The 72,089-nt window shown below is 37.1% G+C and overlaps 4 protein-coding genes across 4 annotated transcripts; 1 reads left to right on the forward strand and 3 right to left on the reverse strand.

The window, feature by feature from the left end:
- The first annotated feature begins 1,636 nt into the window (after positions 1 to 1,636).
- On the forward strand, positions 1,637 to 3,961 carry LOC125420505 (probable LRR receptor-like serine/threonine-protein kinase At1g53440). Its single transcript, XM_048467153.2, has 6 exons — positions 1,637 to 1,787; positions 1,868 to 1,989; positions 3,106 to 3,156; positions 3,341 to 3,617; positions 3,761 to 3,870; positions 3,935 to 3,961. The coding sequence occupies exons 1-6, from the start codon at positions 1,637 to 1,639 to the stop codon at positions 3,959 to 3,961; spliced, it is 738 nt and encodes a 245-aa protein (XP_048323110.2).
- Positions 3,962 to 4,073: 112 nt separating this feature from the next.
- Positions 4,074 to 6,000, reverse strand: LOC107412051 (uncharacterized). The gene is made up of 2 exons (XM_048464240.2): positions 5,021 to 6,000; positions 4,074 to 4,925 (listed from the first exon to the last, which is right to left on the reverse strand). The coding sequence occupies exons 1-2, from the start codon at positions 5,510 to 5,512 to the stop codon at positions 4,923 to 4,925; spliced, it is 495 nt and encodes a 164-aa protein (XP_048320197.2). The 5' UTR covers positions 5,513 to 6,000; the 3' UTR covers positions 4,074 to 4,922.
- A 9,514-nt stretch (positions 6,001 to 15,514) lies between these two features.
- On the reverse strand, positions 15,515 to 17,491 carry LOC125421137 (putative F-box protein At3g22650). Its single transcript, XM_048469014.2, has 2 exons — positions 16,464 to 17,491; positions 15,515 to 16,317 (listed from the first exon to the last, which is right to left on the reverse strand). Exons 1-2 carry the CDS (start codon positions 17,283 to 17,285, stop codon positions 16,312 to 16,314), a joined length of 828 nt encoding a protein of 275 aa, XP_048324971.2. The 5' UTR covers positions 17,286 to 17,491; the 3' UTR covers positions 15,515 to 16,311.
- A 1,801-nt stretch (positions 17,492 to 19,292) lies between these two features.
- Positions 19,293 to 24,221, reverse strand: LOC125419789 (ribonuclease S-F11). Its single transcript, XM_060813733.1, is given in 3 exon segments — positions 19,293 to 19,696; positions 23,372 to 23,714; positions 23,789 to 24,221. Coding segments are annotated over 3 exon segments (723 nt in total). The 5' UTR covers positions 24,029 to 24,221; the 3' UTR covers positions 19,293 to 19,556.
- Positions 24,222 to 72,089: the final 47,868 nt, after the last annotated feature.

The raw sequence follows: 72,089 nt of genomic DNA on the forward strand, positions 1-72,089 counted from the left end.
TGTTTTAAAACTGTATTGGAATTAAGATTTATTATTACTGTTCGGATATTATTTGATGTCTTGGTTTTCGGGGAATAAGAATAAAGGGTTTTGTGAAATGTTTTAAAAGGGGAACCTTTCCAACTGAGAGAATTGTAAGGGTTTTGAGAGAAATAATTATTTCCAAATAATTATTATTTATATACCTATTACCGTAGTATTATATTGTATAGTAGTAGGGTCGCTCACTGAGATGATTAGCATCTCACACTCTTAAATTCCATTCCTCTAGGTACCAGGTTGTCGGTGTTCACTCGAAGCGGACTTGATCTTCCTTACTGTTTTACTTCATGAAGTACCCTGTTCTTCTTTTATTGCAGTTGTACTATTTCTTTCACTCTTGTTGTATTTATCTTGCACTGGATTACTGTATTTATTTTTGAAGTGCTGAAATTTGTGGAACAAATTTGTAGTTTGTGGGAGGAATAAGGGGATGTTTTTTTTAGAAGTGTGTTTTCAGTGCAGGTAATTTGTGGTAAGTAAATCCCTTAGGGGAGGCTCTGCCGGATTTTCCGTTGGAGAGTTCGGTAGAGTTTCCCTGGGATCAGGCTGTCTAGGGTTCCAGGGAGGAATTCTGGACGGGTCCTGACAATTGGTGTGCCAGCGAGGACACTATGCCCCAAGGGGGGAGGATTGTGAAATCGTACATCGGTTGAAAAGGGGAACGAAACACTCCATATAAGTAGGTGTGGATACCTTTCCCTTGCGAGGCCTTTTAAAACCTTGAAGGCTTGGTTGTAAGAGGATTCTCCAGGCCCAAAAAGGACAATATCGCATGCGGATGGTCTGGACTGTCACAGTCGTGCTGCTAGTCTATGAGCTAATGATGTGTACTTTACAATGATCCCTCGTCAAAGTGAAACTCTACATGTAAAAAGTCAACTATCGAATTCACTCGGCCAACTCCTCTCAATTCTGATCAAACTTGATAAAAGCATGAGAATAATTGCTTATTCTCAGAATAGTTGCACAGAAGAGAACTTAGAATAATTGTTTGGATGATTGGCTTACTTCATGTTTAACTTTTTTTGGACCTAATTAGGTTATTTTCTTGAAATTTAAACTTTTCCAGTGGCAATCAAATCAACAAGTATTGAAGTTCCACCTTGAAGAACCAGTAAGACCATTCTCATATTCCATTTAAAGTGCCCAATAATTCTTATTTTTACAACGTTTCGTATTATATATCTTTGTCATTTTAAGTAGAAGCAGACTTCTTGCATGCACAGATACACAAACACTTAGCTGTCCATGTATGTATATATCTTCTTAATTCTCTGAGCTATTTCAAGTGATGTGAAATTAGAAGTATGGTTGTTTCAAAAAGGCTGAATTTCGTTTAGAGATTTTGATAAGCTCATCTCTGCAGCTTATAAGCAATCCATTCATGTAAGTCGTGGGGGGAGATGATGAGAAAATTGCAATTAATGCTAAAAGGAGCTTTTCAGTAAAGGTGATATATTGGAAGTCAATGGGTATTTAGCAGGATAGAAGACTTCATGGATGATGATGAATCTGATACAGAATCCAAATATCTGGTTAAAATATACTTCAGAGGGAAATTTTGGGGACTTGGTCGCTTTCTGCACTACAGCACATGGATCTTAATCCCTTGTCTCTCAGATACTATGCTTTTTGTCTTGACAATGGGAATTACTATGTCAAACTCCATTTCACCGATATCATATTTGCTGACAATTTATCATATAGTAGACTTGGAAGACGCATATTTGATATTTACGTTCAGGGTAATTGCTTACTCTACAATCCTACTCGATAATAATAGGGGCTATATATGGATTTTCTAAAGTTTTTGTATAATTTGCAGGGAAAGATAGAAAGGAGGATTTCAATATAAAAGAGGAAGCCAATGGAACTGGTGAACCCCATGAAGAATTCTTTAATGATGTTAGTGTTACCGACCATAACTTGGAGATCAGCTTGTATTGGGTTGGAAAAGGGCCTACTTTCATCCCCTGAAGAGGGTCTTATGGTTATGGTCCTCTCATCTCTGCTCTTTCTGTATGCCATAGTAAGTAGTTGGTTTATATACTTTCACAGTATTTTCAGTCACCATAATGGCATAAAATAGTTTAGAAACTTGAACTTTAAATAAAAGAAACCAAATGAAGGTAGAAACAGTAAAGATTTTTCATGTTTGTTTCCTGTTAAATATAACATGTTAGCTATTCGGATACGTCAAAGTTCAGTCATAGGAATTAGGATACATAAAATGCATGCACATAAGCTTTCTTTTTGTTCTAAATATCCTAGTTTTTTACTTTCTCTTTGAGGCACATATCATTATATATTTTGGAAAGGCCATACTTATTAGTGTAAAACTACCGAGGAAGCAGAGGAATGAGTTTCTGTTATTTCTACAGACTTGGTGTTCTGCTTTTCCAATTTCTTTAGGAGGGGAATGGGGAATTTGTTGGTGCAAATGAACCTCTCATTCATACCAAGTATTTTAATTTTTCCATCCAATACTGAAGCATGCATGTGGTTCCTTCTTTCCATGTTCCAAACCCCATTGTGAAGGTGAGAAATCTTAGATATCATTTATTGTTTTCTACGTAAGTAAATACTGTCTTTATGTTCTCATGTTCTATACAAAACAATCAGAACCCCATAAAAAAGAAAAAAAAATGAAGTAGAACACCTGATGTGGTTGATGTGGTCACTTCGATTTCATGCCAAATTTTTCTTGTATTCATTCATCATTTGGAGGCCGTTATGGAGATAAATATACTAGAGCAAGAGGTGAGGGATTAATAAGAACTCCGTTTGAAAAGTATGTTACCGATTTACTTATATAAATAAAAATATAGTTTCCTTACATGAACATCATTATACATATATATATATATATATATATGTATATCCCGTAATCACTGTAATACTACTGCTTGGCAAATATAGTTTACTTACATGAACATCAATATATATCCTGCAATCACCTTAATACTACTGCTTGGCAGATCTTAAGGGGTTGGATCTTCAAACGTGTTCCTTTACTTTGAGACAATTAAGAGCTGCCATCACCGATTCTTATGCTGCAAACAGGGTTGGATGAATGAGATAGGCATGATATCTGGTTTGCAGCATCCACATCTGGTAAAGATTTATGGGTTTTGCATTGGTGGAAATCAACTGCTGTTGGCCTACAAGTACATGGAAAATAATTGCCTTGCTTACGCAATTTTTGGTAGAAAAAAATTATGCATTTTCTTTCCTGTGCTAGATTATGTTCTGATGCATTGGTATATTATCTAAGTGCATTTCATGGGATCAACTACAGGTTCAGAAACAAATAAGTGCATTTGATGGGATCAACTACAGGTTCAGAAACAAACAGCCTGAAATTGGATTGGCGAACAAGGCACAAGATATGAATGGAATGGCAGAAGGTCTACCCTTACTTCATGACGAGTCAGTTCTTAAGATTGTTCACAGAGACATCAAGGATACCAACATCCTGCTTGATAGATATTTCAATGCTAAGATATCAGATTCTGAATTACTAAACTTCATGAAGAGGAAAACACCCATATTAGCACCTGAATTGCTGGAACAATGTAAATTTGTCCTGACATTATCAAAATTTTTAATTTTTAAGACATCATGGATTTCATATTAAAGTAAAGCATATTGTATTATTGTTTTACAGGATATATCGCTCAAGAATATGCATTATGGGGTTATCTGACTTAAAAAACAGATGCTTACAGCTTTGGGATAGTTATTTTGGAAATAGTCGGTGGGAAGAGCAATCAAAACTGCAGGCTGAAAAATGAATGCATTTGCCTTCTTGACTATTGTGAGAACAAGGTAATCAATCAAGCTTGTTCATATAAGAGTAGAAATAATATTGTTGATATGGTTTTTCTTGTAGGCTTCTGTTTTACGAAGGAGAAAATAACTGTTGCAGTCAATTTTAGCATAAAGTGCATGTATTTCACAAATGGAGTGAATGCAAAAGTGTGGTTACCAAACTAAGGAGACTGAAAGTAGTTGATGCAGAAAATCAACTGTTAATATTGTACAACCTCCATACTCGTTTTTTTTTTTTTTTTAAATCCACATTATAGATGAAAATTCATAAAGGGCTATGAAAAGTAACCATCGAAGATTACAACACTACATACAACCAGACATTCATGATGGTCTTATGTGCTATCGACAATAAGAATGACCGTGTAAACAATACTGAGGGTTAAAGATGATATAAATAAACAACTATATTCCAAAAGACAATGTTATTTTAATTTAACAGGAGCTCGCTGAAATATACATGAGTATGGAATAAATGGCAAAGATTGGGTAACGGTGGGGAAGGGAGGAGTGGAAGGGAGCAAGAGTGGCACATATTCTTTTGTGTTAGTAGCTGCATGAGTTAATAATCTGTCAAAAGAACCTTCTTATAATTCACCACAATAAAATAATTGCAAATGCCGTCACTTGTCTTAGGCTTCATCTATTTCTTTCGGTTCCTAATCTCAATGGCCAAAACTTGAACTCGCTTTTTTATTGTTGTTTTCTTTGATCCATCGGCAGCAATGGGTAATAAGCTCAGTCTGCAGGTACACATCTTTGTGCTTGTCGTAATGTTTTGAAGACAATCCAATGCTTGTTGGGTAACTGTGTCATAGAGAAACAGCTTAGCATCTCGACCATGTAACGAGTCATGTTCAGCCAAAAATATCTTGGTTTCGTTCCAAAATCCAATGATATGTTGAATGCCGTGCAAGGGCCCAATAGTGAATAGCTTAGTCCATGAATCCTTATTACCGTATTGACCTAATACCCATATATCAAAACAACTTGTTGTTCCATCATAAGTAAACGGATTTCCATGTTTATTACCGACCAGAGCAAGGGAGTCACTGAGAAGTAAAGGATAAGGACAACGGTGGCTATCATAATGGGGAAAATTATAAGTAAGAACAATATCATCAGGAAAAGGGGTGGTTAGAATCACCTCATCAGTGACGTCAAACGAAACAATCACATCCCTGCCATTATGGCCAACAAGGCGGTTAAACCCTGGCCAGTGACAAAATCCATTGGCGTATACCATGTCACTGCAAGTAAAAGAAGCCCAATGTGAAATAATCGCAGAAGATTTTATGATTTTCCAAATTTTCTTTTTGTAGCTGTAGATCTCAATCTCCATTTTATACAAATACTTGTCGCTGAGAACAAAGAAGGGCCTGTACTCATTATTTTTGGAGTCAAACCCACATCCATAACCATCCAGGGATAAAGAATTTTCCTCCCCATCATCACTATCATCACTATAAACAAGATGTTCATAAATTGGGACATCCTTGACATCTCCAGTTGCAGGGTTCCACAAGGCCAAATTATAGGGCAAACCATAGGCCGGACTATTACTCCAATAGTTAATAAAGAGGACACCGTCACAACAACAGTAGCAGTAAAGGCGGTCAGCTTGAGGTTGAGGGTGCATGGGTGTGGGTCGGATGTGGATAACTCCTTTTTTCTGAGTCCTGTTGTGCTTGTATCGTCATCATCATCGTAAGTAACTACCCTAGTTCCTTCATATGGGATAGACATGCACATATAAGGACCCCTATCACCGTCGAAGAGGGAGTGTCTGGCGATGAAGTCGGAGCTGCTGATCAAGGAATACAATGACTTGCACACCCTCTTCATTCGTATCAGATCTGTCACCGGCAACCTCAACAGAATTTCCATCACCAAGTCTTGTGTCAGACCATATACATTAACAGAAGATTCAGATGATGATGATGATTCCCCAAACTCATGATTCATCATCATGATAGATAGATGATTCATGCGATAATACGATATATGCAAATAAAAACTCCTTTCAAGATCTTATACTTCAAATCAAACAAAGGGAGAGTTGACAGTCCGGGAGTACCAGAAAACTTTTTCCTAATCCAATCTCTATTAAGAGAAGATGAAGAAGAAGAAGAATGGAATATGATGGATGGATGGATCGAGTTTCAGGAAATAGTATCAGGGAATTACCTATGGCTGGCGTTATAAAAACAGTAACAACGCCAATGGCCTTTTTAGCTTTACTAAGGCCACCTCCAATGGTTTCCCGCTTATTGGACAGTACATTCCCCACCAAAAAAAAAAAAAAAGGGATTAACAGACAATTTTTTTTAAAAAGTTTTCCACATCAAATTAACAAATAGGTTTTTAAAAATTTTATCACTGATGGTGTTAAAAAAAAAATTAAAAAAAAAACTCTCTACTAAATTTTCTATTTATGAAAAATTATTTAGACGGTATGATTTATAAATTTAATTTTTTTTTATTCCTCGATTTACAATTTTTTTTTAATCTCTTTTTTTCTATTGATATTTTAATCTATTTCATTTAAAATTTTAAATAAATTAATTAAAATTTTTTAAAGTAAATATTATTTATTAATAAATACTATATAATTTAAATATTAATATCTTTTAAATTTTTTACTGCATAAATTTCAATCAAAAAATCATTAGAAATGTAGTAAAAACAATAGCAACCAGGTATGCAATAAATGGCTTCTTGCACTTTTTACAAAACGAAACAAAAAATAAAAAAATTGCCATGGTGGCATTTTTTTTTTTCTTTTTTTTCTTTTTTTTTTTTGTGAATAAAGGCTTGGTGGCAATTGCTTGTAAAGGGATAAGGTTTGCCTACATGGCTTTTTTCCTACTATTTTTTCTGATGTCGCACTTACCCTTCTTTCTCTTAGTATGGAAGAAAAGTAGGATAGCATAAACCTACTCCAACCTCCTCGCTATAATTGAAGTGGCTCGGGAAAATGATCTACATGGGTTCTTCCTAGGGTAATTTGATCCGATACCTACCAAAATAGGTGGATAATGAAATATACTCTTTCCTTTTCAAGTTTTTTTTTTTTATCTATTTATTTATTTTTATTATTTTAATTATACCTTTAATCCATAATCCATACACCATATTCGATTTCCCTTCTACTAATAATCCATCTATCACATTTCATGTTCAATTTCTTTCTCTCTCTTTTTCTAATAGCCACTCTATCATATTCCACTATCAATTTTTCTCTCTTACTAATAACCCATCCACCACATTTCACATTCAATTTCTCTCTCTCTCTCTCTCTCTCTCTCTCTCTCTCTCTCTCTCTCTCTCTCTCTCTCTCTCTCTCTCTCTCTTACTAATAACCTTTCCACCATATATAATTTCTCTCTCTCTTTACTACCTTATCTTAACTCTCAACCTTCCTTTCATCAAACCAAAACCTCTGCTATTCAATACAGTAAAAAAAAAGAACCATTTCTGTTATTCTCTTACATTAGATGAGAGAAAAAAGAAGAAAAAAAATCATGTAAAGCTCATCAACTTCAGTTTCACAAATTAGAATGTCAATTTGTAGTAAAGATAAAGAAGGTTACAGAAAAGTTCATCAATGATGATCTAGAACTTGAATTTGAGGTATTGAAATTCTCTTACAGAATCTTCAATACAGAGAATCACAGCTCATTCCTTGGGCATACATACATAATATAAGAATAATAATACCATATGGAGTTTTTTTTTTAAAAAAAGAAAAAAAAGAAAAAAGAGCACCATAAAAAGATTATCGAAATATTTATCAAGACTCATGCAATTGCTAATTTTTTCGGCAAATATGTTACTCTATGAAAAAATTAACAAAAACTATTGTAACTACTAAGAGAGCATTGGTAATTTTGGTTGTACAAAAATTTCTTTTGTTAATGAGTTAATTTTAATTTTTATTTTTTATCATTCCTTAAGTTGTATTGAATAAAGGTAATAGTACAAATTCTTTGGTGTTATGCACGATATAAAAATAATTGTAATCACACATGGAGTAGTATTAAAAAGAAAATAGTAACATAAAAAAATTACCAAAATGCTTATCGGGAATATCAATATAACTCATCGCTAATTTTTCCAATAAATATATTAATCTCTAGAAAAATTACCAATAGAGTTATCGTGATTATCGATAGAGAGTTGGTAATTTTGGTTATACAAATTTTTTTTTTGTTAGTGGGTTAATTTGGTTTTTTTTTTTCTTTTGTTTTTAATCATTCTCAAGTTGCATTAAATAAATGTATTAGTACAAATTCTATGTGTTTGGGGATTTATTAAACATAGGGTAATGTCTTATGCCTGACAACGAATCAAATGGATACAATGAATTTTTAAATATCTAATAAAACATGTTTTCAATAATAAATACCAACAATGTTGGTTTACATAATATTACCCAAAATAAAATGTTCATTACAGTACGTCGTTGTGTGAATATATTGCGATAATCAAATCGTTTTCTCCATATGTAAAATAAAATAATATCCATATGCTACAAATAATAAAAAAGAATATCATGTACAAATACCATCAGAAAGTGAAACTGGAAAAATAAGAATTCATGTAAGTAAGTTAAACCAAATAAAACTTAATACCAAATAAAATAGGAAAGGAAATGGGTAGAAGACGAGTGCAAAAAACAAGTTATAGTAAAGAACACATGCAATATGGTGGTCATCATGCTGCCATCCCTCGAATGTAAACTGAGTCTATAATATGAATTATTTCCATGCTAAGTAGCACGTACATAAGTTCTTTAACATGTATTGAATGCTGAAGTTCTTTGTCTTTCATTTTTCATAAGTCTTCTAATGGAGACTTTACATCAAATGCAGCCAAATGACAGGTTTAATAACCAAAGGAAATATATTCTCTGTTAATATCAATGTTTAAAAAATCAATATCAATAGAAATATCGAATCTTTAAAATACGAAAACTTCCATGAAAATATCAAAAAATATCGAATATCAATAAAAAATTATAAAAAATAATAAAAATTTGTTTTAAAAATACAAATTTTTATTGAAAATTGAAAATTAGCTTATTTAATCTATCAATTATCAAATTGATTATAAAACTTGTTAAAATATTGAATGGATGTTATATTCTTTTTAGTGAATTGATTTATAGTGAATTTAATGACCATAAATTATTATTATTAATAAAAATATGTAAAAAAATACATATATGATAAAATTATTTATTAACTAAAATATATAAAACGATTATTACAATTACATTATAGTCTATAAATGTCATCTTAATACCACATAGAACTTTTGGGTGGTTAAAAATCATTGGTTTTTTTCCTCATTTTAATTTTGAGATGTGAAATGTGAGAAGTAGTTATGAAAAGATGTATCTCCTTGATAATTTTATATATAATTATTAATATGCCAACCATATGAATATTGCATTATTGGTTGACTATATGCATAACTACTACTCTATGATGGTTGAATTTGAGATGATACCTATAAATTACTACTTGATGACATTCCATAAATATCCACTGAATAAGGGTTATGAAAATGACTTCCAATCCTCATTGATCCAAAATTCAAAATCGAACCTTCTTGTTGTTGTAACATCTCTATGTATATGTTTCATCATCTATTTACCCATATTTGTAAAACAAATATTCCCGGCAATAAGATTTTCCAAGTTCAAAAATATAATCCAGAATCTTTGTATTTTTACTTTATTAATATTCAATAAGTAGAACTTATTAATGTTATTCAATTCAATTCATTATATTTTGCTTATATCACTAAATGTTTAAAATGCAATTAAAGGTTAAAAAAATTATCAATAAAATTAATTTGATAAAAAATTTTACTAGATATCAATAATATTTATAATTTTTTAAAAAAATTTAAAAATTCCATGTATATTTTTGAAATTTCAATGGAAATTTCATGAAAATTTCATAAATTTCCATGGAATGTATAAATTTTTTAACGAAATTGTTAAAGATTCGATGTGGATATTTTTAATAAAATTTCCATGAAAATTTTGCCGAAATTTTGAAAATTTCAATGGATATTATGGAAATTCTATCTATTTCCATTTGGAACCTAAATTTTATTTCGATCTCTTAAAAAAATAAAAATTTCAAAAAAATTTTAGATATTTTAAACCATGATTAATATAGATCATCGGATAATTGATTCCACTATATAAAATTCTACACGTAAATAACATACTTGCTTAAAGAAACAATAAAAGCAATGAAAATGTAAGAACATAAAGAATTGCTTGTATGACAAAAGCCATAAAATGAGATGAATAATAGACCCAAAAAAAAAGTTAAAAACATTTAAAAAAATATAGATTCCAAAAGACGTTTTACATGTATCTGAATAATATTATAAACAAACATATTAAAGAGAATATATTATTTTTATTATTTTAAAAATAATTTTATAAAGATATATATCATATTTAACATATATTATATACAAATATGGGTAATATTTATCATTTTCAATAACAAGGATTTTCTCCATACAAATATATATTATAATTAACATTTACCAGACATGATTTTACAATTTTAATTTGAGTAATTCTTTTTATAATGTAAAAAATACTTTATACAGTTTCATAAATATTAAAATGACTAAAATATCCATAATTAATTAAATGAAAAAAGAAACCCTCTTGCTTCTGCCCTTCTTCTATCACGTGCTTTTTCTCTGCAGTTGCTCATTCTTATATTTTGCCCTCAAAGTCGGGATGTTTCAAAAGCAAAAGCAGAAAGTAAATTACTTCAAGGCGAACAAAAGTAGAAGGAAGAAGATCGAGTGATATAGAATACCCAACAAAAATGGATCTTTTTCCTCCATAATATTATAGAAACATATGTAAAATTAGAAAGTGGGTAAACCCAATTTTTGATTGCAAAATATGAATGGAATTTTTATAAAAAATTATGATTTAGGTGTTCTTGTAACGTGGATTCTAACACCTGATTTGACAAATATTTTCCATGATATCAGATTAAGAGGAGTATTTTTAGAGAATTGGCAAAGAAGAATATTTTTGTCGCAAGGATAGGTGATCATGGCAAAGAAGAACTTTATGCATTGCAACTAGCATTTCTCTTTTCATTTTCATAAAATATTTTTAAATGTATTACTATAAATGACTTTAAATTCATAAAATACGAAACAAAATTTACCTCTTTCATTTTTCAATTTGTAAAATGAAAAACTGTTTTGCAAAACCATATCGAACAGGCCCTAGCTCTCAATCTGGCAATGGAAGAAAAACGACGGAGTGGAATTTTTGTTTTTTTTCCCTTGGCGATTAAATGATTTTTCCTTAGCTACTGGATTAGCTAAACTTCATGAAGAGTAAAACACCCATGCTAGCACCCGAATTGCTGGGACTTGTATGTCAAGACCCGTCCAGAATTCCTCTCTGGAACCCTAGACAAGCCCTGATCCCAGGGAAATACCACCGAACCTTCCAATGGAAAATCCGGCAGCACCTCCCCTAAGGGTAGGACTTACCAAAAATTTCCTTGACTGAAAACACACTTCTATAATCATCCCCTTATTCCTCCCACTTTACTACAATTTGTTTCCACAAATTTACAGCACTCCCAAGAATAACAGCAAATCAGTGCATAAATAACAACTAAATGTCCAATACAGTATACAGAGCATTAAGCCAGTAAATATGAAATTAATACGACGACAGATAAAGAAGTAATACAGGATGGAGAGGAAAAAGGAAAGGAGATGCCCCTTGGACTTCCAGCAATGAACTGAGAAGTCAGGCTCGCCCCGGATGATCGATGTCTCCCAACCTGGACCTAGGGGAACGGAATTTAAAAACGTGAGATGCTAATCATCTTAGTGAGTGACCCTATCTATTGAACACCTTTAATATTAATAATATAACAAATAACGGAATTTAATTAATACCAACAATTAGATAGATAATAAATAATAAACAATTGAAATAATACTTTCTCTCAAAACCCTCACTATTCGCTCTGTTGGAAATGTTTCCCTTTTAAAACATTTTCACAAAACCCGATATTCGTATTTCCCGAAAACCAAGGAATCAAATAATTTAATAAACAACAAATAAATAAATACCCCAAATATAAATAAAATGTAATAAATTATAATAAATAATTTTTGTACTCTTTGGGGTTTGAAATTTCTTTATCCGAAAATTTACACGCACCACACCATATACCGGTGATGCCCTCCGATAGCCAGCGTCCTGAGCACCGACTGGAGGGGAGATTAAAGAGAGAAACTTGCAAACGGCACTTCGGCGTCCCTACAGTACCGCTGCTGAAACCGTCATCCCGGCCAAGGAGGGGGGTGGCTGTGGCCAATATCAAACTTGCCTGCCCACGATCTAATGGCAACTCACGGGAGACATAATACTTGCGCGCTAAACCACATATACATACACCAGAACACCAATACTGTATGAGTGCGTCTAAAAATAATTATTAAATCAACCGTACCGTTTTCCAAAATTACCGTGGGAAATATACCGATTTTCACATTTACCATCCCACATATTTCCATTTAACAAACCCGGTACGAAAGCATCGATAACCAATAACCAATAAAAATAATTTTTCTCGCAACACGCGATTCAACAAATAATATACCACAGGCATAATTATGAAAATTAAACCATCAATTTAAACAAATAATTTTCTTAAAATAATCAAACCAATTATGCCCAAAAATAATATAAAATCCAGACACAATTAATTACTGAAATACTTACTCATGTGTAATAAATACCATTTAATCACAATAAAATAATAATCGGAAAATTCTTAGTAACCCAAAATTCCGTTTAGTATCAATGGGTAAATATATATATATATATATATATATAATAATATTTTGTTCCTGATTATATTTAAATTCCACCACATGAGCATAAATTACAGATATCAATTTAACACGACATAAATATAATTAATTACCCCAAAACATTTTTAAAGGTGGGTCACTCACCTGGGGCACGCAATTAATCCAAGATCCACCACGGGATCAATTCCACGACTCACCGGTGCTCCTAGAACACAATTCACACACAGTCAAATAAATTAATATTTTATTCGGGTAAATAATACCCGGTACCCGGGGGGTTAAACACAAACGTTATCCAAAATTATCGAATAATATACCGAATCGAAGCTTGAGTGACGAGGATTACAAATCCGGTCTTACTTCCCGGAGATCGGACCCGAGGTGGCCGGAATCTCGCCGGAAAGCTTTCAGGATTCGACTCCTCAATTCTCCCAAACCGTCGCGAATTGGCGGAAAAGGATGCCGGATTTGGATTCAGGAGGTCGGAATCAGTGGAGGGGGACCGGCGGTGCAACTGGTTACTCGCCGGAACAGTGACTTCCAGTGAGCCGCCGCGGTCACCGGCAACCGTCGGCCATGGCGGCGCGTGCGGTGGCCATTGGTTGAGATTTTTGGTAGTTTTGTAGATCGAGGGGAGAGTATTCCAACGGGACCGACGGTGAGGCAAACGGAGGCCGGACGGCAGAGAGATCGGGGTTTGAAGATTTTCGGTGCCTCGCCGGAAAATGCTCCGATCTTGGCACGTCGGAGGTCCGGTGGCCGTGAAATTTGGTGGGCTGCCCGGAAATGAGTAGGTGGTGAGGGGTGGCTCACGCATGTGGCCTAAAAATGGCCGGAAATAGGGCAAAGGGTGGTGGCCAGCAGTGGAGGGAAAAATCACCGCCGAGCTTCGCCGCCTCGATCTGGACGCGTCCGGCGACCAACGGTCGTGAAATTTCAGGGTTTGGCCGGAAATGGAAGGTGCTCCAGTCTGGCCGGCGTGTGTAGCAAGAGTCGGCTGGAAAATTGGACGATTCCGGCAATCGGTCGGCTTTCTCTCTCTCCTCTCTCTCCTCCCTGGCATTTTTGACAAATAAAAGCCACCTTAGGTGACATTGTTCATCCACGTAGACCAATCAGGTGATGACACGTGGCGTTACTGTGCACTTAAGCCAGATATAATAAAATATTATGGTATTCGGCGAACTTCAAACATCCATAACTTTTTAACCGTACGTCCAAATTAGGCGTGCCGCTAGTCTGTGAACTCGTATCGATGAGCACTTTACAACCATACCAAAGTCAAAACAAAATTCTACAACCATAAAAAGTCAACTTCCGGCACCTTTTGGACAGTTTGAATCTCGACTTGTTTTTCCCATAACTTTCAAACCGTAGCTCCGTTTTCAACGTGCTACTAGTCTATGAACTCGGGGCATCATGCACTTCGCCACGGTACCCTGGTCAACTAGAAATTCCAACTTGAACAAAAAGTCAACTTTTGATCCCCTCGGTCAACGGTCAACCTCGATCAACGTGCACGGATTCTGGTGTGATTTGGGACGGGATGTTACATGTAAGTTTGTTGAAATATTATTAGAATTTTGAATCCTTCCTGCGATATCATTTGGCAAAATAATTTTTCATTTTAAAAATTGAAAAATTACCAAAAATGCATTTGGTAGATTATTTTGAAATATGAAATCTGGAAAAAGTTAAAACATTTTCCAAAATATAGATAAATTTAGAAAACGTCTCAAAAATGTTTTACATGTAATTGTACAACGTTGGAAACAGAGATATTAAAAGGAGTATATAATATTTATCATTTTAAATTAAAAATATTTATTTATTATAGATATATATCATATTTAATATGCACCATATACAAAAATGGATAATGTTTACCATCTATGATAACAATTTTGTTTTTTTGCATATAAATATATATCATTTGTTAATCTTTATTGAACATAATTTTATTATTTTCATTTTTATAAAATATTTTTAAATATATTAGAAATGTTTTTAAATTCTAAAAATACAAAATCCAATTTACCATTTTCATTTTACAAAATTGATCTATAAAAATTTGTCTTGGAAAATATTACGGAACGGGCCCTAAGACATCATGAATTTCATATTAAAGTAGAGCAAATTGTCTTATTGTTTCTGATGATATATGGCTCCAAATATGCACTATGGGATTATGATATCTGACTGAAAAAACAGATGCTTACAGCTTTGGGATAGTTGTTTTGGAAATAGTCAGTGGGAAGAGCAATATAAACACCATATGCCAAAAATTGAATGTGTTTCCTTCTAGATGTAAGAACAGTGCAATCAATCAAGCTTGTCCATATGAGACTAGACATAGAATTGTTGATGTGGTTTAGAATTGTTGATATGGTTTCTCTTGCAAAGGAGAAAAGAAGTATAGCAGAAGCGTGTTTGTGATTAATTTGCTGGTAAATTTCTTGTTCAAAAAATATAATAATAATAGGAGCAGTTACCAAATTTGCTACTCAGGCTCAAAGTTGTTGATGCAAAAGATTGACTGTTAATATGGTACACCTTCCATAATCTTTTTTATTTATTTATTTACTTTTATTTTTTAATGAAATTTGTGGTATTGGAAATTATTGATGAAAGATCACAAAATGCTATGAAAACTAACCATTGAAGATTACAACATGACATATAACCAGGCATATTCATGAAGGTCTAATGTAACTGTAAATAATAGTGGGGGTGAGAGATAATATAAATAAACAACTACATTAGAAAAAAATATATATATAATTTTAATTTAACAGGAGCGTGCGGAAAATACATTATACACTAGTATGGAATAAATGGCAGGGACTGGGTAACGTTGGGCGAGGGAGGGAGTCGAGGAGGGCAAGGGTGGCATGTTGGTTTTAGGCAGGACTGTGGAATATGCTTATTATATGGGTCAGTAGCTGCAGGAATTAACAATCTGCCAAAAGAACCCTCTTGTCATTCACCACAATAAAATAGTTGCCACTGCCCTCACTTGTGTTTTAGGCAGGACTGTGGAATATGCTTATTATATGGGTCAGTAGCTGCAGGAATTAACAATCTGCCAAAAGAACCCTCTTATCATTCACCACAATAAAATAGTTGCCACTGCCCTCACTTGTCCTAGTCTTTATCTTTTTCTTCATCTTTTTATTATGATTCCTAATCTCAATTGCCAAAACTCGAACTCGAACTCGAACTCGTCTTTTGATTTTTGTTTTTTTCTATCCATCTGCGGCAATTGGTAACAAGCTCAGTCGGCAGGTATACATCTTTGAGTCCATTGTAATGGTTTGAAGACAATTAAATGGTTGTTGGGTAACCGTGTCATAGAGAAACAGCTGAGCATGATTGTCATCTAACGAGTCAGTTTGAGCCAAAAATATTTTGGTTTCGTTCCAAAATCCCAGGACATGTTGAATGCCATGAAGGGGTCCAATAGTGAATAGCTTAGTCCATGAATCTTTATCACCGTATTTACCTAATACCCATATATCAAAACAACTTGTTGTTCTATCATCATCCCTATTCCAATGTCCATGTTGATTAACAACCAGAGCAAGGGAGTCATTGAGAAGCAGAGGATAAGGACAATGGCGGTAATAATAATAGGGAAATTGATAAGAATAAGTAGGAATAATATCATCAGGAAAAGGGGTTGTCAGAATCACCTCATTTGTGACGTCAAACGAGACAATTACATCCCTGCCATTAGGGACAACAAGGCGGCTGAATCCTGGCCAGTGACAAAATCCATCGGCGTATACCATGTCAACTCCATGTGAAATAATCCCAGAATATAGAATGATTTTCCAAATTTTCTTCCTGTAGCTGTAGATCTCAATCTCGGTTTTAAACGAATAGTACTTGTCGCTGAGAACGATGAAGGGACTGTACTCATTATTTTTGGAATCAAACCCACATCCATAATTAGTCACATATAAATCATCTTCCTCCCCACCATCATCACTATCACTTAAATTCTTATCATGATCATAAGTTGGAACATCCTTGATATCTCCAGTTGCAGGGTTCCACAAAGCGAACTGCCCACGATTATTTTTAAAGCCGACAAACGAAACAAGAAGGACACCGTCACAGCAACAGTAGCAGAAAAGGCGGTGGGCTTGAGGTTGAGGCCGTGTGGGTGTGGGTCTGATGTGGAAAACTCTGTTGACTGTTGCATCATCATCATCTTCATCTTCGTAAGACACGGAAACTACGCGAGTTCCTTTAAATGGGATGGATATGAACATATGAGGATCCCTGTCACCGTCGAGGAGGGAGTATTTGGCGATGAAGTCGGAGCTGTTGATTAAGGAATACAATGACTTGCACACCCTCTTCATTTTTATCACATCCACCACCGGCAACCTCATCAGAATTTCTACCGCCAAGTCTTCTGTCAGATCATATACATTAACAAAAGATTCACTTCTTGATGATGAAGATTCAGATGATAATGATTCCCCAAACTCATGATTCATCGTCATCACGATAGATGATTCATACAATATTACGATAATCTAATCTAATCTCTACAAGAGAAGATGAAGAAGAAGAAAGAAGAGAATATGATGGATGGATGGATGGATGGAGTTTCAGGCATAAGGTTTAGGGATTTATTTGTGGCTGGCCTTGTTGCCCCTATAGGATATAACCGCTAACGCCACACCACCCATTATTTATTCTTGCAGATACAGACTCACAGTATTGTAGAATTAATTGTCCGCTGAGCTGTAAACTTTAGCTTACTCTGTAAGCTTAGCCTAGTCAATCAATACATAAAACAACTGTTTCTCTCTGTATTCCATTCTACTTTCTACATTAGTAAATTCCGTTCCAATCATTGGAAATTTTGCGAAAGAATTGATGAAAACTTTTACATTTAAGTTTTACTTGAATAATTAAATTCAATATTTTAAGTTTAAAGTTGTTTATATTTAATTAATAATTATATAAAAAATTTATGATAATCAGTAGTTTATATGATAAATTTTAATTGATAATATTTAAATTTTTTTATTTTTTATATGATAAATTTTAATTGATAATATTTAAATTTTTTTATTTTTTATATTAAAATTTTAAAAATAAATTATTTAAATTTTTATGCAACATATAAATTATAAGAATATAGGACTCGTTTTAAGCATAAATTTCACAAAAAATTTTGAGTCCACATTTAAAACAAATATATCAATGAGTAAAATTATTTTAATTAAACAAAAGCACCTAAACCTTTTTGAAAATTTATAAATTACCCAATCAATAATAATTTGTTAAATAATATATTAAATCAAATTTAAAAATAAATATATATTTTACCCTAAAATATGATTTAAAAAATATATCACTCACAGTATTAATATTTGCCCATCCTTGTTCTAGTGCAGAATCAGTCGCAAATTCTATTGGATACCTAACATACACCATGAATATTATTTGAATATCAAACAAATTTTCAAGGATATTGGAATACTGTAAATACTTTAATAGAATGTTTGGATAATGGTAAAGTTAGTATGAATCTAAAATTTTCTGGGAAAGTGAAATTTTTTTTTGTTTGGATAATTTTTTAAAAGAATAATTTGTGCACCCCAGCAGAAAATAAATCTTACAATATAGGAAACTGATATGGAAAGTGAATCCTCCCAAAGATATATCATTTTAAAATTTTTTGAGAGATTAGTTTTATGTATTTTTTCAAATACAATTTTATCCTTTAATTGTAATACACAAACTTATTTAATTACTTGTAAATCCTATTTTGTTCTATAATGAATTAAACAGTATAAAAAAAAAACTTAAGTAAACTCATTATCGGGAAACTGAATCCTAGAAAACTAATTCTTGGGAATCAATTTACTTCAATATTTTTCCTTTTATCAAACATACCATAAAATTACTTTTACTACTTCTAGTTCCCAAAATTGGACTCTAGAGGAGTCCAACTATATCGGACCTCGATTGGCCTATTGTATGAAATTCATATGAAAATCGATCCCCCATAAGTCAAAAGAGGGTTTGGTTATAGAAAAGAAGTTAAATTTCTGGTTAAAATATTTAATATTAACAGAGACACTTGTTTACACATATTTGTCATTCCAATAAATACCCACATATTTCGAGTGGTCAATTTCTCACTTCCTCATTAATTTCTGAAAAATAAATTATTGCAATGAGAAAAAAAAAAAGTGCTCACTTTAATATATTATGGATAATGTCAAACTTTTTATAGCTTCTATAAATATTATATAAGTTCAGATAATGTAACTGTTATCATAAATAATAATTAAAATTTTATTTTATATATTATGGATAATATAATTATTTAATATAATTACATGAATAATAATAAAAAAATTAATTTAATCCATTTTAGATAATAACAAATAATCAACTTTGTCTATATTTTTCTTGTTAAATTTTTGTTACACAGTATTATATGATTTTGTACCAAATATTATACAATATCAATAAAATACAATACATTATAATACAATACTAACCAATACAATACAGATTAATATAGTCTTATGTGCCTAAGAGCACAAAAAAGGGCCCAGTAAGGGGCTTACAAAGAGAAGGAAGCAACGGCTTCCTCTGTTATTCATTATAATACGGTTATGCATAAAATATTGTACTATATCAATACAATATATTAAAATAGTACAAACTAATACAATATAAATTATTACAATACATATTTATTGATAGAGTTTTGCTTGACTAAGAGCACAAAAGAAGGCCAAACTAGGGGCTTACCAAATGAAGAAGAAGGAAGCAACGGCTTTCTCTGTTATTACATAACGAGTAGAAGGAGAAGGAGAGGGTGTAGAAGTGTCTACATAAAACTCTGTTCAACAACTCTGTTTTTCCGGGCAATCCTTGTGAGTGGTTATGTGAAGTCCCACATCGGTTGGAAAGGGAAATGAAGCATGGCTTATAAGCATGTGGATACCTTTCCCTTGTAGACGCATTTTAAACCCTTGAGGGCTGGGTTGTAAGAGGATTCCCCAGGCCCAAAGAGGACAATATCTGCATGCGGGTGGTCTGGGGTGGACTGTTACAGATGGTATATACCTGGTATCCGGGGGGTTTAACACAAACGTTAACCAAAATTTACGAGTAATATACTGAAACAAAGCTTATGGAACGAGGATCGCATTACCGGCCTCCATTGACCCCAATTCCGCCGGTGGTGGTTGGAATTTGCCTGGGAAGTACCGGCCGAACTTCACCTCCTCATAACTCGCGAACCACTTCGAATTTAAATAATTGGAGACCATATTTGAACTCAAAGGACCTAAAATAGGGAGAAAGGAAAACGAAGCATAGCTTAAAAGAGGGTGTGGATACCTTTCCCTTGCGACGTGTTTTGACAAAACCGTGCAGGCTGGGCCCAAACCGGACAATATCGCATGCGGGTGGTCTGGGCTGTTACAGATGGTATCAGAGCTAGTACCCAAATCGGTGTGTCAGGACCCGTCCAGAATTCCTCCCCGGAACCCTAGACAAGCCCTGATCCCAGGGAAACCCTACCCGACCCTCCAACGGGAAATCTGGCAGAACCTCCCCTAAGGGATGGACTTACCACAAATTACCTGCACTGAAAACACACTTCTATACTCATCCCCTTATTCCTCCCGCAAACTACAAATTGTTCCACAAATTTCAGCACTTCTCAACAATAACAACAGTCCAGTGCATAAATAAAACATAAGTGTCCCAATAGTATACAGATCTTTAAGAAGTGCTAAACAACAGAAATACAACAAGGATGAAAGAAATAATACACTGAAATGAAAGAGTACAGAAGTACTTCTCGAAACACAACAGCATCGGAAAGATTTGGTTCGCTCCGGAAGAATGTCTACCACCATTTGCACCTAAAGGAACGGAACTTAAAAACGTGAGATGCTAATCATCTCAATGAGTGACCCTAACTACTGAACACCTTTAATGATAATAAAATAATAATAACAATTTAGGGAATTGAATAAATACCAACAATTAATAAATAAATAATAACTGTTGGAAATAATAATTTCCCTCAAAACTCTCACCAATCACTCCGTTTGAAACGTTCCCTTTTTAAAACAATTTCACAAAATCCGATGTACATACCTCCCGAAAACTAAAGGATTAAACCATTTGATAAATAATAAATAAATAAAAACATACCCCAATACATAATTAAAATGTAATAAATTATAGTAAATAATTTTTTGAACACCTTTGGGGTTTAAAACATTATTTGCAAATTACACCTGACGCACCACACCATATACCAGTGATGCCCTCCGATACCCAGCGTCCCGAGCACCGACTGGTCGGGGGGGTTAAAGAGAGAAACTTGCAAACGGCACTTCGGCGTCCCGACAGTACCGCTGCTAAAACCATCTCCCGGCCAAGGAGGGGGGCGGCTGTGGCCAAAAACAAACTTGCCTGCCCACGGTCCAATGGCAACAACGGGAGAAATAATACCTGCGCGCTAAACCACATAATACTTGCGCGCTACCACGTGTCCATACACCAGAACACCAATACTGTATGAGTGCGTCTAAAAATAAACATTGTTAACCAACCGTACCGTTTTCCAAAAGTTACCGTGGAAAATACATTAAATTCTCACACTTACCATCCCACATATTTTTATTTAACACATCAGTACGAACCAGCGATAACCACAAACCACAATTTTCTCGAAATACGAGATGCAACCATAAAAATACCGCAGGCATAATTTATAAAATTTAAACAAATATTTTCGTAAGATATTTAACCCAATTATGCCCGAAAAATATTACTTAAAACCACGTACAATTAATACCGAAACATACTTTGCTCATGCATAATAAATAAATTAAACCACAATAAAACCATAATTAAATCATACCACATGAGCATAATTTAAATACCAATTAAACATAATTAATTGCCCCAAAATAATTTTTAAAGGTGGGTCACTCACCTTGAGCGCGTAAATCAACTAAGATCCTCCGCAGAATCAACTCCACCACTCGTACGGGCATCTAAACAACCACAGTGTACCAACCAAAAATATTAATATTTTATTCGGATAATTCCCAATGGGTACTCGGGGAGCGAACACCAAACGATATCTAAAAGCTACGAATTATATACCGAATCGAAGCTCGAGTGACGAGAATCACGGATTCGGTCTCACTTTCCGGTGATCGGACCCGACGAGGTCGGAATCTCGCCGAAAAGCTTTTTGGATTTCGGCTCCTCAATTCTCCCAAACCGTCGCGAATTGGCGGAAACGGATGCCGGATTCGGGTTCAAGAGATCGAACACAGTGGACTGGGGCCGACCGGGAGACTGGGTACTCACCGAAACAGTAACTTCCGGCGAGCCGCCGCGGTCACCAGCAACCGTCGCCGGCGGTGGCCGTTGGCTGAGATTTTTTGCAGATTTGTAGATCGTGGGGAGAGCAATCCAACGGGATCGGCGGTGAGGAAAACGGAGGCCGCACGGTTTGAAGAATTTCGGCCCCTAGCCGGAAAAAGCTCCGATCCCGGCGCGTTGGTGGTTCGGTGGCCGTAAAACTTGGTGGGTCGGCCGGACTTGAGGAGGGGATCAAGGGTATCTGGCGCGTGTGGCCGGAAAATGGCAGGAAATGGGTCAATCGGCGATGGCCGGCGGTGGAGGGAAAAACTCGCCGCTGATCTTCGCCGCCTCGATCCGGGCGCGTCCGGCGGCCGATCGCCGTGAAAATTTGAGGTTTTACCGAAAATGGGGAGGGAAATCTTGCTGGCCGGCGCGTGTACAATTGATCAGCCGGAAAATTTGAAAATCTCCCGTGGCCGGTCGGACTCTCTCTCTCTTTCTCTCTCTTCCCCGAGAATTTTGTCAAATAAAAGCCACTGTGTGACACTATTCATGCCACGTGGATCAATCAGAAGCTGACACGTGGCATCACTGTGCACTTAAGCCAGATATAATAAAATAATACGGTATCCGGCGAATTTCAAACGTCCATAACTTTTTAACCAAGCGTCCGATTCAAGCGTACCGCTAGTCTATGAACTCGTATCAACGAGTACTTTACAATCATACAAAAGTCAAAACAAAATTACACCACAAGAAAAAGTCAACTCTCGGCACCCTTTGGACTGTTTGCACCTCAACTTGTTTTGCCCATAACTTTCAAACCGTAGCTCCGTTTTCGACGTGCTACTAGTCTACGAACTCGGGGCATCATGCACTTCGCCACGGTACCCTGGTCAACTGGAAATTCCAACCAGAGCAAAAAGTCAACTTTTGACCTGCTCGGTCAACGATCAACCTCGGTCAACGTGCACGGATTCCGGTGCGATTTAGGATGGGGTGTTACAGGTGTACCAGCGAGGATGCTGGGTCCCAAAGGGGGAGGATTGTGAAGTCCTACATTGGTTGGAAAGGGGAACAAAGCATGGCTTATAAGCGTGTGGATACCTTTCCCTTGCAGACGCGTTTTAGACCCTTGAAGGCTGGATTGTAAGAAGATTCCCCTGGCCTAAAGAAGACAATATCTGCATGCGGATGGTCTGGACTGGGCTGTTACAAGTTAAATCGGGATCGAGACAAAATGTTACCTCGACCAGTAACTTTGTAGTTCCTTCCTTTAAATCCTTGCAAGAGAATGCAGGGTTAGATTTCGTTATCTCTTTGAGCCGTTTAAGAATATCGACAGTCACGTACTTTTTTCCATTAATCAAGAGTTCACTCAGAGCTTTCTGTATCTCTTCAGTACGTAATAGATTGATTCCTTTCTGAAAATACTCAACTTGAGTACCAGAGAAATAACGTCCATGTTTTTCTCACTCGTACTTCCAGAATTCCTCATTTGCGTCATTGCTGTTCTTTAAACCTGGCCAATGTGTTCGGAGGTCTTCCAAGGGTTGGTCTTTTAACTGAAAAACAAAAACTAAACTATTTAAGCATTTAAAAATGAAGTAATAAAAAAAAAATTACAAAACTAACTTACAAGAGTTAAATCGAAAGTTCTTGGTATTGGTGGGGACAATTCATTCGGCCAGATGCCGTGGATTGTAAAATAGTCAGGCAGGTTAGAACGACAGGTCTGTGTACCTGTGGAGCAGTAATTTGGTGTGAACAGTACCACAAACTTATCAATTTTCTGTTTTGCTCCTACTTGATCAGTGAACATCGCTTGGCATGAAGAGGAGGAGGCTACCAAAATGATGAGAATCACAATGATTCCCATCTTAAAATGATTTCTTTAATGCCTAAGGTGATCGGCCTTTGCTTTTTAATCCTCGTCACCACTCATATATATATATATATATATTTGATATTTTATACACACGTTCAGTAATACGACGTAGTTTGGAGTGTAAAGCCGGTCTTGTTCATTTGCAGACAACTTACATTTAAAATAAGCTTGTTTTAAGTTGACATGATGGAATAGAGCTTGTCTTATATGCATGAATAACACGCCTGACGAACCCAGAGGGCATTGGCCGCCTCCCTTCCCTTCCTCAATTTTTTTCCCTTTTGATTATTTTATTTTATTTTTTTATTTACTATTCCAACCCTTGAATACTAGGGGCGCACTCTTAAGTTTCTCTATTTTGGTCCTTAAACCCCACATAATTTCTTTCCCTTTTAATTTTTTTTTAAATATTTTGTTTTATTTGTTTACTATTCTGCCCCTTAAATACTAAAGTTTAGGTGCCCCCTATGTATTTTATTCTTTAAATCGATAAATATTTTCTTAATAAAATTTCATTATCTTGATTAATTTTTCTTATTTTAGTTAGTTTTAAAAGAAAATTTGGTATTTTTGCAAACACCATGTCTCTGAATGACATGAACATGACACCTAAAAAGTTAAGAGTATTTTTGAAAAAATTGAAATAAATAAATAAATAAAATTAATTATGCAAAAATCTAACTATTATTATCAAACGATCGTATTAAAAGTGCAGAGAACAAAACAATTTCAAAATTTCTTTCATTGCCTTAAAAAAAATGACTTAATACAATGAAATTTGTATAAAGAAAATGGAAGAAATTCAAATTACTAATAAAATAGCGGGCTAGCTAAAATAATGATAAAAATACTGAAGTCAATAGTAGCTAGAAAATTATTGAGAGATTATAAGGAAAAGTTGCCATAGTCGAGATTTGGTTGTGTTGAGAGAGGCATCCTTTCTCCATGTTGTGGTAGCTTCATTTTATAGATTTTTTATTGCTATGCTGAATATGGAAATTCCATAATAAAATCCTGTGATTTATGCTGCATGTAATATAATGAGAATTGCCCAAATCCCATAATGATATGCCACTCAAATAAGTCAATAAAATTCATTTGAAATTTGAATTCAAATGTTCATAATAAATAATTATTCATCGCCTTTAAATATTCAAGTAATTGTTTTATCCCAAATATAGCATTTTAATCTTATTTAGGCTATCAATATATCTATTAAAATGTTAATATTTAATAATAATAATAATAAATATTTTGAAAAATAGATAGTCCAAATAGAATGTAAATTTTATACTGAACCATCTCTGATTTTTTTTTTTTTTTGGATAAATCTAAACCATATTTGAATTTGTGATTAAAAATTATGAGTAAAACAAAAAAGGATAACATAACGATTATATAAACTTAATTATGTAAGCTGAAAATTCTTGTAAAATCAAATATTAAAAATATATATATGGCGAATTGTCTTTCACATTTTTTATTTCTGGCAAAATTCATGCATCAAAGTAAATAAAAGTTGCTTTTTCAATTTTATTTTTAATCATTTAACGATCACTGAAAAAAAAAAAAAACTTTCAAATTACAAAGATAAGCATTTAATTCTATCCTTGTCCATTTATGGAAAACTTGCATGTAAAACAAACTTGTTTTATTACGTTCATGTGACGAAGGAAAACTATTGACCCCCCCACACAACTATTGACCTCCCCACGGACGCCCAAACCCCACCCCCCAAAAAAAAAAAAAAAAAAAAAAAACATGTGCGGATGTCTTAATATATAGAGTTGGAAGAAAAAGACAGCTACTTGCTATTTCTCATTTGTCAACATCTAAATCAATGCTAGAGATTGCTTCTATTTTGTCATATATCCGTCGAAGGAAAAATTTCTAGTACTCCGGGGATACTCAGTGCTCATTACTCCTTCCATTCATTTTATGCCAATTGGAATCTTTTTCCCACGTAAGACAACACATCACTCACAAAGAAAACTCTCTTTCTCTCTCTCTCTCTCTCTCTCTCTCATACGAAAAGTTCTTTCCATCTCACAAACACCTCCTTCAACCTTTGGATTGAAATTTCAAGAAAAACTCAAACCCAAGTCCAGACACTTTAAATTTGAGGACAAATATTTGCACTATTAAATTTGGAAAATAAGTTCCTCTTCGATTTGCCTTGTTCTTTCTCTTTTCTCTCACACAAACTAGGCCACCCTCTCTCTCAGAAGCACTCTTTCTCTTCTTGACAAAAATCAGAAATCTCACCATCTCCCTTTGTCAACAATATATATATATATATATGTATGGGTGGACTGTAACTCACTACTTCTTCATAATTTTTCTTTTTGTTTTGAATTGATTTAATTATTCCTCCATTTGGGTTAGTTTAATTGTTCCAACCTTGAGAATGAGAAGTAGAAGGCAGAAGTTTTGGTTGAAGGAGAATATTGTTTCCAGATTAAGAGAATTTTGTCCCATACTAATGGTTTTTTTTTTTTTAAATAATTTAGGGAAAAACAGAAAAAGTACTGGAGCGAGAGGAGAAGAAAAAGAGGTGTTTGTGAGAGAGAAAGAATTTCCCGTCTGTAAGAGAGGGGATAGAGAGAGAGTTTTCTTTGTGGGTGACTGTGTTATCTAATGTGGAAAACAATTCCATATGGCATAAAATGAATGGAAGTAGAACTGAGAACTGAGTACTCCGGGAGCAGTTGAAATTTTTTCGACGAGGAAATGTAAATGCTGGCCCCCCATCCCCACCCACCCCATCAAAAAAAAAAAAAAAAAAAAAAACCGTGCGGATGTATTAATACTGTATACACAGTTGGAAGAAAAGACAGCTACTTCTATTTCTCATTTGGCAACACCTAAATGAATGCTAGAGATTGCCTCTATTTTGTCATATATCCGACAAGAAGTAAATGCAACAATGGTAGTTAAGGAGGGATATGGATTGGATTGATTTGATTTTTAACTAAAATATAATTTAATTTATATTTTTAGTTTATTTAATAAAAAATTCAATTCAAACTATTAAAATTTTAAATATAAATCAATTCAAATCATTTATGATCGATTTAGTTTGGATTGATTAATCAGTTTGGAATAGTAAGTTGATGTTGAGTATTGAAGCAAAAAATGAATATTGCATGTGAAGCTACAGTGAGTTTTGAAATTGAAAAAGAACAACAAGTTGATGCCGAGTATTGAAGCAAAGAATGAGTGTTGCTTGTGAAGCTGCCATGAGCCTTCAAACTGTCGTGAGTTTTGAAGCAGAAAATGAAGAATGAGCAACTGATAGCTGAGTATTGAAGCAAAGAAATGAAGAATGAGCAGCAACTGATAGCTTGTTGTGCCGTGAGTTTTGATGGCTATGATGGTCAAAACTTAGTTAATGGTTATGGTGGTGGTGGCAGCAGCAAGGCAACATAATGATAAGGCAAACTATTGCTTAGGGTTTCATTTCATTTGGGGATTTTGGATATATGTTAAAAAATATATATTAAAAATTAATACATAAAAATAAAAATGTTTATAAAATATATTATTTTTTAATCATATAATATATTATTTGGATTGAATTGGGTTTGTATTTCCAATCCAATAATCAATCCAACCTATAAATTTTATGGTACAAAGCCAACCCAATAACCAATCCAATCTATAAAATTTATGATATTTTGAACCCAATTCAATTCATTTATGTAAAAAATCAAATCCAAACCTCTAAAAAATAATTGAATTGATCAATTAAACGGATTGGATTGGATTTTGTCCACCCCTAGTGGTAGCTTTTACTTGCACTCCCCAATGTATGTTAGCGCTATCTGGATCGCTACGCTTGCTTTTCCTTTTTTCTTGCTTTTTTTTTTATTATTTAAGTTTTGCTTGTTATTATTTTCTTTTTCTATTTTTTTATCAATTTTATTTTGTATATTTTTACCAATTATATGTGTGTGTGTGTGTGTGTGTGTGTCTATATATATATATATATGTATTTAAGTCCACATGAGAAAGAATATAAGTTATACACTGAAAAAATTTTGGATCTTAAAACTATGAGTAAAACATAAAGGATGTGACTATTAGTGTGGGTGTGTGCATGATGCTTACAAGCTATTAGATGTCCAATTTTACATCATTCGGATGTAGATTAGAAGATTGTTCAAATGTAATAATAGTCACTTTCATAACGCCAATGTTTTATCAGAGTAATTGATTTCAAAGTTTAAAAGAACTCCAAAGTTAAGCATGTCAAGCGAAAATAATTCAAGAATGAGTAATTTTTTGAAAATTTTTAAGAGAAATACCAAGTGCGATAACTAAATTTGGAACAATATCAGTAGAGAGTGACAGATCTGCCAATGGAGATGAGGTGTTACAAATTATAGCAGAGTCATTACCCTGTCAAAATGTTCCAAAGAGGACACTAAACTCCAAAGGGATAGATTGTGTAACACCCCGTCCCGAACCATGTCGGAATTTTTGCACGTTGACCGAGGTTGACTGTTGACTGTTGACCCAAGGGGTCAAAAGTTGACTTTTTGATCCGATTGGAATTCTAGGTTGACTGAGGTACCGTTACGAAGTACACGTTGGCACGAGTTCGTAGACTAGTAGCACGTTGAAAATGGAGCTACGGTTTGAAAGTTATGAGCAAAACAAGTTGAGGTCCAAACTGTCCAAGGGTGCAGGAGTTGACTTTTTATTCATGCAAGGTTGAGCTTTGACTCATGCATGGTTGTGAAGTACTAGTCTATATGAGTCCGTAGACTAGCGGCACCTCCGATTTGGACATGTGGTTTGAAAGTTATGACCCTGTAGAGTTTTTTAAATACTGTATTATTTTAATATTATTTTTGAACGTGTAACGATGTGCCACGTGTGACTTAATGAAGGTGACCATGTGTCACCATGTTAAGAAGCCACATGTCAACCATGTGTAATATCATATTATTTTGTTATTATTTTAAATAATAATAATATTATTAAATTATTAAATTAATTTTACTTTATTTCTTTTTATTTTCCTTTTTCTTTTTCTTTTTCTTTTTCTTTTTTTCTTTTCCCCACGTGGGAAAACACCTTCTTCTCTTTTCTTTTCCTTTTCTTCCCTTCTTCTTCCTCAAGCCCGTAAAAAAAAAAAAAAAACCAGCAAGAATTCTCCCTCTCTCTCTCTCCTTTGACTCTCTCCCCCTCTCTCTTTGACTGACCGTTTGGCTGGATTTCAGTCGCCGAAAAGCCACACGCGCCGGCCACCGGTGAAGCCCAGCTCCTCACGACCTCAACCTCCAATTTTCACGGCCAGTCGCCACCGGACGCGCCCAGATCGGGCCGGTGAAGTCGGCGGCGGCCGGTTAAGTTTTTCCGGCGATTTTCACCGTTTCCGGCCAACCCAGCCAGACCCATACCTCTATCCCACCATTTTCGACCCTTCTGAGTCCATTTCCGGTGTTAGATTGCCCAAAATCCCCACCGTTTGAAAGATCCCTCAAGTTTAAATCCGGCCGAAGCTTTCCGGCCACCTCCAGCGGAATTGGGGTCGATGGAGACCGGATTTGTAATCCTCGTCGCTCAAGCTTCGATTCGACTATTTTGGATAACGTTTGTGTTTGACCCCCCGGGTACCGGGTATTATTTACCCGATTAAAATATTAATTTATTTGACTGTGTGTGGATTTTGTTCTAGGAGCACGGGTGAGTCATGGAATTGATCCCATGGTGGATCTTAGGTTTAATTGCGTGCTCCAGGTGAGTGGCCCACCTTTAAAAATATTTTGGGCAATTAATTATGTTTAATTGGTATTTAAATTATGCTCATATGGTACAATTTAGTTATGGTTTTATTGTGATTTAATTTATTTATTATGCATGAGCAAAGTATATTTAGGTAATAGTCGTACGTGGTTTTAAGTATTATTTTGGGCATAATTGGTTTAAATATTTTATGAAAATATTTGTTAAATTGGTGGTTTAATTTTATAATTATGCCCACGGTATTTTATCTGTTGAACATCGTATTACGAGAAAATTATGATTTATTTGTTATCGATATTTTCATACTGGTTTGTTAAATAAAAATATATGGGATGGTAAGTATGAAAATTTAATATATTTCCCACGGTAATTTGGGAAAACGGTATGGTTGATTTAATAATTATTTTAGACACACTCATACAGTATTGGTGTTCTGGTGTATGTACACGTGGTTTAGCGCGCAAGTATTATGTGGTTCAGCACGCAAGTATTATGTCTCCCGTGGTTGCCATTGGACCGTGGGCAGGCAAGTTTGATATTGGCCACAGCCGCCCCTCCCTTGGCCGGGATGACGGTTTCAGCAGCGGTACTGTCGGGACGCCGAAGTGCCGTTTGCAAGTTTCTCTCTTTAATCTCCCCGCCAGTCGGTGCTCGGGATGCTGGGTATCGGAGGGCATCACTGGTATATGGTGTGGTGCGTCAAGTAAAATTTTCAGATAAAGTTTCAAACCCCAAAAGTATTCAAAAATTATTTATTATGATTTATTACATTTTAATTATAAATTGGGGTATTTATTTATTTATTGTTTATCAAATGGTTTGATCCCTTGGTTTTCGGGAGGTACGAATATCGGGTTTTGTGAAAATGTTTTAAAAGGGGAACTTTTCCAATGGAGTGAATAGTGAGGGTTTTGAGAGAAAATATTACTTCAATTGTTTATTTATTTATTTATTTAATTGTTCGGTATTGATTAATTAAACCCCTTTTATTTGGATATTGTAAATATTAAAGGTGTTCAGTAGATATGGTCATTCACTGAGATGATTAGCATCTTACGTTTTTAAATTCCGTTCCCCTAGGTCCAGGTTGGAGATGTTGATAATCCGGGGCGAGCCCAACGTCTCAGTTCGTTGCCGAAAGTCCAAGAAGTATTTCTTCCCTTTTTCCTCTCCATCCTGTATTATTTCTTTATCTGTCATCGTATTAATTTCATATTTAATTGTATAATGCTTTGTATACTGTATTGGACATGTAGTTATTATTTATACACTGAGTTGCTGTTATTTTTGAAGTGCTGAAATTTGTGGAATCAATTTGTAGTATTGTGGGAGGAACAAGGGGATGTTTATAGAAGTGTGTTTTCAGTGCAGGTAATTTTTGGTTAGTCCTACCCTTAGGGGAGGTGCTGCCGGATTTTCCATTGGAAGGTTCGGTGGTATTTCCCTGGGATCAGGGCTTGTCTAGGGTTCCGGAGAGGAATTCTGGACGGGTCCTGACAGTTGGTATCAGAGCTCTAGGTTCTAGTATTCCTAAGGGACTGTGCATTGTTGTGCATCTCATCTGCGTCTATTCTCTCGTTTTACCCATTTTAAAGCGTTCTTTCCCTTTATCTAGAAGTAAATTCGTTGCCCGAGTTTGAATAACTCTAATCTTCAAGGGTGTCAATGAGAATCACCTATCCTAACGGGGAAATTCCTATGGCCTAGTCGATGGTCGAGGATTGCCTTTTCTTTTTGAAGGTCAAGTAATGGGGGCAGATCTAATTCTGTGAATCTTTTGAGATTCGAAGTGGTCTTAGATATAGAGTGAGTAGTTCTTCTGTTTATGGACCGCTAGCATAAAGGAGTAAAGTTAAAGTGTTTCAGCTTACCTGAAGTGGTGCTCCGTGGAGGAGTTAGGAAGCCTTTACGGAGGTTAATTTCTGCCGTCATTGTAAGGACCTATCGGGGAATGGTTGTCAAGGGTATTTGGCCCAGGTGGTTGATGCCAAAGAAGGTGGTGAGCGTTGGAACCGCTAATAGTGGGAAGGAATTCAAAAGCAATTCCCAGCAAGTTATCTGGATTACGACCGTAAAAGGGATATCGAATCACTATTGATTTGGCTTTGGACATCGATCTATTTCAGAACCGCCATGCCATGCGACTCTATTAAAGTTAAAGGACTTAAAGGCTTAACTGTAAGATTTGGTGAATAAAGGTTTCACTAGGTCAAGCTTATCATTGTGAATGGCATTTGTTTCACTCATGGAGAAGAAGGATGATTGCCTAAGAGTGTGTATCGGCTATCAACGATTTAGCAAGGTCACCACCCATAATCGATACTTGTTGTCGAGTGTGAATGTGTGTCGATCAACCTCAAGGTGTCAAGATATTTTTCCCGATCGATTATTAAAAGTTAAATACTTTTCAAAGTGATATTTTAAATTAAGGGTATTTTATTCAAGTATTTTTTATTTATGTTCGTACATGTATTTGTATGTATATTGTTTGATATTATACTGCATGTACTGCACCATACGGAGGCGGCGAACCAATGTGGTCCATGTAGAGCTAGCCCCATAATCATGTTGCCTACGAGTCCAGGGGATCGGACGGCCAATATAGGCAACCACCCTGGTTTGTATTGATAGCAGAGTGTCGGCGATAGTTGAAATCATGGATCACGTAGTATGTCAGAAGATATCGTACGTACCTCCATTACAAGCATGCATATTTTATTTTATACTATGGATTTTAAGATATGATTTTATACATTTATTCATGTTTTTATTATTGTTCCAATGTGGAGTTTTAACAATTGCCTATGCAAGTTAGGTATATTTGAAAAATATATTTTATTATTTGTTTTATGTTATGGTTTTTTCCAAGAGCGACTTAAGGGTTAAGTATCGCCAGTTGAAAATCCAAAGTAAGGTATCGTTGAGTTCAAAAAGGAGATCCTAAAGGAAGCACGCGATTCAATGTATGCGATACACCCCAAAGGTACAAAGATGTACGGAATGCTCACTAGATGACATTATGGTTTGGCATGATAAAGGAAGTTGCAAGATTCGAATAAAGGTACTTAAGTCGCCAACAAGTAAAAATGGGGAGTAGAAACGTTGAGGTAGTTTTAATCCTTGCCCATTTCAGTGTCGGGTGGGGAGATGTAAACATGAATTTCGTGCTTAAATTATCATTCACAAAGAGAAGGTACGACAACGTTTAGAGAATCAAACAAGATCCGGATAGCGATTAAAGTTCTACTTGGTTGTTGATGAGGTTAATGAGATGAGGATGATTCCTTAGGCATGGTTATATGTTTAAGCATGGTTATTTTCATTTCTAGAAGCTAAGATCTTGATATCTTATTTCCTTGGAGATTTAAGGTTCGTATTGGTGGTGCTTTATCAATTCAAGGTGGTTGATATTGTTGGTGATAATTTACAATGATAAGGAGTATGATTTTTGGGACGTAGTTAGAATTTAAGAAGTGTGGAATACTTTTATGGGTTAAGGATTTAGTGATTTGTTCATAGTATTGGTGGTGATGCTAGAATTAAGATTTAAATTCATTATTGCTTGAGGTGTGGACTCATGGAATTTATTTGAAATTGGGGGAACTTAGGGTTTTCAAGAATGGTATTTGGATGTTGAGAAATTTTATTCATGACCTTGGTGAATCTAGTTAAAAGAAAGATTGATGTTTGTCGAGGTTAAGACTATTGGTTAATCAATGAGGAGCAAGGGTTTTATAATTGTAAGTACTAAGAGGGTAATCAAAGATAAGAGAATTAATCTCAACCTTAACTTGGGGATACCAGTATTTGAGGAAATTAGACTTAAGTTCTAATCTTACCTTTTGAATTGCTGATCAAGTTACGAGAGTTGGCTGTTGATTTAAGGATGCATGCTTCAGAAGCACTTTATGGTTAGCGTTCGACTATGACCAAGACTTGTAGATTGTGTTCTCGTGGCCTAGTTTGAACATCCTTAATTAGGGGGCATGAGGAGGGAAGTTGCACAAGAGGAAAGTTAAAGTGTCAGGACCCGTCCAGAATTCCTTCCCCGGAACCCTAGACAGCCCTGATCCCAGGGAAACCCTACCGAACTCTCCAACGGAAAATCCGGCAGAGCCTCCCCTAAGGGATTTACTTACCACAAATTTACCTGCACTGAAAACACACTTCTAAAATTGTCCCCTTATTCCTCCCACAGTACTACAAGTTGGTTCCACAAATTTCAGCACTTCAAAATAAATACAGTAATCCAGTGCATAATAAATACAACAAGAGTGAAAGAAATAGTACAACTGCAATAAAGAAGAACAGGGTACTTCACGAAGTAAAACAGCGATGAAGATCGAGTCCGCTCCGAATGAACACCGACAACCTGGTACCTAGAGGAACGGAATTTAAGAGTGTGAGATGCTAATCATCTCAGTGAGCGACCCTACTACTATACAATATAATACCACGGTAATAGGTATATAAATAATAATTATTTGGAAATAATATTTTCTCTCAAAACCCTTACAATTCTCTCAGTTGGAAAGGTTCCCCTTTTAAAACATTTTCACAAAACCCTTTATCCATATTCCCCGAAAACCAAGACATCAATTGAATACCAGAAGCGGTAACAATTATATTTTTAATTCCAATTCAGTTTCCAAACATTTTATTTTTAAAACACAGTTCTGAAAAATCATTTGATGCACCCACTATATACCAGTGGCGCCAACAGTACCCAGCGTCCCAAGGTACCGCCAGACAGGAGGTTATAGAAAGAAACCGGCATACGGTCGCGTGGCGTCCCACTGCGCCGCTGCTAACCTGGTGTCCCGGCCAATGGGGGGTGGCCGCCCTCTCCGATGGCATCCACAGGACACCCTCATAATATCAACCGCGCGCTACTCACACCCACCTGCGCGCTAATCACATCACCTGCGCGCTAATCACACCCACCTGCGCGCTAATCACAACCGTGTGCACACTAACCATATCACATATACCATATCACATAATCAGAACACCAGTACGTGCACGGTGCATCTAAAAATCATAAAATCCACAATTTAAATTATAAAACAAATTTCACATTTTTCATAAACATAGCGGGCATAATCCATCCGCTTGAACCGGGAAAGTCTCCACAATTTCCTTATAATTAATACCATAAATCCCATGATTTTCAAATCCACCAACTCCCAAATCCATCAATTCAAATATCCACATTTTTTCCAAGCATAAATAATTTCTCGAAATATCATAATCAAATCCCATAATATTTTATGGGCATATTTCATAAAAATTGAAATCACCAACATAACCAAATATTTTCCTTGAAATATTTGAAAATCGAATCGTGCCCAATTTACCATTAAAACCACACCAATTTCAAAATCCTCAAAACCATAAAATAATTCCACATGGCATAAATTGGTGAAATACACATTTTCTTAAATCCGATAAATTCACAAATAATTCCACAATAATTCAAATAAATATTTGGCACATAGAAATTAACTTCCAAATATTTAAATCACACATTATATATTCACCAATTAAATTCCCAAAATTAATTTGAAGGTGGGTCACTCACCTGGAGCACGCAATTAACCCATGATCCACTACGGGATCAATTCTACGACTCACTGGTGCTCCTAGAACAAAATTCACAGACAGTCAAATAAATTAATATTTTATTCGGGTAAATAATACCCGGTACCCGGGGGGTCAAAACACAAACGATAACTAAAATTTACGAATTATATACCGAATCGAAGCTCGAGTGATGCTAATCACAGATCCGGTCTTAATTTCCGATGATCGTACCCGACGGGGTCGGAATTTTATCGGGAAGCTTTTCGGGTTTCGGCTCTGCAATTCTCCCAAACCGTCGCGAATTGGTGGAAACGGAAGTCGGATTTGGGTTCAGGAGGTCGAACACTGCAGACTGGAGCTGGCCGGAATTTTCGGGTACTCGCCGGAACAGTATTTTCCGGCGGGCCGCCACGTCACCGGCAACCGTCACCGGAACAGTATTTTCCGGCGGTGGCCGTTTGCTGTGAAATTTTGCAGATTTGTAGATCGTGAGGAGAGCAATCCAACGGGACCGACGGTGAGCAAAACGGAGGTCGGACGGCGGAGAAATCACCGTTTGAAGATTTTCGACCCCTCGCCGGAAAACGCTCCGATCCTGGCGCGTCGGTGGTCCGATGGCCGTGATTTTTGGTGGGTAGGCCGGACTTGAGGAGAGGATGATGGGTGTATGGCGCGTGTACTGTATATCGGCTGGAATAGTGCCGATTCGCGGTGGCCGGCGGTGGAGGGGGAAAAATCGCCGCCAAACTTCGGACGTCCGATCCGGGCGCGTCCGGCGGCCGTTCGCCGTGAAACTTGGAGGTTTTGCCGGAAATGAGGTGGGCAAGCTTTCTGTCCGGCGCGTGTACAGTAACTCGGCCGGAACAGTGGCAAAATCCGGTGGCCGGTGGTGGCTCTCTCTCTCTCTCTCTTTCTGAAGGTGACCATGTGTCACCATGTTGAGAAGCCACATGTCAATCATGTGTAATATCATATTATTTTAAATAATAATATTATTATTAATATTATTTAATTAATTTTAATTTATTTCTTTTTATTTTCCTTTTTCTTTTTCTTTTTTTCTTTTCCCCACGTGGGAAAACACCTTCTTCTCTTTTCTTTTCCTTTTCTTCCCTTCTTCTTCCCCGAGCCCGTCAAAACAAAAAAAACCAGCAAGAATTCTCCCTCTCTCTCTCTCTCCTTTGACTCTCTCCCCCTCTCTCTTTGACTGACCGTTTGGCCGGATTTCAGTCGCCGGAAAGCTACACGTGCCGGCCATCGGTGAAGCCCAGTCGCCACCGGACGCGCCCAGACGGGCCGGTGAAGTCGGCGGCGGCCGGTTAAGTTCATGCCACGTGGACCAATCAGAAACTGACACGTGGCATTTCACTGTTCACCGACCCAAAAAAAATATTAAAATAATACGGTATCCGGTAAACTTCAAACGTCCATAACTTTTTAACCGGATGTCCGTTTTGAGCGTGCCGCTAGTCTGTGAACTCGTATCGACGAGCACTTCACAACCATGCATGAGTCAAAGCTCAATTCCCCATAAACAAAAAGTCAACTCCGGCACCCCTTGGACAGTTTGGACCGCAACTTGTTTCGTCCATAACTTTCAAACCGTAGCTCCATTTTCGACGTGCTACCAGTCTACGAACTCGTGGCATCGTGCACTTCACCACGGTACCCTAGTCAACTCAAAATTCTCACCAAGTCAAAAAGTCAACTTTTGACCCCTTCAGTCAACGGTCAACGGTCAACCTCGATCAACGTGCACAGATTCCGGTGCGATTCGGGACGGGGTGTTACAGCCTTCCCCCCTTACAAAAATTTCGTCCTCGAAATTTCCGCGCGTCACTGGAACAAACAAGGGTTCTGATCACGCACCTGCGCTTCGGACTCCCATGTCGCTTCCTCGACTAAGCAGTTCCTTGCCAACCAATCCATGCCCAACACTACTTCAAGTCCGGATAGATCCAACAGGATCAGGTCTGCTTCCATCACTTGATCTGTGAAATCGTCGGGCGTAGTCCTGGCACCCTGCTGCGTCATAGCAAACACCCGGCCTTAACTTGTCTGCTGGGGTCTCCTTCCTCTACCTCGACTCGATCCTGCAGACGGCTGGACTGATCCCGAAGAAACTCCTACTGGCTGACTCCCCTGGGAACTCTGTCCTGGAAATATCCCCGTATGTTGTGTCCGTCGACCTGCTTCTAGCACACTGCCGCTACCATAAGGGCAATCCCTCCTTGTGTGGCCTGGCTGCCCACACCGAAAGCATAAACCATCCATCTGACACTGCCCAGAATGATTCCCCCTACAAAGTGGACAAATCCACGGAGAACCAATGCGTGACTGCTGGTACGAGCTTGTATCCACACTGATCGAATGGCGAGCTGGCTGGGGCATGCGATAACTATCTCTCCTCTGGAATCTGCCTCGTGGGCTTAACCCATCACTGTCTGAGCCTGAGCTATGGCTCTTCTTAGCTGCCCCCTGTCGAGGTACTCCGCTATACGAACCTTCGAATGATCTGCGCCTCGCGGGTCTGTGTATCTTCTCCTGTCTCTCTAGCTCGAGCGCTGCATCCCTGGCGGACTGATAGGTGGGATGTACTGATCCAGAAAGGGTGTAGCCGATGCTCTCTTTCAATCCGTCTATGAACCTCACCTTCTTCGTGTGATCGTCGGGAATTAGGTGCATGTAGAATTCTGATAGTTCTCGGAAGCTCCTCTCGTACTCTGTCACCGTCATGTTCCCCTGTCGTAGTTCCTCGAACTCTTTCCTTCTTGCTTCACGGTAGGCAGGAGGACAAAACTCAGTAGAGAAGGCCATCTTGAACTGATCCCACGTATGCCTTGCACGAACAACTGGGCTAACTTCTCGGGTGAAAAACGTTCTCGTACCGGTAGGAAGTGTGCCGACTTGGTGAGACGATCAATGATTACCCAAATGCCGTCGTACCTTCTAGGTGTGGAAGGAAGCTTGAATACGAAGTCCATGTTGCGTTCTTCCCACTTCCACACGGGAATCGGTAAAGGTTGGAGTAGTCCCGAAGGCTTCTGTCTTTCTGCTTTCACTTGTTGACAAATCAAACACTTTGATACGAAGTCTGCCACTTCTCTCTTCATACCAATCCACCAATAATACTTAACAAGCGTCCGGTACATCTTGGTACTCCCAGGATGCATCGCATACATCGAGCTGTGCGCCTCCTCTAAAATCTCCTTCTTGAGTCCTGGAATATCCGGAACACAAAGTCGTCCTTTATACACGAGGGCTCCATCCCTCCTTATGGAAAATTCCGGATCAAGACCTTCTTGTACCTTGCCCTTAATTGTCCTCAACTTAGGATCTTCCATTTGGGTCTCTACTATACGATCCACCAATACCGGTCGTACCTGGAAGCTAGCCATAAGAACTCCTGAAGGGTGCATATGCATTAACACCCCCATCTTCTTCAACTCCACCATGAGAGGTAGTTGGATGACTTGGACGTGAGCAAGAGATCCAGTAGCCTTCCTACTCAAGGCATCTGCCACTACATTCGCCTTACCCGGGTGATAATCAATCACACAGTCATAATCCTTTAACAACTCCATCCATCGCCTTTGCCTCATATTTAACTCCTTCTGTGTGAAAATATACTTGAGGCTCTTGTGGTCGGTATAGATTTGGCATGTGGCTCCATACAAGTAGTGCCTCGAGTTTCCACATCGCTTCCTCGACTGACAGGTATTCGATGTTCTTTTGTAGCAACAACACATGAATTACGCTGCATGCCGATGTCTGCTTTCCCGCTTCCACTTGTCGGCAGCGTAACTTAGCAAGTATACTAGAGGCCTTATCCACTATCACTACACTACCATCACGCCTAATAGTGACTTTAACTTTCCTCTTGTGCAACTTTCATTCTCATGGCCACTAATTAAGGATATTCAAATTGGTCCACGAGAATCTAAAGCATGCATCCTTAAACCAACAACCAACTCTCGTGACTCGATCAGCACTTTAAAAGGTAAGATTAGAACTTAAGTCTAATTTCCTCAAATATTGGTATCACCAAGTTAAGGTTGAGATTAATTCACTTATCTTCGATTACCCTCCTAGTACTTACAATTATAAAACCCTTGCTCCTCATTGATTAACCAATAGTCTTAACCTCGACAAACATCAATCTTTCTTTTAACTAAATTCATCAAGGTCATGAACAAAATTCTCAACATCCAAATACCATTCTTGAAAACCCTAAGTTTCCCTTATTTCAAATAAATTCCATGAATCCACACCTCAAGCAATAAGAAATTTAAATCTTAATTCTAGCATCACCACCAATACTATGAACAAATCACTAGATCCTTAACCCAATAAAGTATTCTACACTTCTTAAATTCTAACTACGTCCCAAAAATCATACTCCTTATCATTGTAAATTATCACCAACAATATCAACCACCTTGAATCGATAAAGCACCACCAATACGAACCTTAAATCTCCAAGGAAATAAGATATCAAGATCTTAGCTTCTAGAATGAAAATAACCATGCTTAAACATCCAACCATGCCTAAGGAATCATCCTCATCTCATTAACCTCATCAACCACCAAGTAGAACTTTAGTTGCTATCCGGAGCTTGCTTGATTCTCTAAACGCTGTCGTACCTTCTCTTTGTGAACGATAGTTTAAGAACGAAATCCATATTTACATCTCCCTACTTTACTTGTCGGTGACTTAAGTACCTTTATTCGGATCTTGCAACTTCCTTTATCGTGCCAAACCACCATGTCATCCAGTGAGCATTCCATACGTCTTGGTACCCTTGGGGTGTATCGCATACTTTGAATCGCGTGCTTCCTTTAAGATCTGCTTTTTGAACTCAACGATACCCTGCTTTGGATTCTCGACTGGCGATACTTAACCCTTAAGTCGCTCTTGGAAAAAACCATAACATAAAACAAATAATAAAATATATTTTTCAAATATACCTAACTTGCATAGGCAATTGTTAAAACTCCACATTGAAAATCATATCTTAAAATTCATAGCATAAAATAAAATATGCACGCTTGTAATGGAGGTACGTACGACACCTTCTACATGTTACGTAATCCATGATTCCAACTGTCGCCGACACTCTGCTACCAATACAAACCAGGGTGGTTGCCTATATTGGCCGTCCAATCCCCTGAACTCGTAGGCAACATGATCATGGGGCTAGCTCTACATGGACCACATTGGTTCGCCGCCTCCATATGGTGCAGTATAATATCAACAATATAACATACAGATACATGTACGAGCACAAACCAAAAATACTTGAATAAAACACCTTTAATTTCAAATACCACTTTGAAAAGCATTTAAATTTTGATAATCGATCGGGAAAATATTTTGACGCCTTGAAATCGATCGACACACATCCTTAGGCAATCATCCTTCTTCTCCATGAACGAAACGGATACCATTCACGATGATAAGCTTGACCTTCAAAAAGAAAAGGCATCCTCGACCATCGACTAGGCCATAGGAATTTCCCGTTAGGCTAGATGATCCTAATTGACACCCTCGAAGATTAGAGTTATTCAAACTCGAGCAACGAATTTACTTCGAGACAAACAGAAAGAACGCTTCCACGCGGGTAAAACGAGAGACTAGACATGGATGGGACACACAACAATGCACAGTCCCTTCGAAATACTAGAACCTAGAGCTCTGATACCAACTGTCAGGACCCGTCCAGAATTCCTTCCCCGGAACCCTAGACAGCCCTGATCCCAGGGAAACCCTACCGAACTCTCCAACGGAAAATCCGGCAGAGCCTCCCCTAAGGGATTTACTTACCACAAATTTACCTGCACTGAAAACACACTTCTAAAATTGTCCCCTTATTCCTCCCACAGTACTACAAGTTGGTTCCACAAATTTCAGCACTTCAAAATAAATACAGTAATCCAGTGCATAATAAATACAACAAGAGTGAAAGAAATAGTACAACTGCAATAAAGAAGAACAGGGTACTTCACGAAGTAAAACAGCGATGAAGATCGAGTCCGCTCCGAATGAACACCGACAACCTGGTACCTAGAGGAACGGAATTTAAGAGTGTGAGATGCTAATCATCTCAGTGAGCGACCCTACTACTATACAATATAATACCACGGTAATAGGTATATAAATAATAATTATTTGGAAATAATATTTTCTCTCAAAACCCTTACAATTCTCTCAGTTGGAAAGGTTCCCCTTTTAAAACATTTTCACAAAACCCTTTATCCATATTCCCCGAAAACCAAGACATCAATTGAATACCAGAAGCGGTAACAATTATATTTTTAATTCCAATTCAGTTTCCAAACATTTTATTTTTAAAACACAGTTCTGAAAAATCATTTGATGCACCCACTATATACCAGTGGCGCCAACAGTACCCAGCGTCCCAAGGTACCGCCAGACAGGAGGTTATAGAAAGAAACCGGCATACGGTCGCGTGGCGTCCCACTGCGCCGCTGCTAACCTGGTGTCCCGGCCAATGGGGGGTGGCCGCCCTCTCCGATGGCATCCACAGGACACCCTCATAATATCAACCGCGCGCTACTCACACCCACCTGCGCGCTAATCACATCACCTGCGCGCTAATCACACCCACCTGCGCGCTAATCACAACCGTGTGCACACTAACCATATCACATATACCATATCACATAATCAGAACACCAGTACGTGCACGGTGCATCTAAAAATCATAAAATCCACAATTTAAATTATAAAACAAATTTCACATTTTTCATAAACATAGCGGGCATAATCCATCCGCTTGAACCGGGAAAGTCTCCACAATTTCCTTATAATTAATACCATAAATCCCATGATTTTCAAATCCACCAACTCCCAAATCCATCAATTCAAATATCCACATTTTTTCCAAGCATAAATAATTTCTCAAAATATCATAATCAAATCCCATAATATTTTATGGGCATATTTCATAAAAATTGAAATCACCAACATAACCAAATATTTTCCTTGAAATATTTGAAAATCGAATCGTGCCCAATTTACCATTAAAACCACACCAATTTCAAAATCCTCAAAACCATAAAATAATTCCACATGGCATAAATTGGTGAAATACACATTTTCTTAAATCCGATAAATTCACAAATAATTCCACAATAATTCAAATAAATATTTGGCACATAGAAATTAACTTCCAAATATTTAAATCACACATTATATATTCACCAATTAAATTCCCAAAATTAATTTGAAGGTGGGTCACTCACCTGGAGCACGCAATTAACCCATGATCCACTACGGGATCAATTCTACGACTCACTGGTGCTCCTAGAACAAAATTCACAGACAGTCAAATAAATTAATATTTTATTCGGGTAAATAATACCCGGTACCCGGGGGGTCAAAACACAAACGATAACTAAAATTTACGAATTATATACCGAATCGAAGCTCGAGTGATGCTAATCACAGATCCGGTCTTAATTTCCGATGATCGTACCCGACGGGGTCGGAATTTTATCGGGAAGCTTTTCGGGTTTCGGCTCTGCAATTCTCCCAAACCGTCGCGAATTGGTGGAAACGGAAGTCGGATTTGGGTTCAGGAGGTCGAACACTGCAGACTGGAGCTGGCCGGAATTTTCGGGTACTCGCCGGAACAGTATTTTCCGGCGGGCCGCCACGTCACCGGCAACCGTCACCGGAACAGTATTTTCCGGCGGTGGCCGTTTGCTGTGAAATTTTGCAGATTTGTAGATCGTGAGGAGAGCAATCCAACGGGACCGACGGTGAGCAAAACGGAGGTCGGACGGCGGAGAAATCACCGTTTGAAGATTTTCGACCCCTCGCCGGAAAACGCTCCGATCCCGGCGCGTCGGTGGTCCGATGGCCGTGATTTTTGGTGGGTAGGCCGGACTTGAGGAGAGGATGATGGGTGTATGGCGCGTGTACTGTATATCGGCCGGAATAGTGCCGATTCGCGGTGGCCGGCGGTGGAGGGGGAAAAATCGCCGCCAAACTTCGGACGTCCGATCCGGGCGCGTCCGGCGGCCGTTCGCCGTGAAACTTGGAGGTTTTGCCGGAAATGAGGTGGGCAAGCTTTCTGTCCGGTGCGTGTACAGTAACTCGGCCGGAACAGTGGCAAAATCCGGTGGCCGGCGGTGGCTCTCTCTCTCTCTCTTTCTGAAGGTGACCATGTGTCACCATGTTGAGAAGCCACATGTCAATCATGTGTAATATCATATTATTTTAAATAATAATATTATTATTAATATTATTTAATTAATTTTAATTTATTTCTTTTTATTTTCCTTTTTCTTTTTCTTTTTTTCTTTTCCCCACGTGGGAAAACACCTTCTTCTCTTTTCTTTTCCTTTTCTTCCCTTCTTCTTCCCCGAGCCCGTCAAAACAAAAAAAACCAGCAAGAATTCTCCCTCTCTCTCTCTCTCCTTTGACTCTCTCCCCCTCTCTCTTTGACTGACCGTTTGGCCGGATTTCAGTCGCCGGAAAGCTACACGTGCCGGCCATCGGTGAAGCCCAGTCGCCACCGGACGCGCCCAGACGGGCCGGTGAAGTCGGCGGCGGCCGGTTAAGTTTTTCCGGCGATTCTCGCCGTTTCCGGCCAATCCAGCCCGACCCATACCTCTATCCCACCATTTTCGACCCCTCTGAGTCCATTTCCGGGGTTAGATTGCCCAAAATCCCCACCGTTTAAAAGATCCCTCAAGTTTAAATCCAGCCGAAGCTTTTCGGCCACCTCCGGCGGAATTGGGGTCGATGGAGACCGGATTTGTAATCCTCGTCGCTCAAGCTTCGATTCGGTATATTATTCGACTATTTTGGATAACGTTTGTGTTTGACCCCCCGGGGTACCGGGTATTATTTATCCGATTAAAATATTAATTTATTTGACTGTGTGTGAATTTTGTTCTAGGAGCACGGGTGAGTCATGGAATTGATCCCATGGTGGATCTTAGGTTTAATTTTGTGCTCCAGGTGAGTGACCCACCTTTAAAAATATTTTGGGTAATTAATTATGTTTAATTGGTATTTAAATTATGCTCATGTGGTACAATTTAGTTATGATTTTATTGTGATTTAATTTATTTATTTTGCATGAGCAAAGTATATTTCGGTAATAGTCGTACGTGGTTTTAAATATTATTTTGGGCATAATTGGTTTAAATATTTTATGAAAATATTTGTTAAATTGGTGGTTTAATATTATAATTATGCCCACGGTATTTTATCTGTTGAACATCGTATTACGAGAAAATTATGGTTTATTTGTTATCGATGTTTTCGTACCGGTTTGTTAAATAAAAATATGTGGGATGGTAAGTGTGAAAATTTAATATATTTCCCACGGTAATTTTGGAAAACAGTACGGTTGATTTAATAATTATTTTAGACCAATCTCACATCGTCTAGGTATAGATCAGGAGATGATTCAAATATAATAATAGTCAATCTCCCAAAGCTGAAGTTTTTTTAGAATGGTTGGCTTTAGAATTCGAAAAAACTCTAAAATTAAGTGTACTCATACTAAAGTAGTCTAGGGATAGATGGCCTATTGGAAACTTTAAAAAAAAAAAAAAATACCTAGTTGCCAATACTAAGTGCAATGGCTAATTTAATTGGAGACAATATTAGTATAGAGTGACAAATCCACTACAATACCAAATGCGGGTGGCTAAATTATGGACGATGTTGATTGCTAATTTAATTAGGGATAATATTGGTATAGAGTGACAGATCCACCATAATACCAAATGACGTGGCTAAATTATGAATAATATTGATAGAGAGTGATAAATCTACCTTTGGACATAAGATGTTATAAAGGATAAGATAAACTTATGTACTCTGAAAATTCTTGGAAGACCATAAAAATGTATGACAAATTGTCCTTGACATATTTTATTTTGGGAAAAATTCAAGCTTTAAAGGAAATTTTTTTTTTTGTTTTTTAAATGTTATTTTTAATTATTTGATGATTATTTTAAAAAAATTTCTTTCAAATTACAAACATTACAAATCTTTTAATGTTCATATGTATTTGCAGAAAACTTGCATATAAAACAAACTTGTTATTCTAAGTTCACCTGATGACATATTTGGATAATGGTAAAATTAGTAGAAATCTAATTTTTTTGAAAAAATGATAACTTTTTTTTGTTTGTATATTTATTGTGAAGTGGAAAAATATGAATCCAAGTCACCAATGTAGGAAAATATGTAAGAAAGTTGTTCTGTCAGGACCCGTCCAAAGTTCCCCATCGGAACCCTAGACAAGCCCTGATCCCAGGGAAACCCTACCGGACCCTCCTATGGAAAATCTGGCAGAACCTCCCCTAAGGGATGGACTTACCACAAAATTCCCTGCACTGAAACCGCACTTCTATAATTGTCCCCTTATTCCTCCCACAGTACTACAAGTTGGTTCCATAAATTTCAGCACTTCAAAATAAATACAGTAATCCAGTGCAAAATAAATACATAAGTGTCCCATACAGTATACAGAGCTTTATGAAGTACTACTAAGTATAGAATACAGCAAGAGTGAAAGAAATATTACAACTGCAATAAAAGAAGAACAGGGTGTTGCACGAACTAAAACAGCGAGGAAGATCAAGTCCGCTCCGAATGAACATCGACAACCTGGTACCTAGAGGAACGGAATTTAAGAGTGTGAGATGCTAATCATCTCAGTAAGTGACCCTATCTACTATACAATATAATACCACGGTAATACAGTAGATAGATAATAATTAATTGGAAAATAATAATTTCTCTCAAAACCCTTACAATTCTCTCAGTTGGAAAAGTTCTCCTTTTTAAAACATTTTCACAAAACCCTTTGTTCGTATTCCCCGAAAACCAAGACATCAAATAAATACCAGAAACGGTAATAATTATAATTTTTGTTCCAATACAGTTTTAAAACATTTTATTTTTAAAACACAGTTCTGAAAATCATTTGATGCAACCACTATATACCAGTGGCGCCAACAGTACCCAGCGTCCCGAGGTATCGCCAGACAGGAGGTTATAGAAAGAAACCGGCATACGGTCGCGTGGCGTCCCACTGCGCCGCTGCTAACCTGGTGTCCCGGCCATGGAGGGGTGGCCACCCTCATCCGATGGCAACCACAGGACAACCTCATAATATCACCTGCGCGCTACTCACACCCACCTGCGCGCTAATCATAACCGTGTGCACACTAACCATATCACATAAAATCAGAACACCAGTACGTGCACGGTGCATCTAAAAATCATAAAATCCGCATATTTAAATTATATAACAAATTTCACATTTTGCATAAACACAGCGGGTATATTCCATCCGCTTGAACCGGGAAATTCTCCACAATTTCTTTATAATCAATACCATAAATTCCATGATTTTCAAATCCACCAACTCCAAAATCCATCAATTCAAATATCCACATTTTTCCAATAGCATAAATAATTCTCGAAATATAATAATCAATTCTCATAATAATTCATGGGCATATTTTATAAAAATTGAAATCACCAACATAAGCAAATATTTTCCTTGAAATATTTGAAAATCAAATCATGCTCGATTTAATGTTAAAACCACAAGAATTCCAAAGTTCTCAAATCCATAAAATAATTTCACATGGCATAAATTTGTAAAATGCACATTTTCTTAAATCCAATAAATTCACAAATAATTCCACAATAAATCAAATAAATATGTGGCACATAAAAATTTAATTCCAAATATTTAAATCACACATAATATATTCACCAATTAAATTTCCAAAATTAATTTGAAGGTGGGTCACTCACCTTAAGCACGTATCTCAATCAAGATCCTCCGTAGGATCGCTCCGCTACTTGCACGTGCACCTAAACATCCACAGTACACCAAACCACAAATATTAATATTTTATTCGGGTAATTCCCAAATGGGTACCCGGGGAGCGAACACCAAACGATATCTAAAATTTATGAATTATATACCGAATCAAAGCTCGAGTGATGGTGATCACAGATTCGGTCTTAATTTCCGATGATCGGACCCGACGGGGTCGGAATTTCGCCGGAAAGCTTTTGGTGGAAACGGGGTCGGAATTTCGCCGGAATGATCACAAATAATTCTCCCAAACTGTCGCGAATTGGTGGAAACGGATGCAGGATTCGGGTTCAGGAGGTCGAACACAATGGACTGGAGCCGGCCGGGAAACTGGGTACTCGCCGGAACAGTACTTTTCGGCGAGCCGCCGCGGTCACCAGCAACTGTCGCCGGCGGTGGCGCTTGCGGTGGCCATTGGCTGTGATTTTTTGCAGATTTGTAGATCATGGGGAGAGCAATCCAACGGGACTGGCGGTGAGGCAAACGGAGGCCGGATGGCGGAGAAATCACGGTTTGAAGATTTTCGACCCCTCGCCGGAAAACGCTCCGATCTCGGCCCGTCGGTGGTCCGGTGGCCGCGAAACTTGGTGGGTCGGCCGGACTTGAGGGGAGGATGAAGGGTGTCAGTCGCGTGTGGCCGAAAAATGGCCAGAAGTGGGTCGATCGGCGGTGGCCGGCGGTGGAGGGAAAAACTCGTTGCCGATCTTCGAACGTCCGATCCGGGCGAGTCCGGCGGCCGATCGCCGTGAAAATTTGAGGTTTTGCCGAAAATGGGGAGGGGAATCTTGCTGGCCGGTGCGTGTACAGTAATTCGGCCGAAAAATTTGAAAAATTCCGGTGCCGGTCGGACTCTCTCTCTCTCTTTCTCTCTCCTCTCTCTCTTTCTCTCTCTTCCCCGAGAATTTTATCAAATATATGGCACTGTGTGACACTGTTCATGCCACGTGGACCAATCAGAAGCTGACACGTGGCATCACTGTGCACTTAAGCCAGATATAATAAAATAATACGGTATCCGGCGAATTTCAAACGTCCATAACTTTTTAACCAAGCGTCCGATTCAAGCGTCTGCTAGTCTATGAACTCGTATCGACGAGTACTTTACAACCATACAAGAGTCAACAAAAAATTACACCACAAGAAAAAGTCAACTCCCGGCACCTTTTGAACTACTTGCACTTCAACTTGTTTTGCCCATAACTTTCAAACCGTAGCTCCGTTTTCGACGTGCTGCTAGTCTACGAACTCAGGGCGTCATGCACTTCGCCACGGTGCCCTGGTCAACTCGAAATTCCAACTGGAGCAAAAGTCAACTTTTGACCCGCTCGGTCAACGGTCAACCTCGGTCAACGTGCACGAATTCCGGTGCGATTTGGGACGGGGTGTTACATGTTCTCACCTATAAAGGTGTCATTTTGAAAATTCCATAGAAAATAGTCTTAATTGTAAAATATATATATATATATATATATATTTGCCCTTAATTTACTATACAATATTGAATTTAATTACTTACAAGCCCAACTTTTCTATTATTCATCGAACATATCAGGAGAAAAATTAATTCTCAAAAAACTAAATTTCAAAAAACTAAATCCCAAAAATCAGTTTCTCTCTTAACTTTAACATTTCCTAAACGAGACCTAATGGATAGTAGCCCAATTATGAAAGTTGGAGGGAATTTACATCTTATCAAGAGGATTAGGTTGGGAATGAATTAGCAAACTTCATTTTGATGTGTAAAATGGGGGGAAATTGCATGTGATGGAGTTGATTATATATGCAAAAAGAATTGTTTCCTTAGTTTTGAGATGTGACAACCTTATTTAGTTTGAGATGTGAGAACCTTATCATTCATCAAAGTTACTATGTTTACAAATTTATCATGTCTTCCATTATGATTAAGTTAGAGAATAGTGTATAGAAATTGAATTTGCATATAAATTTATATATATATATATATATATAATAGTGTATAGAAATTGAATTTGCATATATATATATATATATATAGTTAGAAGAAAGGACAATGCATCTCTTTCTCATTTGGATGTGATCGGATTATTGTATGATTCTTCTTCCAAAAGCCACTTTGCTCTCATCTAAAAGAAGCCATGGGATCCACATCAAGAAATAAGAGCAATGATCCAAATCCATATATAATTGTTTGTATCATTATTTTTGGCAAAATAAAGAATATGGTTAAAGATAATAGCATTTAGTGTTATGTAGGATTTAATTTTATTTATATTATTGTTGTTTTTCTAGTTTATCGATTAGATTTTATTTTATTCTCTTTTTATTTTTATCTTATAGATTATTAGATTAGCAGGTAGGTAATTGTTTTTATATATTATTCTAATTATTTTATTTTAAAGTCAAGAAGAATTCGATTCTACGCACTTCTATTTTGCTTTTATTTTATTGTACTTCTGTTTTGCTTTTATTTAATTATATCTTGAACCATTTCTGGATTTTTATTTGTTTATTTATTTTTTTCACAAATCATATTTTGTTTTTAAGGATGGCTATTTAGCCCGAATTGTCCTGTTCCCGTGGTGCCCCGTCTTAAATGGGATTGGGATTTTTCGTTTAATCGGGATTGCAGGGCGCGCCGATGGGGCAAATTTTTTCCGCCAGGCATGTCAACACCATCTGGACCACTGTTTTAAAAGATTTGCACGTGGCTCCCTCGAGGTGAGGGACACAAATAAATATGTTAAGATTTAAAATTTGGAGCACTATAACTATGAGGTACGTTAGGTGCAGATGTATTCATATGTATATATAGTTGGAAGAAAAGCAGCTCACTTCTTTTTTCATTTGGGTGTTTTGCTGAATCAATTGCTAGTGGTTGCCTTTAATTTTGTCATATATTAGTAAAATTGTTGTAGACGTTAATTGGACTCCCAAGCCATATCAACACTATCTGGACCAGTATTTTAAAAGATTCGTACGTGGCTTAAGATTGAAACACATAAAAAGATTTAAAATTTGGAGCAGTACAACGACTATGAGGTACATAGGTGTGAATGTATTAATATATATATATGGTTAGAAGAAAAGACAGCTCATTCTGTTTCTCATTTGGGTGTTTTGCTGAATCGATTGCTAGAGATTGCCTCTATTTTACACAAAAAGTGGTAGCTGTTAATTGGACTCCCCGAGGCATGTCCACGCTATCTAGATCAGTGTTTTAAAATATTCGTATGTGATCCGGCTTGAGGTAAGACATACAAAAAATATGTCCAGATTTAAAATTTGAAGCATTACACTAACGAGGTTCATAGGTGTAAATGTAATAATATATATAGTTAGAAGCAAAGATAACTCACTTCTCTTTCTCATTTGGGTGTTTTGCTGAATCAATTGCTAGAGATTGCCCCTATTTTGTCATATATTAAACAAAAAGTAAATGCAACAATGGTAATTGTTATTTAATTGGACTCCCCAGGATATGTCAATGCTATCTACATCAGTGCTTTAAAAAGATTCATACGTTTTTTTCATACGTGGCTCACATCGAGGTGAGACATACAAAAGATGTTTCGAGATTTGAAATTTGAGGTATTACATTAATGAGGTAAACACCACGTACAGATCAGAAGATGGAACATATACCCGGAGGAAATTTTTTTTTTTTTTTCATCTCGAGCAGTGAGAAATACGCTTCACTAATATGGTTAAATCTAATCTTTTATTTTATTATTATTATTTTTTGCTTGAATAATTTTTTTAATTTTTTAATTTATTAGAAAACCTATTTTATCCTCACAAATTCTTATTTATAAAATAGAACTATTTGTTGTATTATAGATATATTTTTCATAATTTATTAATTTCATATTTATGTAAATTTTAATTATTTTATTTTACAGCTTTAAAAAATATTTACATTTTTTTAATTTCATATGAATTTAAATATATATTTAATTTTTTAATATTAAAATTTAATTCCCAAAAAGCTTACGTCCTACTTCATGCCAATGAAAACGTCTCATCTTGTACTTTCATCTTTCAAAACACACATCTAGTTCTCTCTACTTTTACTTTTCCTTTTTTTTTTTTTTTTCTTTTTTCGCCCTAATTATTTGCGTTTTGTTTGTTATTTTTTATCAATTTATTTTGTACATTTATATATATATATATATATCATATTATGATTTTTTCATTAATTTTTAAATTTTACAATAATTTAGATTTAAAAATATTTTAATAATCTAAACAAATTAAGTGATGTATTAAAATTCTAAAATGACAAAATAAATTCTATTTAAACTCATTTAAATTTTAAAAATGATTTTATATTTTAGCAATTAAAATAATTTAACGGTTGAAAAATAAAATATTAATAGAAAAACTATCAAAAACTTCCTGATAGGAAACTTTTATATATGTATGTATATATATATATATATTAATAGAAAAACTATCAAAATTTCCTAATAGGAAACTCTTTTATATATATATATATATATATAAGAGTTTCCCTTTTTTTTTATATCAAAAACTATATATATATATATATATTGGTTTAGTAGATAGAGAGTATCTCATTAACTTTCCCTTGGTATGTGACATAGTTATATGAAATCCACTATTGATTTTTTTAAACCCATCGGTTTATTTCTACTGTCATTAACATGGTTTGTCTAATTTCATTTAATTAAAAAATATTGTACTTATAAATAAGAAAGTTAATAAACAAATTGCAAAACAGTTTAAAAAAAAAAAAACAGTCGATAAATTTTCAGACTAATATTAACTTCTTGTAACTATGATATATTGCCAAAAATATTATAATGCTAGTAGCTTTTGGACATGAAAGTAATAATAATGATAATAGATAAAAAAAAAAAAAGAAAAAAAAAAAAGACAAACAACAACAACAACAACAATAAAAGCAAAACAAGTCCTCCATGAAATGGAATTAGGAGTTGGTGGTTGACCAATCAAATAGTAAACTAATAAAAACTTGAACTCAAATACTACACATTTTTATTTGGAATTATGAATTTTGAGTTAAATAGGCATCTCTAAATGGCACAGTTAGCATTAAATACGATGCTAAAAGTTCCGTCCACATTCTATTTATAGCAGGAGAGCTTGTTCATTTTTTTTTTTTTTTTTGGGGTAATAGAGATCTTGTGCTTTCCATTCACAAACGCAGGCAAAGTTGATAAAGTCATAGAATTGGCAAATGTTATATTATAATATTTTTACTTGGGAACTCGGTTTCCCTACTTCTTACGTCTCCAAGACTTTCCCGGGCGGAAAGTGAAAGCCACCATTATACATATTTATGTTAAGTTTTTATTTGAAGGAAACTACTATGAGGTCCCGGAACCTACACAACCTGACGTGGTCCGTCTGAGACACAAGATCGTCCAAACAGTTGCCGAACACGGGAAGGTCCAGAATGGGCTGGGTTTTCTAGACTCACCGAATCGGTTTGGGTCTCTACGAGCTGCACCTTCTGAACCCGTCCTGGATCTGGGAACGTTAGGTCTTTTTGGGCATATCCAGGTCTCCATTCCCTTCCTGGAGTCTGGGCCTATTTGGGATATCCTGGCTGGGTACTGAACATTAAGAGATTTGAGAATAAAGTTGAAATATGTTGTTTTATTTTTTTATAATTTTATTGAAATATTATTGAAAATTTCATTCCAAAAAAAAAAAAAGTAAGTTATAATCTATAAAATTTGTCTTTTCAATTAAGACATAAACATTTAAATTAAGTTAAAGAGCAAACAAAACAAAATGTCTTAATGGATTAAGATTAGTTTGTTTTAAAACTGAAGGGAGGAAAAAAAAAAAAAAAAAATCCCATAGCATATGTATTTTATTTTCGGTAATAATAGTATATGTATTCTTTACTTCCAGTAACTAGTAATGGTGAGAAAATATTATTTACTAGTAGACAAATACACACCAAAGAGAAAATTTCAACACTAGAATAGACAAACTTTTATACTTTAGGAAAACCAAATATAAATCTTGCAATCGTAATTCTTATTTTTACAACGTTATGTATTATATATCTTTGTCATTTTAAGTAGAAGCAGACTTCTTACATGCACAGATACACAAACACTCAGCTGTCCATGTATGTATATATCTTCTTAATTCTCTAAACTATTTCAAGTGAAGTGAAATTAGAAGCATGGTTGGTTCAAAAAGGATGAATTTACATTCAGGGTAATTGCTTTCTCTGCAATCCTACCCGATAACAATAGGGGGTATATATGGATTTTCCAAAGTTTTTATATAATTTGCGGGGAAAGATAGAAAGGAGGATTTCAACATAAAAGAGGAAGCCAATGGAACTGGTGAACCCCATGAAGAATTCTTTAATGACGTCAGTGTTACCGACCATAACTTGGAGATCCGCTTGTATTGGGCATGGAAAGGGACTACTTTCTTCCCCTGAAGAGGGTCTTATGGTTATGGTCCTCTCATCTCTGCTATATCTGTATGCCATAGGAAGTTGTTGGTTTATATTCTTTCACAGCATTTTTAGTCGCCATAATGGAATAAAACAGTTTAGAAACTTGAACTTTAAATAAAAGAAACCGAATGAAGGTAGAAACAATAAAAATTTTGTATGTTTGTTTCCTGTTCGAATAACATGTTAGCTATTCCCGGATATGTCAAAGTTCAGTCATAGGAATTAGGATACATACAATGCACGCACATAAGCTCTCTGTTTGTTCTAAATATCCTAGTCTTTTACTTTCTCTTTGAGGCACAAATCATTATATATTTTGGAAAGGTCATACTTATTAGTGTAAAACTACCGAGGAAACAGAGGAATAAGTTTCTGTTATTTCTACATTCTTGATGTCCTGCTTTTCCAATTTCCTTAGGAGGTGAATGGGGGATTTTTCCGTGGCAAATGAACCTCTCATTTAGACCAATTATTTTAATTTTTCCATCTGATACTGAAGCATGCATGTGGTTCCTTCTTTCCAGGTTCCAAATCCCATTGTGAAGGTGAGAAATCTTAGGCATCATTTCTTGTTTTCTACGTATGTAAATACTGTCTTTATGTTCTCATGTTCTATACAGAACAATCAGAACCCATAAAAAAAGAAGAAGAAGAAAAGAAGTAGAACATGTTGTGGTTGATGTGGTCACTTCGATTTCATGCCTAATTTTTCTGGTATTCATTCATCATTTGGAGACGCCGTTAAGGGGATAAATATACTAGAGCAAGAGATGAAGGATTCATAAGTACTCCATTTGTAATCACTCACAAGTACGCCGTTATGGGCATATTCATGATGGTCTAATGTAACAGTAAATAATACCGAGGGTGAGAGATAATATAAATAAACAACTACATTAGAAAAAACAAAATAATTTTTAATTTAATAGGAGCTTGCTGAAAATACATTATACACGAGTATGGAATAACTGGCAGGGACTGGGTAACGTCGGGCGAGGGAGGGACTTGAGGGGTTCAAGGGTGCCGGGGGTCAAGGGTGCCATATTGGCTTTAGGCAGGATTGTGGAATATGCTTATTATATGGGCCAGTAGCTGCAGGAATTAACAATCTGCCAAAAGAACCCTCTTATTATTCACCACAATAAAATAGTTGCCACTGCCCTCCCCTGTCCAAGTCTTTATCTTTTTCTTCATCTTTTTATTATGATTCCTAATCTCAATTGCCAAAACTCGAACTCGAACTCGTCTTTTGATTTTTGTTTTCTTCGATACATCTGCGGCAATTGGTAATAAGCTCAGGCGGCAAGTATACATATTTGAGTCCATTTTAATGGTTTGAAGACAATTAAATGGTTGTTGGGTAACCGTGTCATAGAGAAGCAACTGAGCAACATTATCATCCAACGAGTTAGTTTGAGCCAAAATTATTTTGGTTTCGCTCCAAAATCCTAGGACATGTTGAATGCCATGAAGGGGTCCAATAGTGAATAGCTTAGTCCATGAATCTTTTGTTAGAAATTTTATAGATCGAAATATACATAATAAATTCTAACAATAATCATGAATTACTAACCTCCAAACGCAGCCATTGATAAATTAAATCTTTAATCCTGCAAAATAGAAAACAATATAAAGTAGTGCCTATGGACACACTACTCTCAAACCACTTTCAGATCTCTGAAAATCCTAATATCAAAATACCGTATGGCATATGTTTATTTGCTTGCCCTAGACCTTTTATAGTCTCTGCAAGTCACATGTCAGGACCCGTCCAGAATTCCTCCTCCGGAACCCTAGACAGCCCTGATCCCAGGGAAATACCACCGAACCTTCCAACGGAAAATCCGGCAGCACCTCCCCTAAGGGATTTACTTACCACAAATTTACCTGCACAGAAAACACACTTCAAAAATATCCCCTTATTCCTCCCACAAACTACAAATTGGTTCCACAAATTGCAGTACTTAAAAAAATAAATACAGTAATCCAGTGCAAAATAAATACAACAAGAGTGAAAGAAATATTACAACTGCAATAAAAGAATAACAGGGTACTGCCGAACTAAAACAGCGAGGAAGATCAAGTCCGCTCCGAGTGAACACCGACAACCTGGTACCTAGAGGAACGGAATTTAAGAGTGTGAGATGCTAATCATCTCAGTGAGCGACCCTACTACTATACCATATATTATCACAGTAATAAGTATAAATAATAATTATTTGGAAATAATATTTTCTCTCAAAACCCTTACAATTCTCTCAGTTGGAAAGGTTCCCCTTTTAAAACAATTTCACAAAACCCTTTATCCATATTCCCCGAAACCAAGACATCAATTAAATACCAGAAGCGGTAACAATTATATCTTTAATTCCAATTCAGTTTCCAAACATTTTATTTTTAAAACACAGTTCTGAAAATCATTTGATGCACCCACTATATACCAGTGGCGCCAACAGTACCCAGCGTCCCAAGGTACCGCCAGACAGGAGGTTATAGAGAGAAACCGGCATACGGTCGCGTGGCGTCCCACTGCGCCGCTGCTAACCTGGTGTCCCGGCCAAAGGGGGGTGGCCGCCCTCTCCGATGGCATCCACAGGACACCCTCATAATATCAACCGCGCGCTACTCACACCCACCTGCGCGCTAATCACATCACCTGCGCGCTAATCACACCCACCTGCGCGCTAATCACAACCGTGTGCACACTAACCATATCACATATACCATATCACATAATCAGAACACCAGTACGTGCACGGTGCATCTAAAAATTATAAAATCCATAAATTTAAATCATAAAACAAATTTCACATTTTTCATAAGCATAGCGGGCATAATCCATCCGCTTGAACCGGGAAATTCTCCACAATTTCCTTATAATCCATACCAAAAATTCCATGATTTTCAAATCCACCAACTCCCAAATCCATCAATTCAAATATCCACATTTTTTTCCAAGCATAAATAATTTCTCGAAATATCATAATCAAATCCCATAATATTTTATGGGCATATTTCATAAAAATTGAAATCACCAACATAACCAAATATTTTCCTTGAAATATTTGAAAATCAAATCGTGCCCAATTTACCATTAAAACCACACCAATTTCAAAATCCTCAAAACCATAAAATAATTCCACACGGCATAAATTTGTAGAATTCGCATTTTCTTAAATCCAATAAGTTCATAAATACTTCTACAATAAATCCAATAAATATTTGGCACATAGAAATTAAATTCCAAATATTTAATTCACACATAATATATTCATCAATTAAATTCCCCAAAATTAATTTGAAGGTGGGTCACTCACCTGGAGCACGCAATTAACCCATGATCCACTACGGGATCAATTCTACGACTCACCGGTGCTCCTAGAACAAAATTCACAGACAGTCAAATAAATTAATATTTTATTCGGGTAAATAATACCCGGTACCCGGGGGGTCAAAACACAAACGATAACTAAAATTTACGAATCATATACCGAATCGAAGCTCGAGTGATGCTAATCACAGATCCGGTCTTAATTTTCGATGATCGTACCCGACGGGGTTTGAATTTTATCGGGAAGCTTTTCGGGTTTCGGCTCCGCAATTCTCCCAAACCGTCGCGAATTGGTGGAAACGGAAGTCGGATTTGGGTTCAGGAGGTCGAACACTGCAGACTGGAGCTGGCCGAAAATTTTCGGGTACTCGCCGGAACAGTAATTTCCGGCGGTGGCCGTTTGTTGTGAAATTTTGCAGATTTGTAGATCGTGAGGAGAGCAATCCAACGGGACCGACGGTGAGCAAAACGGAGGTCGGACGGCGGAGAAATCACCGTTTGAAGATTTTCGACCCCTCGCCGGAAAACGCTCCGATCCCGGCGCGTCGGTGGTCCGATGGCCGTGATTTTTGGTGGGTAGGCCGGACTTGAGGAGAGGATGCTGGGTGTATGGCGCGTGTACTGTATATCGGCCGGAATAGTGCCGATTCGCGGTGGCCGGCGGTGGAGGGGAAAAATCGCCGCCAAACTTCGGACGTCCGATCCGGGCGCGTCCGACGGCCGTTCGCCGTGAAATTTGGAGGTTTTGCCGGAAATGAGGTGGGCTATCTGGCTGGCCGGTGCGTGTACAGTAACTAGGCCGGAAAAACATGAAAATGACCGGCGGCCGGCGGGTCCTCTCTCTCTCTTTCTCTCTCCTCTCTCTCTTTCTCTCTCTTCTCTCTCTTTCTCTCTCTTCCCCGAGAGTTTTTCAAAATTAAAACCCTGCGTGACACTGTTCATGCCACGTGGACCACTCAGAAGCTGACACGTGGCATTTCACTGTTCACGACCCAAAAACATTAAAATAATACGGTATCCGGTAAACTTCAAACGTCCATAACTTTTTAACCACATGTCCGATTTAAGCGTGCCGCTAGTCTATGAACTCGTATCGACGAGTACTTTACAACCATACAAGAGTCAACTCACAATTACATCACAAGAAAAAGTCAACTCCCGGCACCTTTTAGACAGTTTACACTTCAACTTGTTTTGCCCATAACTTTCAAACCGTAGCTCCGTTTTCGACGTGCTACCAGTCTACGAACTCGTGGCATCGTGCACTTCGCCACGGTACCCTAGTCAACTCAAAATTCTTACCGAGTCAAAAAGTCAACTTTTGACCCCCTTCGGTCAACGGTCAACGGTCAACCTCGGTCAACATGCACGGATTCCGGTGCGATTTGGGACGGGGTGTTACAGCCTTCCCCCCTTACAAAAATTTCATCCTCGAAATTTCCGCACGTCACTGGAACAAACAAGGGTTCTGATCATGCACCTGCGCTTCGGGCTCCCATGTCGCTTCCTCGACTAAGTAGTTCCTTACCAACCAATCCATGCCCAACACTACTTCAAGTCCGGATAGATCCAACAGGATCAGGTCTGCTTCCATCACTTGATCTGTGAAATCGTCGGGCGTAGTCCTGGCTCCCTGCTGCGTCATAGCAAACACCCGGCCTTGACTTGTCTGCTGGGGTCTCCTTCCTCTACCTCGACTCGATCCTGCAGACGGCTGGACTGATCCCGAAGAAACTCCTACTGGCTGACTCCCCTGGGAACTCTGTCCTGGAAATATCCCCGTACGCTGTGTCCGTCGACCTGCTTCTAGCACACTGCTGCTACCATAAGGGCAATCCCTCCTTATGTGACCTGGCTGCCCACACCGAAAGCAGAACCCATCCATCTGACATTGCCCAGAATGATTCCCCCTACAAAGTGGAGAAATCCGCGGAGAACTAATGCGTGACTGCTGATACAAGCTTGCATCCACACTGATCGAATGGCGAGCTGGCTGGGGCATGCGATAACTATCTCTCCTCTGGAATCTGCCTCGTGGGCTTAACCCATCACTGTCTGAGCCTGAGCTATGGCCTTTCTTAGCTGCCCCCTGTCGAGGTACTCCGCTATACGAACCTTCGAAAGATCTGCGCCTTGAGGGTCTGTGTATCTCCTCCTGTCTCTCTAGCTCGAGCGCTGCATCCCTGGCGGACTGATAGGTGGGATGTACTGATCCGGAAAGGGTGTAGCCGATGCTCTCTTTCAATCCGTCTATGAACCTCACCTTCTTCGTGTGATCGTCGGGAATCAGGTGCATGCAGAATTCTGATAGTTCTCGGAATCTCCTCTCGTACTCGATCACTGTCATGTTCCTCTGTCGCAGTTCCTCGAACTCTCTCCTTCTTGCTTCACGGTAGGCAGGAGGACAAAACTCAGTAGAGAAGGCCATCTTGAACTGATCCCACGTACTTGCACGAACAACTGGGCTAACTTCTCGGGTGAAAAACGTTCTCGTACCGGTAGGAAGTGTGCCGACTTGGTGAGACGATCAATGATTACCCAAATGCCGTCGTACCTTCTAGGTGTGGAAGGAAGCTTGAAAACGAAGTCCATGTTGAGTTCTTCCCACTTCCACACGGGAATTGGTAAAGGTTGGAGTAGTCCCGAAGGCTTCTGTCTTTCTGCTTTCACTTGTTGACAAATCAAACACTTTGATACAAAGTCTGCCACTTCTCTCTTCATACCAATCCACCAATAATACTTAACAAGCGTCCGGTACATCTTGGTACTTCCCGGATGCATCGCATACATCGAGCTATGCGCCTCCTCTAAAATCTCCTTCTTGAGTCCTGGAATATCCGGAACACAAAGTCGTCCTTTATACACGAGGGCTCCATCCCTCCTTATGGAAAATTCCGGATCAAGACCTTGTACCTTGCCCTTAATTGTCCTCAACTTAGGATCTTCCATTTGGGTCTCTACTATACGATCCACCAACACCGGTCGTACCTGGAAGCTAGCCATGAGAACTCCTGAAGGATGCATATGCATTAACACCCCCATCTTCTTCAACTCCACCATGAGAGGTAGTTGGATGACTTGGATGTGAGCAAGGGATCCAGTAGCCTTCCTACTCAAAGCATCTGCCACTACATTCGCCTAATAGTGACTTTAACTTCCCTCTTGTGCAACTTTCCTTCTCATGCCCACTAATTAAGGATAGTCAAATTGGTCCACGAGAACACGATCTACAAGTCTTGGTCATAGTCGAACGCTAACCATAAGGTGCTTCTAAAGCATGCATCCTTAAACCAACAACCAACTCTCGTGACTCGATCAGCACTTTAAAAGGTTAGATTAGAACTTAAGTCTAATTTCCTCAAATACTGGTATCACCAAGTTAAGGTTGAGATTAATTCACTTATCTTCGATTACCCTCCTAGTACTTACAATTATAAAACCCTTGCTCCTCATTGATTAACCAATAGTCTTAACCTCGACAAACATCAATCTTTCTTTTAACTAAATTCATCAAGGTCATGAATAAAATTTCTCAACATCCAAATACCATTCTTGAAAACCCTAAGTTTCCCCCATTTCAAATAAATTCCATGAATCCACACCTTAAGCAATAAGAAATTTAAATCTTAATTCTAGCATCACCACCAATACTATGAACAAATCACTAGATCCTTAACCCATAAAAGTATTCCACACTTCTTAAATTCTAACTCCGTCCCAAAAATCATACTCCTTATCATTGTAAATTATCACCAACAATATCAACCACCTTGAATCGATGAAGCACCATCAATACGAACCTTAAATCTCCAAGGAAATAAGATATCAAGATCTTAGCTTCTAGAATGAAAAATAACCATGCTTAAACATCCAACCATGCCTAAGGAATCATCCTCATCTCATTAACCTCATCAACCACCAAGTAGAACTTTAGTCGCTATCCGGATCTTGCTTGATTCTCTAAACGCTGTCGTACCTTCTCTTTGTGAACGAAAGTTTAAGCACGAAATCCATATTTACATCTCCCTACTTTACTTGTCGGTGACTTAAGTACCTTTATTCGGATCTTGCAACTTCCATTCCATACGTCTTGGTACCCTTGGGGTGTATCGCATACTTTGAATCACGTGCTTCCTTTAAGATCTCCTTTTTGAACTCAACGATACCCTGCTTTGGATTCTTAATTGGCGATACTTAACCTTAAGTCGCTTTTGGAAAAACCATAACAATAAACAAATAATAAAATATATTTTTCAAATATACCTAACTTGCATAGGCAATTGTTAAAACTCCACATTGAAATTCATATCTTAAAATCCATAGCATAAAATAAAATATGCACGCTTGTAATGGAGGTACGTACGACACCTTCTACATGTTACGTAATCCATGATTCCAACTGTCGCCGACACTCTGCTACCAATACAAACCAGGGTGGTTGCCTATATTGGCCGTCCAATTCCCCGGGCTCGTAGGCAACATGATCATGGGGCTAGCTCTACATGGACCACATTGGTTCGCCGCCTCCATATGGTGCAGTATAATATCAACAATATAACATACAGATACATGTACGAGCACAAACCAAAAATACTTGAATAAAACACCTTTAATTTCAAATACCACTTTGAAAAGCATTTAAATTTTGATAATCGATCGGGAAAATATTTTGACGCCTTGAAATCGATCGACACACATCCTTAGGCAATCATCATTCTTCTCCATGAACGAAACGGATACCATTCACGATGATAAGCTTGACCTTCAAAAAGAAAAGGCATCCTCGACCATCGACTAGGCCATAGGAATTTCCCGTTAGGCTAGATGATCCTAATTGACACCCTCGAAGATTAGAGTTATTCAAACTCGGGCAACGAATTTACTTCGAGACAAACAGAAAGAACGCTTTCACACGGGTAAAATGAGAGATTAAACACGGATAGGATGCACAACAATGCACAGTCCCTTAGGAATACTAGAACCTAGAGCTCTGATACCAACTGTCAGGACCCGTCCAGAATTCCTCCTCCGGAACCCTAGACAGCCCTGATCCCAGGGAAATACCACCGAACCTTCCAACGGAAAATCCGGCAGCACCTCCCCTAAGGGATTTACTTACCACAAATTTACCTGCACAGAAAACACACTTCAAAAATATCCCCTTATTCCTCCCACAAACTACAAATTGGTTCCACAAATTGCAGTACTTAAAAAAATAAATACAGTAATCCAGTGCAAAATAAATACAACAAGAGTGAAAGAAATATTACAACTGCAATAAAAGAATAACAGGGTACTGCCGAACTAAAACAGCGAGGAAGATCAAGTCCGCTCCGAGTGAACACCGACAACCTGGTACCTAGAGGAACGGAATTTAAGAGTGTGAGATGCTAATCATCTCAGTGAGCGACCCTACTACTATACCATATATTATCACAGTAATAAGTATAAATAATAATTATTTAGAAATAATATTTTCTCTCAAAACCCTTACAATTCTCTCAGTTGGAAAGGTTCCCCTTTTAAAACAATTTCACAAAACCCTTTATCCATATTCCCCGAAACCAAGACATCAATTAAATACCAGAAGCGGTAACAATTATATCTTTAATTCCAATTCAGTTTCCAAACATTTTATTTTTAAAACACAGTTCTGAAAATCATTTGATGCACCCACTATATACCAGTGGCGCCAACAGTACCCAGCGTCCCAAGGTATCGCCAGACAGGAGGTTATAGAGAGAAACCGGCATACGGTCGCGTGGCGTCCCACTGCGCCGCTGCTAACCTGGTGTCCCGGCCAAAGGGGGGTGGCCGCCCTCTCCGATGGCATCCACAGGACACCCTCATAATATCAACCGCGCGCTACTCACACCCACCTGCGCGCTAATCACATCACCTGCGCGCTAATCACACCCACCTGCGCGCTAATCACAACCGTGTGCACACTAACCATATCACATATACCATATCACATAATCAGAACACCAGTACGTGCACGGTGCATCTAAAAATTATAAAATCCATAAATTTAAATCATAAAACAAATTTCACATTTTTCATAAGCATAGCGGGCATAATCCATCCGCTTGAACCGGGAAATTCTCCACAATTTCCTTATAATCCATACCAAAAATTCCATGATTTTCAAATCCACCAACTCCCAAATCCATCAATTCAAATATCCACATTTTTTTCCAAGCATAAATAATTTCTCGAAATATCATAATCAAATCCCATAATATTTTATGGGCATATTTCATAAAAATTGAAATCACCAACATAACCAAATATTTTCCTTGAAATATTTGAAAATCAAATCGTGCCCAATTTACCATTAAAACCACACCAATTTCAAAATCCTCAAAACCATAAAATAATTCCACACGGCATAAATTTGTAGAATTCGCATTTTCTTAAATCCAATAAGTTCATAAATACTTCTACAATAAATCCAATAAATATTTGGCACATAGAAATTAAATTCCAAATATTTAATTCACACATAATATATTCATCAATTAAATTCCCCAAAATTAATTTGAAGGTGGGTCACTCACCTGGAGCACGCAATTAACCCATGATCCACTACGGGATCAATTCTACGACTCACCGGTGCTCCTAGAACAAAATTCACAGACAGTCAAATAAATTAATATTTTATTCGGGTAAATAATACCCGGTACCCGGGGGGTCAAAACACAAACGATAACTAAAATTTACGAATCATATACCGAATCGAAGCTCGAGTGATGCTAATCACAGATCCGGTCTTAATTTTCGATGATCGTACCCGACGGGGTTTGAATTTTATCGGGAAGCTTTTCGGGTTTCGGCTCCGCAATTCTCCCAAACCGTCGCGAATTGGTGGAAACGGAAGTCGGATTTGGGTTCAGGAGGTCGAACACTGCAGACTGGAGCTGGCCGGAAATTTTCGGGTACTCGCCGGAACAGTAATTTCCGGCGGGCCGCCACGTCACCGGCAACCGTCGCCGGAACAGTATTTTCCGGCGGTGGCCGTTTGTTGTGAAATTTTGCAGATTTGTAGATCGTGAGGAGAGCAATCCAACGGGACCGACGGTGAGCAAAACGGAGGTCGGACGGCGGAGAAATCACCGTTTGAAGATTTTCTACCCCTCGCCAGAAAACGCTCCGATCCCGGCGCGTCGGTGGTCCGATGGCCGTGATTTTTGGTGGGTAGGCCGGACTTGAGGAGAGGATGCTGGGTGTATGGCGCGTGTACTGTATATCGGCCGGAATAGTGCCGATTCGCGGTGGAGGGGAAAAATCGCCGCCAAACTTCGGACGTCCGATCCGGGCGCGTCCGGCGGCCGTTCGCCGTGAAATTTGGAGGTTTTGCCGGAAATGAGGTGGGCAATCTGGCTGGCCGGTGCGTGTACAGTAACTAGGCCGGAAAAACATGAAAATGACCGGCGGCCGGCGGGTCCTCTCTCTCTCTTTCTCTCTCCTCTCTCTCTTTCTCTCTCTTCTCTCTCTTTCTCTCTCTTCCCCGAGAGTTTTTCAAAATTAAAACCCTGCGTGACACTGTTCATGCCACATGGACCACTCAGAAGCTGACACGTGGCATTTCACTGTTCACGACCCAAAAACATTAAAATAATACGGTATCCGGTAAACTTCAAACGTCCATAACTTTTTAACCACATGTCCGATTTAAGCGTGCCGCTAGTCTATGAACTCTTATCGACGAGTACTTTACAACCATACAAGAGTCAACTCACAATTACATCACAAGAAAAAGTCAACTCCCGGCACCTTTTAGACAGTTTACACTTCAACTTGTTTTGCCCATAACTTTCAAACCGTAGCTCCGTTTTCGACGTGCTACCAGTCTACGAACTCGTGGCATCGTGCACTTCGCCACGGTACCCTAGTCAACTCAAAATTCTTACCGAGTCAAAAAGTCAACTTTTGACCCCCTTCGGTCAACGGTCAACGGTCAACCTCGGTCAACATGCACGGATTCCGGTGCGATTTGGGACGGGGTGTTACATCACACTTACCCATTAATTTTAACACACACAAAATACTAATAATTTAATAATATAATAATACTAGGAAAAATATGGGTAAGTCATTGGGCTTTTAAAGAGAGTTGGTCCTCTAGTCTAATGGGCCAACTGGAGTCTTATAGAAAGTGTGTGACCAAGGGTTCTACTACAAAATAATAAAATAAGTCAGTCCCATTAATGGCATAAATATGCCCTGTAAGTGAGTAATTGATTATGCCAAGTCCACAAATATTAATTTATTCAACATCTTTATTACCGTATTTACCTAATACCCATATATCAAAACAACTTGTTGTTCTATTATCATCCCTATTCCAATGTCCATGTTGATTAACAACCAGAGCAAGGGAGTTGTTGAGACGCAGAGGATAAGGACAATGGAGGTAATAATAATAGGGAAATTGATAAGAATAAGTAGGAATAATATCATCAGGAAAAGGGGTGATCAGAATCACCTCATTTGTGACGTCAAACGAGACAATTACATCCCGGGTTTTTTCGAAAAATAGCCATTTTACAATTTCATTTTAGAAAAATAGCAAAAAAAAAAATTTTTTTAAAAAAATAACTACCTTTTAGTACATCAGAACCAAAATACCCTTTTGTACTCTTTTTTTGGGTTTATTTTCTCTACCGAAATGCAACTTTGTTTTAGTTTGTCGTTTTTGGTTTTTTTTTTCCTCCATTCCCTTTTCCTTTTGAAACAGAACTAGGGCATAAAAACAAAGCTTTCCCTTTCCCTTTAGAAACATACCAGCAGCGTCATTTTCACTTCAAGCAAAAAACACACCAATAGCGTCATTTTCCCTTTCCCTTTAGAAGCACACCAGCAGCGCCATTTTCCCTTTCCCTTTCCTTTTAGAAGCAGTGACATTTTCCACGAACTGGCAGAAAAATGGCAGAAAATTAGCGGAAAACTGGCGGAAAATTGGCGGAAAACTGGCGGAAAATTGGAGGAAATTTTGCGAAAACTGACAAACTGGAGGAAATTGGCGGAAGTTCATCTTATTCGTCAAATTTCCTCCGTTTTTACTGTTTTTCACGATTTTTCAGTTTTACACAAAATTTCTCACATTTTCAAACCATATGCCACCTAAGTATCTTTAAAATCACATATAACATCTCATAAATTAATTTTTTGCATACCCATATCAAATAAAAAGCTTAAAAAACCCTAAACTAATAAAACTTACAAGAAAAAAGAGAAAGAGAAAAAACAAAAAAAATACATATTTCCTTACTTTCATCTAATAAGAAAAAAGATAAAATTTTTATCTGATTTTAGTTTGAGATATGAGAAAATACAAAAAAATGAAAGTGAGAGGCGATGAGATGCAAAGAGTGACCTTAGAGAAACCCCACGAACGGCTGTGTAGAAACCCCACGAACGGCTGTGTAGAGGAAGAAAGGAAAGGGTAAAAAAAAAAAACCTTTTGCGTAATTTTCAATTTTATCAAGGGTATTTTTGTCCCAAGGTGGCTAGTTTTTTAAAAAAAAAAAAATTTGCTATTTTTCTAAAATGGAGTTGTAAGATGGCTATTTATCAAAAAAACCCTTACATCCCTGCCATAAGGGCCGACAAGGCGGCTGAATCTTGGCCAGTGACAAAATCCATTGGCATGTACCATGTCAATTTCATGTGAAATAATCCCGGAAGATTGAATGATTTTCCAAATTTTCTTCTTGTAGCTGTAGATCTCAATCACCATTTTAAACGAATAGCACTTGTCGCTGAGAACGATGAAGGGCCTGTACTCATTAGTTTTGGAATCAAACCCACATCCATAATTAGTCACATATAAATCATCTTCCTCCCCACCATCATCACAATCACTTAAATTCTTATAATGATCATAAGTTGGAACATCCTTGATATTCCCAGTTGCAGGGTTCCACAAGGCGAACTGTCCAAAATTATTTTTAAAGTCGACAAACGAAACAAGTAGGACCCCTTCACAGCAACAGTAGCAGAAAAGGCGGTGGGCTTGAGGTTGAGGCCGTGTGGGTGTGGGTCTGATGTGGATAACTCTATTAACTGTTGCATCATCATCATCATCATCTTCGTAAGAAACGGAAACTATGCGAGTTCCTTTAAATGGGATCAAGATGAACATATAAGGATCCCTCTCACCGTCGAGAAGGGAGTATTTGGCGATGAAGTCGGAGCTGTTGATTAAGGAATACAATGACTTGCACACCCTCTTCATTTTTATCACATCCACCACCGGCAACCTCATCAGAATTTCTATCACCAAGTCTTCTGTCAGATCATATACATTAACAAAAGATTCACTTCTTGATGATGAAGATTGAGATGATAATGATTCCCCAAACTCATGATTCATCGTCATCACGATAGATGATTCATACGATATTACGATAATCTAATCTAAACTCTATAAGAGAAGATGAAGGAGAAGAAAGAAGAGAATACTTTGGACGGATGGAGTTTCAAGCATAAGGTTTAGGGATTTATTTGGAGGCTGGCCTTAGTGCCCCTATCGGATATAAACAGTAACGCCACACCACCCATTATTTATTCTTGCAGATGCAGACTTACAGTATTGTAGAATTATTTGTTTGCTGAGCTGTAAACTTTAGCTTACTCTGTAAGCTTATCCTAGTCCATCAATACATAAAACAACTGTTTCTCTCTGTATTCTTTTACATTGTATTCTTCTACATTAGTAAATTCCATTCAGGAAAATTTGTGAAAAAAATTGATGGAAACTTTTACATTTAAGTTTTAATTGAATAATTAAATTCAATACTTTAAATTTAAAGTTGTCTGTATTTAATTTTATAGTTATATATATAATTTTATTTTTTATCATTATTGATAATAACCAACAATTTATAGAGTTAATTTTATTTGATAATATTTAAATTTTTTATTTGTTATATTAAAATTTAAAAATAAACTATTTAAATTACATTAATATTAATATAGGATCGGTTTTAGGCATAAATTTTATAAAACTTTGAGTGTACATTTAAAACAAATATTATATCAATGATTCAATTATTTTGATTAAACAAAAGCACCTGAAACTTTTTGAAAATTTATAAATTACTCAATTAGTAATAATTTTTTAAATAATATGTTAAATCCAAATTTGAAATTAAATATATATTTTATCCTAAAATATAAATTAGAAAATATACCACTCACACTATTAATATTTACTCATACCACTCACAGTATTAATATTTACTCATTCTTGCTCCACTGCAGAGTCAGTTGCAAATTCTATCATATATTTAACATATCCCATGAATATTATTTAAATATCAAATAAATATTCAAGGATATTGGAATACTTTAAATATTTTAAAATTACTTTTACTACTTCAAGTTCTTAAAATTGGACTCTAGAGGAGTCCAACTATACCATGACTCCAATTGGCCTATTGTCCAAAATTTGGGGCTTTTCTATTTATATTCAATTTTATGAAATTAAATATTTCATTAACCTCTATTAATCATTGAAACGTAAATGCAATAAAAATTTCTAGGAAAAACTTCCAACGCACACCAATTTTATAGTAATTACTAAAATCAACTTTAAAATAGTAATATTTTAACTATTCATTTATAATTAGCAAACTATATACCAAATAAAAGCTTGTAAGACAAGGATTGACAATACTTAGATCATTAACCAAACTCACTGCCAATGGCTGAAAAATGGCCAAAAAGTTTCGGCCAAATTTAGATCACCATATCTCTCAAATAGCTTAGAATTTGAAAAAATAGAGATTATATTTGGAATTAGAGGGTCCAAAATAGGGGGATAAAGGTATGGTTCGGACTGGGTTGGCTAGAAAGTAACCAAATCATCAAAAAATCAGTTTGTGTCGTTGCTAGCTTCGAATGCTCGATCTAGAAGTGTTTGGGAACTGCTCCCCATGATTTTCTGGTTGTAGGTTGGAAATTCCATGGGCTTTGCCCAAGTCTAATGTGTGTGGTGTATGAGTGGTCGAAAAGTGGCTAATTTGGCCCCCGGGGGGGTGAAGAAAAGAAAAGAAAAAGAAATTGACACATGGCCTTGTTAGATTGTGACATGTGGCATCTATAAATTTGTGATATATGGCATTTGTCAAAGATATTTTCAAAAATTCTTTTACACGTTTTTTGATAAAAACTATCCTAAAAAGTCCTTTTTAGAAAAATGATTTCAACTTTACAAATCTATAATTTTCCAACTGTAAATCTAAATTAATCGGGCCATTAGTTTACGAACTTGTATTAACGAGCAATATACGAATGGTACGTCGAAGCCATAATTTATACATATAAAAAGTCAACCTTGACCTTGCTTGCTCAGTCTGAACTTCACTTTGATCTTACCATAACTTTCTGATCTTAACTTTGATTTTGTCATATTTCTAGTTTATGAGCTAATGGCATGTACTTCACAATGATGCCATGATCAAAGTGAAACTCTAGCATGCTAAAAAGTCGACTGTAGAATTCACTTGGTCAACTCTGATCAAACTTGATAAAAGCGTGAAAATTTTCCCTACACTTTGGTATGGGTTACAAAAATTTTCTAAATAGGCTACATACTATAGTTCACAATAAATTGATCACCTTATTGTTAGGTGTACTTTAATGTGTCAATGGTAGATTCTACTAAGCTTAGAATGGCCCCTATTAAAAGTTATATGTAATATTTAGGATGAAATGATCTCTATTTTTTTTTCTTCTTTTTTTTTTATGAAGCTTTTTTGAATACAATAAACTAAAGTCTTGTTCATATCAGATACTGCGAAGCTTTTTTATATATAATAAACTATAATCTTGTTCATATGACATACTGTGTATCATATGTACCATGTTGTATAGAGAAAGAGTAGTCTGCACACTCTTACCAAAACAACAAAAAAAGCAATCTGTATACAGTGCTTAATCTCGTTGACTAACAATATTAATAAATTATTTAATCGATGAGATTAAGACCAATAAGATGTGATGACTTTAAAGACCAATAACATGTCAAAACTTGGGATGTTTTTGAAGCTCTAAACCAAATATAATGAAAAAAAATTAAAAAAAAAACTTGTCTGTCTAAGGCCCACGTCATAAACAACAACCACTTTTTCAACGAACTTTGCAGCCTCTTTTTTTGTGATCCTTTGATAACGAAAAATACACAAAACTAATACAGAAAAATAAAGAGAGACAAAAGCACGAAAATTGAGAAGAAAAAGATGTATTAAAACTATGGAATTTATACACAAAAAAACTTCTCTTAAACTCTCTCTTGGAGTCTCAAAATCTATATTGTCTATACTATGTGTTATGTGATACAAGACTGAAAAAGATTTAACATCTATTTATAATGCTCTAGACTCTAGGGTTTCTAGGGTTGAAACCCTAATGGGCTGGGCTTTTGGGAGAAGGCTGGACCTCCACAATTCTCCCCCTCCAACCGCATTTCTAAAAGTGATGGTCACCCACCATCTAAACTAACTATGTCTATACACAGCTTCAACTTCTTTGGTGTGACAACCTTTGTAAACATATCTGCTGGATTCTCCTTTGTGTGAATCTTTACCAATATGAACAATTTATGTTCAGTCACATCGTGTATCCAATGATAGCGAATATTAATATGCTTTGTCCGTGAATGATACATTGAATTCTTGATTAAATCCATAACACTGGTTGTCATAATGTATCTTGTAGTCGTTCTGCTTTATGCTCAGTTCATGGAGTAAACACTTTAACCACATCATCTCCTTATCGGCTTCCACTGCAGCAATGTACTTTGCTTCTATCATGAATAAAGCTACACACTTTTGCAATCTTGACTTCCATGACACAGCTCCTCCAGCAAAAGTGTAAATATAACCTAAAGTAGAATTCCTACTATCAAGGTTTCTAGCCATATCTGTATCTGTATAGCCTTGTAGAACTGGATCACCTCCCCCGTAACATAAGCATACTTTGGATGTACCCTTAAGATACCTGAGAATCCACTTGACTGCTTCCCATTATTCCTTTCCGGGATTTGAAAGAAATCTACTCACTGTACCAACTGTATAAGCAATGTCCGGTCTAGTACACACCATTGCATACATTAGACTTCCCATCACTAAAGAATAAGGCTCTGAAGCCATCTCCTCTATCTTTACTTTGGATAAAGAGCATGATCTCTTGTTTAACTTGAAATGGTTTGCTAATGGAATGCTAACTGGTTTGGCCTTCTCCATGCCAAATCTCTTTATCACTCGTTCGACATACTTCTCTTGAGATAGCCATAACTTGTGATTCTTCCCGTCTCGGGTAATTTGCATTCTTAAAATCTGTTGAGCTGGTCCCAAGTCCTTCATATCAAATGACTTGGAAAGTTCTTTCTTCAGCTGACTAATTTTCATTGCATCTTGTTCAACGATTAACAAGTTATCAACATACAGTAAAAGTGCAATGAATTTTCCATATGGAAATCTCTGAATATAAACACACTGGTCTGCGTCCGTCTTCTTGTATCCTTGACTCACCATAAAAGAGTCAAACTTCTTGTATCATTGCCTTGGTGCTTACTTGAGGCCATACAAGCTCTTCATTAGCTTGAAAACGAGGTTCTCCTTCCCTGAAACTTTAAAATCTTCTGGTTGCTCCATATAAATCTCCTCATGTAAATCACCATGAAGGAACGCTATTTTCACATCCATCTGCTCAACTCTAGGTCTAAACAGGCTACTAAACTGAGAATAACTTGTATCGAATTCATCTTCACCACTGGTGAGAAAATCTCATCAAAATCAACTCCTTTCTTCTGAAGGAAACCTTTGACGACCAATCAGGCTTTATGCTTCACCACTCGTCCGCTGCTATCTTTCTTGAGCTTGAATACCCATTTGTTCTTCAGTATCTTCTTTTCTTTTGGAAGCTCAACTAACTCATAAGTATGGTTCTTGTGCAAAGACTCCATCTCATCTTGCATTTCATGCAGCCAATTTTCTTTGTCGTGATGAGAATTAGCTTCTTGAAACTTCTCTGGCTCCCCCT

Source organism: Ziziphus jujuba, chromosome 1, assembly GCF_031755915.1.
Source record: "Ziziphus jujuba cultivar Dongzao chromosome 1, ASM3175591v1".
Taxonomy (NCBI): domain Eukaryota; kingdom Viridiplantae; phylum Streptophyta; class Magnoliopsida; order Rosales; family Rhamnaceae; genus Ziziphus; species Ziziphus jujuba.

What these genes read in the sequence shown, in the direction of transcription:
- LOC125420505 (XM_048467153.2), top strand. Translation starts at nt 1,637, where the DNA reads ATGGATCTTAATCCCTTGTCTCTCAGATACTATGCTTTTTGTCTTGAC. An exon ending in TGGAGATCAGCTTGTATTGG is followed by an intron (nt 1,990 to 3,105) that starts GTTGGAAAAGGG and finishes TGCTGCAAACAG; the next exon opens with GGTTGGATGAATGAGATAGG. An exon ending in ACCTGAATTGCTGGAACAAT is followed by an intron (nt 3,618 to 3,760) that starts GTAAATTTGTCC and finishes CTTAAAAAACAG; the next exon opens with ATGCTTACAGCTTTGGGATA.
- LOC107412051 (XM_048464240.2), bottom strand. Translation starts at nt 5,512, where the DNA reads ATGCACCCTCAACCTCAAGCTGACCGCCTTTACTGCTACTGTTGTTGT.
- LOC125421137 (XM_048469014.2), bottom strand. Translation starts at nt 17,285, where the DNA reads ATGACGATGAATCATGAGTTTGGGGAATCATTATCATCTGAATCTTCA.